Here is a 70,434-nt window from a genome sequence, read left to right as displayed (position 1 = left end):
CTTTTACTCCTTCTAAGATATCCTCTAAATGATCCATTTCTCAGAAAAAAACATCAGCAAACAAACAAACACAAAACCAGCAACGGCAGCAACAACAAAGCATGGAGTGTTTGGGAACATCAGTCTTTAGTGTAATGGGCAGAAGGCAGGATAATGCCAGCAGATGCCTGGCTTTGGGAATAGCATTGCTTCTCCTCGGTGTTGTGTCAAGAGAGGCCCTGGCCCTAGGTACCTGAGCATCACTGAGGGAATGTCATGCCACATCTGAGTAGTGCAACTTGTCACTCTCTCTTTTTCTTGAGAGCAATTAGTAGAGCGCGCCCAATTCTCCCACTTAACTGCATTTTTGCTGCAGGCAGGTGCTCAGCTCACAAGCATGGTGAGTTGCAGAACAAACTCCCCCAGCACTCCTATAAACTCACCCTGCTGTTTATTTTCAGTGTGTGGCCATAAATCCCAGGGAGTTCTGCAGAGTAAAAAGAAGTCAAGATGAAAGAATCCCCTTCAACCCAGACTCCCTGCTTTGGGATCCTCCAGCAGCTCCACATCTCTCTTGTACTGTGGAGCCCAGAACTGGACACAATACTCCAGATGTGGCCTCACCAGGGCTGAATAGAGGGGCAGGATCACCTCCCTCGACCTGCTGGAGACGCTCTTTTTAATGCACCCCAGGATCCCATTACCCTCCTTGGCCACCAGGGGACACTGCTGCCTCATGGTCAACTTGTCATCCCTCTGCGGAGCTGCTCTCCAGAAGGTCAGTCCCCAGCCTGTACTGGTGTCTGGGGTTATTCCTCTCCAGGTGCAGGACCTTGCACTTGGCCTTGTTGAATTCCATGAGGTTTTTCACCGCCCAGTTGTCCAGCCTGCCCAGGTTCCTCTGGATGGCAGCGCAGCCCTCTGGGGTATCGGATACTCCTTCTCCCAGTTTCGTATCATCAGCAAACTTGCTGAGGGAGCACTCTGTGCCTTCATCCAGGTCATTGATGAATAAATTGAACAGGACTGGACCAAGGGACCTGCAAGGCAGCCCAGGCTCGTTGGGAGGTTTTTGAGGCAGCTCCCTGCCTGCTGACAAAGGCAGCAGCCCCTTGTCCGGCTACAAAAGGAGCCTGCCGTTGAAAATCCCTCTTCTAAGTCCTCTGCCATACACATTAGTCCCTTGTTCTGGAGTGGAGAGGCTACACAGCAAAGACTTGCAAGTGCTCAAGAGCCGTGCCAAGCATTTAGTAGAGACAGGCAACCAGGAAGAGAGGGAGTGTTTTCCTTAGGAGTGGAGAATTTGGTGGGGCCACGCACTGCTGAAGGTGTTTATGTAGCCCACCACATGCAGGATTGTTGGGTTCAGTGCAAAATAGCTGCGTGGGATTTCCAGGAGCCGAGCTGGGTCACAAGACACACACTCAATATGAGTTTAGATCTTGCACCGCTTATTAGCTTTCATGTAATACATTTATATGATTCTTGTAATTAGTGATGTAACTACAAAGGCTCCTAATTGGTAGACAATTATGTAGGTAAGACCCTAACAGCGCCCCCCCCCCTTACTTGTTAGCTCAGCTTTTTAGTTCAACAGCTCTTTATTCCCTCTGACCTTGGCCTACTTGCTTATCCTCTAGTCAGCAGTCACTTTGTGCTTTCACTGAAGCTCGAAAGCCGCGAATTGAACAGGCCTGCTGGGCAGCCATGTCCACGGCTCTCTAACCATTCCTCTATAATTCCCCCTTTTTTCTTTTGCACCAGCAAGGCCTGATTGGCAATAGAAAGTAACATTCGTCTAACGCATTTGAAAGCACAGCTAAACAAGCACAAGACAAAAAGCATCACAATCAAAAGCATTAAACCTGTCTTAAGCAAACATTTCAGCCACCCACCAATACCCAACAGATCTGTTAACCCATCCAGTCCAAAGAAACCAACGTCCTTTTGTATCTTCTTGGTGTGTATCTTCTTCTTGTGTTAACCCATCCAGTCCAAAGAAACAAACGTCCTTTTGTATCTTCTTGGTGTGATCCATCAACTGCTGAATCTGCTGGTGGATTGCCTTAGAGTGGTCTTGCAGATCCATGCAGCACATTCCTTCAAAGTCTTCACATCCATGTCCGTGGGCCAGTAGCAGGAAGTCGATTGCAGCCCTATTTTGTAAGACCGCGTGTTGTACTTGTGATAAGTCCAGCGCTAGATTAGAGAGAACCTGGCTAGTGGCATTTTCCTGCTTCACTATCCAACAGGATAGGGTGTCTAAGTTTCTATGGGCCCTCGCTGCTGCCGCCCCCAGTATGAAGAGGGATGCGAAAAATATCTCCCACTTAGACCAGAGACGAACTTTGTCATTACAGTCCTCCGTCTGTGCTATGCTACACGCCACTTGCTGAGTTCTTCTTTTGACGCTGGTACTATTGGGATGAACCCAGGGCAAAGCCATGCTTACTTGGCCTATGGTGCACGGACCTCCTATAGGTTTTGATGGAATTCCGGACCAAGCCCGGTTGCCGCATATGAGAAAATATCCTGCAGGCAACATTCGAGGGGTTACAGGGCTGGTTCCCGGATGTGAGGAATTGTGGGACATCTTGCTACACCATTGATCCCAACTATTCCCGTTGCCAATTGGGTACAACCAGGTGGGCATCTGAGAGCTATTGCGACAATTGTTACTATAACCCGAAGTGCAACCCTTCTGTGATGCATTAAGATAAAGGCAAGTAGAAGCATTAAGGGAGTCTAATAACTCTATCTCCTGCGGTTCAGGCCCTACAGGCAGGTTGTGTCTCCAAAGATCGAAACGGTTGATTCCTGTTGCCAAGTTCTCGAGTGCTGTCAATCTTTTTAAAGTTTGGGGATTTCCCAACGATGGCATTGCCCTTACTGCATTCCAGAAATACTTCCACGTGGTCTTGTTTACAGGTACCCCAACTAGACACGTTACAAAGAGGGCACTAGGGGTGGCCAGACTAGCACAAAAACGCGTGGTATTTAGCTCTCGAGCTAAGGTCACCCAGATGTTCTGTCGAGGATCAAACAACCGTGGATGGTATCCTGGAGCCCCTTCCGTCCCAAAGCCCAGTACCCAGAACATCAGCAACACCGCTGCCCGCCACTGTCCTGCATGTCCCTTTTGACAGGTCGCTCCCTCGCATCCATGACTCCTTTCGCAGGGCGAGTCCATCTGCTGGGAACCCATGACAAACCTGTGGGCGTAGAAACACACATATGCCCTCGATCATTGAATATGACTTCCACTGGACCCTCCCATAACCCAGTTTGAGGGTTCCAGTAATGTACGCTCATAGGTAATTCCTGCACCTTTTTACCGCGAACCTGCTGCGCGTGCACCCACATGGGAGGTTCAGTATCATTCCCAAACACACAGAGATGATTTAATACAAACAGGGTGTGGGACAACCGCTCTTTTGGGTCCGCCACTTCCTTGAATTTCTCCAGGTAGTCTTTTAAGGTACGATTAGCCTGTTCTACCATGGCCTGGCCAGTGGGCGAATTTGGGATTCCCCTGACATGTTTAATGCCCCATTTTTCACAAAACTGACGGACACTGTCACTGGCATATGCTGGACCATTGTCCGTCTTAATCATTTCCAGAACTCCTAGCACTGCAAAGCAAGCGGTTAGATGTTTTTTCACATGGAGGGCTCTTTCCCCAGGTTGAGCGGTTGCCCAGATTACATGCGAGTAGGTATCAATAGACACATGTACATACTTAAGTCGACCAAACTCTGGAACATGCGTTACGTCCATTTGCCATATCTCCAGAGCCTTCAGGCCCCTGGGGTTCACACTAATGCCCAGACCTGGCCCATGATGACTGCATTGGGGACAGGCCTGTACGATTCCACGAGCATCAGACATACTGATATCGTACATCCAGATCAAACCCTTGGCATTGGTATGAAATTGTTCATGGGCAACACAGGCGATTTCAAAATGACTCAGTGGCCCATGCTCGCGTGCCAGGCTCACCAATCGGTCAACCCAATCATTACCCTCCCCCAAGCCTAGTGTCCATTGATGGCTCCGAACGTGGATGATGCAAAACGCTGTCGAACGCCACTTCACAGCCCTCTTGATTTGCAAGAGCAGTTGGAACAATCGCTGGTTACGAGTTTCTTTCAGGAGAGCATCCTCAATCCTCTGCACTACTCTGACGACATACAGGGAGTCTGATACAATATTTAACAGTGCGTCCTTCCAGTGCATCAATGCCCACGCGACCGTCGCCAGTTCCAAGGTCTTCAATGAGTCACCTTCTACCGCTGGTATGATATGGTCCTTCCATAGACCTTCCTCCTTCCAAGTGATTGCCGCCTTTCTGGATTTCTTCCCTACGTCCGTAAATACAGTGATTCCATCTTGCAGAGGCCTTACTGCACACTTTGGTCTTTCGACCCATGAGTAGTTGGTGAGGAAGTGACCAAGCTTTCCTGCGGGCCTTTCCGAAGTCACCTCCCCAGAGAACTCCAAAAGCGCTAATTGCAGCACAGTGGAGTGCCGCAAGGCCCATTCCAGATCCGCCGCCTGCAGGGGAAGGTGGATCATTGCTGGTTCCCCCCCTGAGATTGCCAACACCCGAGTTCTTCCTTGACGGACCATGTAGGCCACAGCTTCCAACCGAATAGTCACGCTTTTGCGTGGCTGAAATGGAGAGAAGATCCATTCTAGAACCGCAAGGTAATCTTCTCCCCCTTTTTTCTTTTCCCATTGCATGACCACCGCAGTGATGGACTTTTCCCGTGAAAGGACCAGAAGGCGCAAGGGTAACTCTGGAAGATACTGTGGGCACAAGCGTGTAGCCACCATTTCCCCTAGCCGTTCGATGCAGGCTTGCTGTACTGGCGTGAGCAAAATTGGTCCTCCAGCGTCTGTGCCTTTGAGAAGAGGACGCAGTGGCTCTAGGTCTTCATTGGAGATACCCAGTAGCAGACGCACCCATTGCAAATCTCCCATTAAGGTCTGCACATCAGTTAAAGTACGTAGATTCACATGCAGGGTAACCTTTTGCGGAGCGACCGTGGATTCTGTGATGACCCAGCCAAGATATTTCCATGGGCTAGTACGTTGCACCTTTTCCGAAGCGATGACTAAACCTGAGGCACTGAGTGTGTCGGTGATCATTTTCTCCTCCTTCGCTGTAAACTGGGCCTTATGGGCAAACAAAATGTCGTCCATATAGTGGTAGATGATTGTATCAGGCCGTCACTGGCGCAGAGGTTGCAGGGCATCAGCAACAAACATCTGACGCATCGTGGGGCTATTTCGCATGCCCTGAGGCAGGACGACCCACTGGAATCGCTGGGCTGGCTCCGCACAGTTTACCGAAGGAAGTGTGAATGCAAACCTTAAGGAATCCTCTGGGTATAAAGGAATAGTGTAAAAGCAGTCCTTTAAGTCTACAATCAATAAGTCCCATCCCTGAGGTAACATTGCGGGGGATGGAATTCCCGGCTGCAGTGCACCCATGGGCTCCATCTGTTTGTTAACCTTCCTTAGATCATGTAGTAGATGAAATTTCCTAGATTTTTTAGGGATAACAAAGATCAGGGTGTTCCAGGGACTGGTAGAGGGCTTCAAGTGTCCGGCATCTAACTGCTCCTTCACCAGCTTATGTGCGATTTGCAGCCTTTCGGTACTTAGCGACCACTGCTCGACCCAGACCAGGTCGGCTGTGTTCCAAGTGATTTTTAATGGCTGCTTGACAGCAGCCGCTGTGAGAAAACTGAATCAGTAGTGGTTAAAACTACTCCCAGCTGGGACATGCACTCTCGGCCAATTACGGCATTAACCCCTGGAGGCAGGGCAAGGATTGTCACCCGTGAATTTATTGTCTTCCCATCGATGGTTAAAGTGATGGGAACTCTACTCACAAAAGCTGTTGCCATACCACCAATGCCTCTGATGTCCCCTACTGCTGGACTTATTGGCCAGTTACTAGGCCAAAGTCTCTGGGAGATTATGGTCACGTTGTCTCCCATGTCAAACAAGGCATCAAAGGTGATTTGCTGCCCTTGGTAGGTCATGGTCACCGGCAACGTTGGCCTCCGCCGCATGTTTAAAGTCAAACAAGCCAAACCACCAGTAGAACCAAATCCATCTCCTCCTCTCTGTGGTTGATCATCGTCAGAAGGGGCACAGGCAGCCATGAGATTGTTCAAAGGCACCAACTGAGCTATCCTGCCACTTTTAGAAACAAACGCTGGGGGCGAATGGGTGTAAGCCACAACCTCGATAACTCTGGTAAAGCCCGCATCAATTACGCCAGGACAGACCATAATCCCTTGCATCCCGGTTGACGAGCGGCTGATTAGCAGGGCGCCCAGAGTTCTCTTGGAGGAGTGGAGGGGCCCACGTGTTGTGGTCGGAATACGGACTGGATTAGAGTCCACGAGAGTTACATCTACTGCGGTTGCCAAGTCGATCCCCAAGCTGCCGCGAGTGGCTGGTCACAACCTGAAATCGCCGCAGAGACTGAGGCAGGAGCTACTGTTTTCTTCGCGCGGCTCTGCAACGCGCTGTGTTTGGAGTTTCCCAAAAAGACGCATGCCTCTGCCGCGTGCCTTGGTGACCGACAATTCGGGCACCATACCCGACCCTTCCGACAATGTCGCTTCATATGCCCCCTCTGGCGACATCTAAAACGCACCTTCCTTTTTTGACCATTACATGGACCCTGTTGCTCTCTTATCAAAGGATGCAGCGCCGCCGCTAATACTTGAGTCTGTGACTGAAAAGAACGCTCCATTAACTCTGACTGAGCCTGAAGTGCTTCAGAAAGAAACGCCACTGGGCCTTTCCCTGTTTGATACTTCCTCTAGCATTATCTCAAAAGGAGCATCACGCGGCAGATTTAGGAGCATATTTCTACACTTAGAGTTTGCATTCTCAAAAACCAATGTCCGCAACAGTTGCTTGCGCAGCTCCCCCGGTAAGTCAGGTGTCTGCTCCAAAGCTTGCACCAGCCGATCCACAAAGGCTGTGAACGGCTCTGTACTCCCTTGTCTAATTATGGTAAAAGATGAGGATCTCTTTTTGGTAGGTAGCGTAAGCAAGGCTGCTAAAGCCGTCTCAGCTGCTGCGTTAAGTAAGACCATATTATAGGTGAGCTGAACCATTTGATTCAAGAAAGGGCCTTTGCCACAAATCATTTCTACGTGAAGGCCATCCATAGGGTCTCTGACCCCCCAGGGCTGATCACACACCTTCTGAGCTTGCCTCTCCCATTCTCGTTCCCAAAGAATAAATGGTGCCGGTGTAAGTAGCAACCGCGCAATCTGACCACAATCCGCAGGGAGTAAAAGCTCAGAACTAAACAAAAATTTCAACATTTGTTTAGCTGGCTTAGAATGTAGCCCGTAGTTTGTAACTGTCTGCCGTAGTTGCTGCAATATTTTCCAGTCAAAAGCCTTCCATCTAGACTCCACATTACTGTCTGCCTGCTGCTGGAGCATCACCAGGCATGCTATGGTCGAGGCAGCTTCCCATTCGCCTTCCAGAACGGCATCCCTAATCACTCCCGACCATCGAATGCCGCTCTCAGGCCACACAGTAACACCTTCAGTGGATGTAACTCGAACATCCCCCACAGCCCGTCCTCCCAGACCAAGACCTTGCAATTCCTTAATCTCCTCCTTCAGTGCTCTATCCGATGGTCTTTCTCTACCCTGCCGATCTGGCGATCTTGCTAATTCTGAACCCTCCTCATCGGGTGTATCCTCACCGCCGCTATTTGCTGACTTCCCCGAACTTTTTTCTGACCTCCGCACTGCCCCTGCCCCTTCCTCAGTCTTCGCAGTCAGCCCTGCTGTCTCCGTAGGGGCAGAAGCCTTATGATAGTGGTCAGTTCTCTCCTGAGTTGGACTGAGACTCACCTCTTCAACAATCTCTGCGGCTGTCTTTCGGGGTATGGCAATGATGCCCTTTGGAGTGGCATTGATACCATCATTAAATGGCGAAACCTCCGATTCAAAACCTAACATTTCTGAGGCCGCCATAGCCATTTTCTTTTCGGCCACCATCCGCTGGAGGTGGATCCCATTTCTTTAGCGGATTTATTTCTGCTGATCGTGGATTCCCGTAATGAATCCCCGATCTCCTGCCACTCTGTAACACTGAATATACTGGCGGGATCCGATAAGTGGCCTCGTTCTCTGGCCCATTCTAACAACTCATAGAGTTTCTTTGTATTCACAGCCGCCTCTCGCTTGGCAAGAATCTGTAACAACAGCTGTGCTGCCACCTCCCTATCCATGATTAAGGCAGCCCTCACAGAGGGGCTCTTCTACCAGCCTTTTTTCTTTTTCTCTGCCCCCGGACCCTGTGGCCAGCACACAGTCTATGCACTCACCACCGCTCCTCAGCTTCCCGCTCCTCCTTCTATCTGTGGAGATCCAGGACTTCAATCCTCCTTCTAGTCACGGAGATCCAGGACTTCAACCCTCCTTCTAGCCGTGGAGATCCAGGACTTCGACCCGTCACAGCAATTTTTCTGCCGTCGGGTTCCAGCATTCCTGCCGTCAGGTCCCTGATCCTACCGTTGGGTCCCTGTTCGGGTGCCAGATGTTGGGTTCAGTGCAGAATAGCTGCACGGGATTTTCGGGAGCCAAGCCAGGTCACAAGACACACACTCAATATGAGTTTAGATCATGCACCGTTTATTAGCTTGCATGTAATACATTTATATGATTCTGGTAATTAATGATGTAACTACAAAGGCTCCTAATTGGTAGACAATGATGTAAGTAAGACCCTAACAGCCCCCCCCTTACTTGTTAGCTCAGCTTTTTAGTTCAACAGCTCTTTATTCCCTCTGACCTTGGCCTACTTGCTTATCCTCTAGTCAGCAGTCCCTTTGTGCTTTCACTGAAGCTCAAAAGCTTCGGATTGAACAGGCCTGCTGGGCAGCCATGTCCACAGCTCTCTAACCATTCCTCTATACAGGATGGCCACGGAGGCTTCCCAAAGCAATGGAAGTAGGCCTGGGAAGCAGAGCAACTTACACTGAGAAGGGCCGCAAAGAGGCTTGCTCTTCTCTCCAGCCGTTGGATGCAGCTGGCATAAAACATCATGCAGAGCATGTCTCCTGGGCGGGGCAGCACAGCAATGTCCCGGAAGGCAAAGGCCACATTCTGCTTGTTCTCCAAGCGGAAAGAGAATAAGTGGATGGTCTCTTCCACACAAGCTTCTGCCACACACCATGGCAAGGAAGTCACTAGGGACAAGAGCTGGTAGTTCAATGGCTCGATTTGGATGTTGTCTGCAAGGAAGTCAAAAAACGCTAGTGCTGCAGCAGGTGCAATTTCCATGACTAGATGATCAAAGCATGGGAATGGCGGAGAGACAGAAGTAGGGGCAGCTCAGGGAAAGAGAGCCTGACTTCCTGGAACACTTGCAGCAGAAGACTCCAGAGAAGTTCCTACCCAAGAAAGAACTCTCTGTGTGGGGGTTGTGTGGCGGAAGCTCTATGTGATCCCCCAGCTGTGGAGGGCATTGCCTGTTGCTGGCACCCCCTGCAAAGTGCAGGGAGCACACTCCCAGCCTGTGTACAGTGGCAAGGGGAAGCGGAGGGTGGTCCCTCCTATCTCACCCGGGAGAGTCACTTCAGAGCACATGAGCCCACGCGGCCAGACCATCTGCATGCCCAATTTGAAGATGGATCTTCGAACCATGAGTACCCTTCTGCACCCAGGTGCAATGGCTCTTCAACTGCACAGAAGGTGCTAAGACCCTCCAGCAGGACACCCTGCACACAGAAAAGACAAAAAGTACAATGAGTAAGCATTGTGTTGATGGAAAAGGGGAGGACTCTGCAAGCGTGGGCAGGCTGCTCTGTGCCCTCCCTGCTGTTGCTGCTGCAGGTGTGCTACAAGTAGGGCAAGGAGGAGCATTGTGGAAAGCTTTGGAGGAGAGTTCCTTGCTGCGGATGTTATCTTCAACCTCCTCTTCACATATGGTCCTCATTGTCTACCAAGTATTTCCTACCATATCAGAGCACAGGAAGATGCCAGTGCTCTCCCAGAACACCAAGGGAGGAACCTGCCCCTGTCTGTCTGCTTGGTCTCTCTGTTCTGGCCAGAGGGAAAAGAGAACCCAAAGAGGTGCCAACTGGTTTATCACATGAGCTCTACACATGGTTCCTCCCCAGGTTAGCTAAGGAGTTGATCTGCAGCACCCTGGCCGGTTGCCCTGCACTGCCATGGCGCTGGAGGAAGGAGGGTTCCCTCACGAGAGGACCATTGTGAGGTGGACCATCTTGAGGTCATGAGCAGCCCACTGTGAGGTGGCCCATTGTGAGGCAGCTGATTGTGAGGTCATGAGAGGCCATTGTGAGGCAGCCCATTGTGAGATCACGAGAGGCCCATTCTGAGGCATCCCATTGTGAGGTCAGGAGTGGCCCATTGTGAGGTGGCCCACTGGGAAGTAACGAGAGGCGCATTGTGAGGCGGCCCATTGTGAGGGGGCCGATTGTGAAGGTCATGAGAGGCCCATTGTGAGGCTGTGAGAGTTCCATTGGGAGGCGGCCTATTGTGAGATCACGAGAAGCTCATTGTGAGTCAGCCCATTGAGAGGTCACAAGAAGCCCATTGTGAGGTCAAGAGAGGCCCATTGTGAGGTCCAGAGGCCCATTGTGAGGCAATCCATTGTGAAGCAGCCCACTGTGAGGTCACGAGAAGCCCATTGTGAGGCAGTCCATTGTGAGGCGGCCCATTGTGAGGTCACAAGAGGCCCATTGTGAGGCGGCCTATCGTGAGGTGGCCCACTGTGAGGTCACGAGAGGACCATTGTGAGGAACCCCATTGTAAAGGTCATGAGAGGCCCATTGTGAGGTCACAAGAGGCCCATCGTAAGGCAGCCCATTGTGAGATCGTGAGAGGCCCATTGTGAAGTCACGAGAGGCTCATTGTGAGGCGGTCCATTTTGAGGTCATCAGAGGCCCATTATGAGGCGGCCCAATGTGAGGTCACAAGAGGCCCATTGTGAGGCAGTCCGTTGTGAGAGGACTTATTGTGATGCGGCCCATTGTAAGGTCATGACAGGTCCAGTGTGAGGCGGCCCACTGTGAGGTGACGAGAGGCCCATTGTGAGGCGCACCATTGTGAAAAGGCCTATTCTGAGGACACGAGAGGGCAATTGTGAGGTGGCCTGTTCTAAGGCGGCCCATTGTTAGGTGATAAGAGGCCCATTGTGAGGCGGCCCATTGTGAGGTCACGAGGGCCCCATTGTAAAGTCATGAAAGGCCCATTGTGAGGTGGCCCATTTTGAGGTGACCCACTGTAAGGTCACCAGTGGCCCCATTGTGAGGCAACCCATTTTGAGGTCACAAGAGGCCCATTGTGAAGCGACCCATTGTGAAGTGGCCCATTGTGAGGCGGCCCGTTGTGAGCTCACAGGAGACTCATTGTGAGGCGCCCCACTGTGAGGTTGCGAGAGGCCCATTGTGAGGCGACCCATTACGAGGAGGCCCATTGTGAGGTCACAAGAGGCCCATTGTGAGGTGACCCATTGTGAGACGGCCCATTGTGAGGTGTCCCATTCTGAGGCATTCCATTGTGAGGTCATGAGAGATGGATTGTTAGGCTTCTCATTGTGTGTCGGCCGACTTTGATGACACGAAAGGCCCATTGTGAGACGGCCCAGTGTGAGGAGGCCCATTGTGAGGCGGCTAATTCTGAGGTCACAAGAGGTCCATTTTGAGGCTCGTCATTGGGAGGTAGCCCATTGTGAGGTCACGAGAGGCCCATTTTGAGGCAGCCCATTGTGAAGTAATGAGAGACCCATTGTGAGGCAGCCCATTGTCAGGAGGATCATTGTGAGGTCCCAAGAGGCCCATTGTGATGCGAACCATTGTGAGGCGGCCCAGTGTGAGGCGGCCCATTGTGAGGTGGCCCATTTTGACGTGGTCAATTGTGAGGTCACGAGAGGCCCATTGTGAGGCACACCGTTGGGAGGGTGAGCTCACGAGACGCCCATTCTAACACGGGCCATTGTGAGGCAGCCCATTGAGAGTTAGGACCATTCTTAGGTCAGTATAGAGCGATTGTGAGGTGGCATATTCTAGGTTGGCCCATTGTGAGATGACAAGAGGACCATTGCGTGGCGGCTCATTGTTAGGCAACCCATTGTGAGGTCACGAGAGGCACATTGTGAGGTCACGAGAGACCCATTGTGAGGGGACTCATTGTGAAATGGCCCATTGTGAGGTTACGAGAGGCCCATTGTGAGGTGGCCCATTGTGAGGTGACCCATTGTGAGGTCACGAGAGGCCCATTGTGGGGCGGCCCATTATGAGGAGGCTGGAAATTTCTGTAATTTGTAGAGTTATAAATAAGCCTTTTGTGAGACACAATGCAGACTTTGGAGGGAAAACACTGAACGCTGATAATGCTCAGCAGGGACCACTAACAAATAAGGGTTGTAATATCCGGATCGCTGAAGAAGAATGAAAAGCAACATGTTGTCTAAGCCAACAAAGTAGTAGTTAGTTCAGAAGCAGCAAGAACTGCTGTTCAGGCTGGTTTGCAGCCAGTCTGACTACAAACTGCTGTCAAAGGAAGTTTGAAGGCCAAAGTCACTGTGAGAAGGCTAAGGGAAGCGAGACCACCAAACTGAGGGATGAGACCCCCTTCTGGAATTTGCACAGGCTCAGTCCTAGAAGGATGATATAACAGAAAGGCGGAGATTTACCCACCCCTGGGTGGCCTCCTGGCACATACTGGCCCTATGTGACTGGACGCCCCAGGGGATAAAATATGAAGGGCAGATCTGGGGGATGGAGACTCCCAATATTGCCAATGTTGTCTCCCACAGGGACACCCGCTATGATTGAGAGCCTGCCAGCCCCTCCAGTCTGCTACCTTGGAGAAATGCGTGGTCTCGTAATTCTGCTGGCAAGTATTATTCAGTAAGTAACTTTTTCATAAGTAACTTTTTCATATTCACATGTACTAACCAATTCGTGTTCATTTGTACTTGTATCTATGGTGTGTTAATTAAAGGCATAATTGTTATTAAGTCTATTTTTTGTCCTTGGATTGCCGAATCCCAAGCCCATATGGCACCTAATTGGCGACGAGGATGGGATTCGGCAATTAAAGTGGTGGAGCTCACTAGTGGGGTGCATAGCTAGGTGAGGTTGTGCCACCAAAAATCATATTGTGTTGTTTGTGCTATCGAAATATTGGAGCTCAGTAGTGGGGTGCATAGCTAGGTGAGGTTGTGCCACTTGATAGAAGTCGTATTTGTGCTGTCAAAGCAGTGAAGCTCACTAGTGGAGTGCACAGCTAGGTGAGGTCGTGCCACCAAATTGAGACTGCACCTGTGTTATTAGTGTTGGTGATGTTTGTATGCCATAGGATAAGTAAAATCCAGTGTTTTGTGTTTTAGCAGTGGTTTTTGAAGGGATCTGTAGTAAGAGCATGGTAATAGGAATAACAGAAGTATGCTGCTTGTTTTTTCCTGGGGAATGCTGCAGGCAGCACACGTGAGGGAAAAGACACAGTACCCCCACGGGAACATCCTGACTGGGGACTGGAGCCTTGGAACGTGCTCTGGGATCGTTGGGAAACTTGTACCTGAGTATTCCTAGAACCGTGGGTCCAGGAGGGACCAATGACAGTATTACAATATTGGGATTGATTTGTGGAGACTGTACATACCAAAAATTCAGTTTGATTAGAACATGCGGGGCGAATGGGAGGTGCCCTGCTATATGCCTATAAGGTCTCAGCTGGGCGATTAAAGGAAGAGCAGGAGAGAAATTGCGCTTTGCAGGATCAGTTGAAGGCAGTCCAAGCTGCTCAAGTGGTAAGAGGCAGGCACTGCTAGAAGCAAATGATCAGAAGGAACTTTTGGAGGAAAAATGTGTTAAGCTTGCAACACAATATGCTGTATGAATTGTGAGAAAGGGAAAAGGGAAAAAATCAAGACAGAAAGGGAATAGGGTGCGAGCTATAATTACCGACCCTGATTGGGATCCGGAAACCTGGGATGGAGACATTTGGGACTCAGATGAGGAAGGTAGACAGGAATGGGGCAAGTCTCACTGCTGCAATAGCAGAGGGACTTTCTGATCAGTACACCAATGATGGTGATTGGCCCCCGAGTAGCTCTTCCTGGATAATGTTACGGCAGGCTTGTCAAATATTGAAGGCAGAAGCGATGAACGTTGCAGTGGAATTTAACAGTCCAGAGTTATATCTGCGGCAACCTTTGTTACCAAGAATGTGAAATAAATTGTTGGAGGGATGCCCAGGATCATGATGCCCCTATCTAATTCCAGTCCTGATGGCAGAACAAGGAAACCCTATTGAGAATGTAATTGAAAATTGCAGCAGATGGGGGACCTTCCAGGGTTGAGAGTAGAAGTGGATGGAAAGCGAGGCAGTGAGAAAAGAGAGTCGAGTAGGAACGCAGGGTCAGAATCAGGAGAGTGGGCTCGGCTTTTCTGCCTGCTTTTACAAAAGGGCGTTGATAAGCAAGAGACTGATGGTAAATCACTAGAAGTGTTACGCCAAGTAGCACGACAGCATAATGTCCGTGCGATACAAGTGACAAAATGGCAGTCAAGAGTCAGTCGAGGACATGTCACAAACTATATATCCATGGGAAGATCTGGACTGAGTAACATTGTGGTTTAGACCCGGAGAAGGACTTTGTCCAACCTTATCCCCGGGTCGGGAGCAAGGTCATTCGAAACAGGAATAGGGGGGTGGCCAAACCACAGTGTCCACAGGATTCCAATGTAACATTGCCCATAAAGATCATTGACCATATGTTACATGTACTATTTATTGGTCAGAGTGGAACAAACAGATGGTTCACGCTTTGGTGGACACGGGGGCAGATGTCGCCATAGTTCATGGGAATCCTCACAAACCCAAGGTTGAGGTGGCTCCCATTTGGGGTTTAGGGGACCAGCCAGTTCAAGGGAAGCTTGAGAAAGTGACCACGCAAATTGCTGACTGGCCTCAGAGAGCATTCCGAGTTATGATTGCTTTGACACATGAATGACACTTGGACACTTGGAATTGATGTCTTGCAAGGCCAGTCCCTAGACATAGAAGGGAGATTATGGAGTTTTGGAAGCACACGGTGGACAGTGCGAGCCTCCCAGGTGGGGCGGCTCGCTCAAGAGGTTGAGATACCAGTGGCTACTCAGACGGTAAATCTGAAGAAGTACCGAATTCCAGGAGGTGATTAGGCAATCCAGGCCACTGTAGATTATTTGCTAGCTAGTGGGGTGATTCACTATGCATATTCCCCTTTTAATTCACTCATTTGGCCAGTCAAGAAGCCTGACGGTAGTTGGTGAATGACAGTAGATTGTCGAGGGATAAGCAAAGTTACCCCTTCAATTACTGTAGCAGTCCCAGAAGTGGTGACGTTGATCCAAAAGATACGGAGGCATAGTGGTACATGGTATGCAGTTATAGACATAGCCAATGCATTCTTCACTATTCCTATACCCCAAAGGCACAAGATCAATTTGCTTTTACCTGGAATGGCAATCAATATACATTCACCCGGTTGCCACAGGGATATAGGCATAGCCCAGCCTACTGCCACCAAGTGATACATAAAACACTTGAAGCCGCAGGAGTATTACAGCCCGGGGAAGTTCAAGTAGTGCAGTATATTGATGATATCCTGATTCAAGGACCAGATCAGGAGACAGTGGATGAATAGCTAACCCGGATAATACAAGCTCTTTAAAGCTGATGGTTGGGCCATTAACCCAAAGAAAATTCAGGGGCCGGCTAACAGCATGAAGTATCTGGGTATTATGTGGAATTCAGGGAAGCAAGAAATACCTGAGCAGGTATGAAAGTCTATTCAAGATTGGCAGACCCCAGAAACAAAGCAGCAGGTACAGCAGTATTTAGGAACAGTGGGGTTTTGGCGTGCTTATTTACCGGGCTTAGCTGCTGTTTGGAAACTACTACATAAGTGTGCCAAAAGAAGCCACAATTCGAATGGGGTAAATCACAACAGGATGCCTTTGATAAATCAAAGTTACTTATTCAGGAATACATGGTCTGGTCTGGTGGTCTGGGCTGGTCTGGTGGAACGTATGAACAGGTTATTGAAACAGCAACTGCGAAGATCGGGAGGTGGAATAAGTGGGTAGATAATCTACATGAGGCAGTAAGAGCGCTCAATAACAGAGGTCTGACACGGGAATCAACACCCCTCACCTTAATGAAGGGAATACCTTGCGTAAATCGTGTTGTGGCTACTTCAGTCATAATTTATGAGTCAGGGATTATGTTCAAAATTTTCCCCACCAGGAAAGGACTGGTACTAAGCCATAAGGAGATACTCTAGTGGGATCCTGGAGGAACTTGCTGGTTACGACCAGACATCCGGATCCGTAGTGTTCCCCATGCTGAAATTCTGCGATTGGTTTATCTTGCTCCTCGGGGAGCTGCCCAACAATTGCTTTTGTTAAATCCTAGTCAGAGTGCTGAGAAAGATTTGATATTGGGCATTAAAAATTCATCTAATCAAGAAATTAAATTATTGCCTAAGCCAATAGCGACTGTCATCCACATACACCAAATTGTACCTCAGGAGAAGCCATTCCAAGGATTTCCTGGTGGTAAAGTATGGTACATTCCCCCAGATACTCATACTGCAATAGCAGCTGAAGTAATAGCTGCTGCTGATTCCCAGGCTGTGACTATTGCCATAGAAGGGAATCTCGAGTGGAAAAGAGTTCCAATGGACCATCTCAAACAATGTTAGGGATTTTTTTGGGGGGGAGTGGGGGATGTTAACAGAGTTTTGTGATTTCTCTCTTTACAGAACCACTGCATACGTGGTGTCCCAGCCAAAGGAGAATGTATGGATCGCTCTAGCCAACAAAATTGGACAGCCACATATCTGTCTCAGTGTCACTACTCCCAGTAATCCATTTTCTACTTGCCTGGCGGGAGTACCCCTAAGTAAGGAAGAGTTTGCGATTTTTGCAGAGAAATCTTTACTGGCTCCTTGTACCAAGTTGCTCAAAGGAATGAGAAGAGATGCATGACAAACTTATTCCAGAATGGCACGTGTGGATACTGAACAGGCCTCAAGGTATACCATTACAGGAGCTGGAACTGTTCAGATCGCTCCCTGCAGATAATTGTACATATTTTAACTATATTAACAGCAATCAAATAACAGGATGGTGGGGAAATGCCACCCAGAGTGTATGGGCAAATAGCTCTACTTGGTGCAATCACACTCAGAAGAAGTGGACCATGTCTGGGTACACATCAGTGAGTTTTCCCCCAGGACACTTCTTATCATGTGGGGATCGAGCATGGGCAGGTGTCCCAGCTGGCATAAAAGGTGGGCCATGCAGGGTGGGTCGGCTTACCATCTTACAACCCAATGTAACTATGATAATACACAAAATGAAGGAGCAACATCATGTTCGAAGATTCGCTAATGACTACAGAAAGGACTGTAATTCAAAGGTAGACTTCTGGACAGCAGAAAAGACTATAATAGCATCCGTCCTTGCCCCACGAGTAGCTGCTGTGCGAGTTCTAGCTACGCTACGTAAATTAGGATGCTGGTTAGCAAAATCCACTGATGCTACGTTGCTGGCTTTGTCATCACTATTAATGGATGTAGATTCAGTCTGACAGGCTACTTCGCAAAATCGTGGAGCTATAGATATGTTATTGCTTATGCACGGCCGTGGGTGTAAAGAAGTAGAGGGCATGTGTTGTATGAATCTAAGTAACCACTCCAAGTCCATATATGCCCAGATCCTAACATTGCAAGATTTAACCCATCAGTTGAAAGTTGATGGTGATTGGAACCTATTTGGGCAATGGAAATGGAGATGGCCATGGCTTCAAAAACTTTTATTGAGGTTATTGCTCTTATTCATTGTATTCCTCTGTATCATGTGTTGCATACCGTGTATAATGGCACTAGTATGCAGGATGGTAGACACAGCTATGAAGACCTTATCTGTTTGAGTTCTTCGGTATAACAGGTTGGCCTCTGCTGATCACGGGATGGCATGTATTGGAGGTGGAAACTTCTTAGATTACCACTATTGATGGCAAAAGGAACTTTACGCACAGCGGTCAGGGTCCAAGTGCGTCCTACCACAGTCAAGGGCAAGACTGGGTTGGCCTCTATGTTTGCCACCAAGAAGAATCTTAAGCTCCACTATTGGCTGCAATCCATTAGGCATTGAGCGGTGGGTGGGGACATAAGCCATACCAGACCTTAATGTGAGTGATGCCTATTTTCCTCTCTCTTTATCTAAGCCGTCTAAGAGGCAAATGTGGGCTAAGCGACCTGCTGTGGATGCTTATTTTTGATCTCTACAGATCATGGAGTGGCATGTATTGGAGACGGAAATTTCTATGATCTGTAGAGTCATAAATAAACATTGTGTAAAACAAAATCCAGACCTTGGAGGGAAAACACTGAACCTTGATAATGCTCAGCAGAAGCCACTAACAAAGGAAGGTTGTAATACCCAGATCCCTGAAGAAGAACAAAAAGCAACATGTTATCTAAACCAACAAAAAAGTAGTTCAGAAGCAGCAAGAACTGCTGTTCAGGCTGGTTTGCATCCAGTCTGACTACAAACTGCTGTCAAAGGAAGTTTGAAGGCCAAAGTCACTATGAGAACGAGAGGCATAAGGGAAGCGAGACCACCAAATTGGCTTCTTGGTGGGGATGGGCTCTTGCTTTTTCTCCTTGAGTTGGGGGTTATAAACTCCAGGTTTTCAGGGGAACAACTGGGTTGGTGCCAGAGAAGTGAGGATGTCTCTGCAGACCTGCCTATTTTAAGCATTACAGACAAATTCTAAAAAGCCAGAGGATATGTGCTTTCATTTAGCGCTCCTCCTTTTAACAAGAGCCTTTCATTTGAGCATCAAGTTCCCTGCCAATAGAGTCTCTCTGGTTGTATTCTCAGCAATGCATCCCTCTCTTTCATTAGGTGAGATAGAGAATCCTGCAGGTTCTCCTTTTCTTTTCCTGGAATGAACCCTGCCTACTCTACCAGCAGAACTCCCTCTACCATCTTGCAGTTGCTTTCTTCCTCTTCCTCTTGTTCTTCTTGCTTGAGTCTGCTGTGGGTGAAATGGAAAGTATCGGAGGATGTGCGTACTAAAAACTTGTGGTTCTTTTCATACGAACTCCTGAAGGCCCGTACCTACAGGGCAGTTAATAACATCAAGCATTTCATTAAAAAAAAAAAAAAACTATATGAAAGAAAAATAAATACTGCTAGAAGAACTGTTCATAGACTAGCTCGAATGTAAGGAATACTTCTTTCTTAACGCAGCCACTCTGTTTACAATTAGAAGTTTCACCTGAAAAAGGAAGCTTTGTGCAGTAGAATGATGATCCCTAACATAAAAAGCAGGGTTGGGTGGCCTTAGGCCTAGATTTGCTATAATGCAGAACTCTGCCCTTTCATACATGGCCAGTCCTGACCCAGGATCAGGCTAGGCAGCGGAGCCAACACTTGCTTGCACTGGTGGGTGAGTTAGCATCCCAAAAATGGAACCTGCAGAGTCCAGCTAGAGGAGAAACACGAGGGCAGAGAAAAAGCAAATGAGGAGGGAAACAAAAATGGACTTTTTCAGTGTGTACTCTCTCGGGTTTCTCAGAAGCTACTTTCAGACATCATTCCTGTAAACCAAGGTGTTGGGGCCTTAGTAAGAATATATAGGAAAGTGGAGTTTGTGGGGAACTGGACCGACGCCTAGCAACCGAACACCTGGAGGAGCACTAACCAGGTGGGAGCCTGTAGCCAATGAGTGCTGCTCCTCAGCGCATGCCCACCTGCACCGGTATAAAGCCCTGCTACAGACAACAGTAGAGGGGAGTTGACCTTACTTTGTGTGGAGGTGTTGTTTGCTCTGGCTTGTGGGGAGGGCCCTGGCACTTGGTGCAAGAGTGACCCTCGACATCTGGTGACCCCGATGTGATAGTGCGAGAACGCGAGGGATCTTGCTGGAGAAAAGCGGATTGTGACCACGACCTGGTGAGTCAGAATGGGAATTGGCGCATCTAGAGTGGAAGTTGCTGCAACAGCAATGGAACATGATACTGTTGAACGCTTCGTAAGGCTTGCTCATAAAACTAAGATTGAGGTCTCGAAAACCGAGTTAACCGATTTGTTGCTATTTTGTAAGAAGAGAAAAATTATAGAAGAAGCCTCCCAGGCATGTAAATTTGAATCATGGGAGCGAGTAGGAAGAGAACTATGGGACGGTGTACAATTAGGCTCAGAGGAAGCGTGGCGCCTCACAAAAACATATCGTCTCATATGGCCTATGTTTGAGCAGTTAGTCGCTATTGCGTTCTGGGAAGCGCTCCATGGAGAAGAAGAGGAAAACGGGTCTGAAAGTTCTGAATGTACTAACAATACTGAGCCAATTCAGTGTAAGAAAATAGATAATAAGAGAAAGGTAACCTCACCTAAACAGGCATGTCCGGTAACTTTGGCCGAACAAGAAGTATGGGGGGGAGTGGATGAGTATCTCCCCCCATGGGAGGGGGAGGAGCGACCACCTCCCACAGCGCCCGAATGGGAGGGGGAAAAGCGACCAACCCCCACAGCGCCCGAAATGGAAGTGGACCCAATTAAAGTACCGATCCCAGATGGATCGGACGATGATAATGCCGTGGTTCAAAAAATGCGACAAGAACTTTGGGGACAGGCAGAGAGAATGACAGAATTATTAGAACATATGCGGCGATTAGACTGCGGGTCCAAGGCCAGAGATGTGAAGGCAGCATATAAGGCTGCCCACAGGGCTATAGTGGAAGGGTTGGAAAATGTAGACAAACAATTGGAGCGGTGGGAGGCACGAAAAGATACTCCTAAGATTCAAAAGAAAGCAGCTGGAGGAAGTGATCCAGCTGAAGAAGGATTGTTGCCGGAGCTCCCAGCCACTGCAGGTGGAAGTAATGATGAGGGAATGCCACCTGTTGATCCAACATTTAATGCGGGAGCACGGTATAAAGGGCTCATAGAGAATGCTCAATTACAAGGAGAATTTGTATTAACACCACTAGCAGCTCCTGTAGTAACGGGAGCCCAGGGCCCCAGGTGGGAACCTCTCGACTGGAAACTGGTTCAAGGCTTACAAAAAACAGTAATGCAGTATGGGCACGACAATAAGTTGGTGAGAAATCAGGTCTCTGCTCTGTTTAAATATTCCCATATGGTGCCTGCGGATAGCAGAGCAATAATGGAGCTCCTGCTTTCCTCTACCGCTTATATGCTTTGGTTAGCAAAATGGCAGGAAAGATTAGAGGAAAAACAGTTGGAGAATCTAAATCGCAGTATGGATGATCCATTAAGGGTTGCCACCCTTGATCAACTGATGGGCAATGGGCGTTACCGGGCAACCGAGGCCCAGGCAGTGCTCTACCCCAGGATACTACAGCAATCAAAAAATGCAGCGCTAGCCACTTTTCTTGCACTACCACAAATAGGAACGCCACAGTTACCATACACAAAAATAATACAAAAGCCGAATGAGTCTTTTTTCAACTTTGTTGATTGGCTGAAGGAAGCCCTGGATATGGCACCTAATGTGCCTTCGGAAATGAAAGCAATATTGGCAAAAGATCTAGCAGTTCAAAACGCAAACCAAACTTGCAAGCAACTATTAGCTACTTTGCCACCAGGAGCTTCAATTGTCCAAATGATAGAGACCTGTGCCCGAGCGCCAATGATGGAGGAAGAACAAAAGGCAAAAATACATGGTGCAGCTTTGGCCGCAGCAATTAAAGGAGAAAGAATGTCTAGAAAGGAAGACAAGAGATTTCATGGAACATGTTTCCTATGTGGTCGATTAGGACACATGAGGAGGAAGCGTCCTAACAGATTCAGGATGGAAGGTATGGCCCCGAGAGGATTTAGTGGGACCTGTACGAGATGTCAAAGGTTCGGGCATAAGGCAGCGGAGTGCCGATCACGGTTCCGCAGGAACGGCATGCCAATACAGGGAAAACGGGAGCCGCCGCGTTGTGAGGGACACGGCAAACAAGTATCCCTGGACGATGGCTGCCTCTGTGAACTCTCTGCCGCAACCCGCGGAAGTGCAGGAGTCAACCTCTCTGTGGCAAAATCCACAGTGATTAGAGACTGATGTGCACATATTAGAATTGATGTGCACTGGTCCCCTGGGGAGGAGCTGAGAGCCAGTGACCCCCCCCCCCCCCCAACCGCCACCCTCTCTTCTCCTTCTCCCGCCCCCCAAGCTGCAGTGTTGCCGGGAGCAGGCCAGGGCGGGCGGATGAACCGGGCAGGGTAAGGAGCAGCGGACGGAAGAGCAGATTTGTGGTCCCCTCGGAGGTGGCAGTGAAGTGCAACTCTAGCACAGGAAAATGAGTGAGCTTGACCAGTTATGCCAGGAGGCCGAGCAACTGAAAAACCAAATCAGGGATGCTAGGAAAGCATGTACCAACGCCATCTTGGCTCAGATCACAGCCAACATTGACCCCGTGGGGAGAATTCAAATGCGTACTAGAAGAACACTCCGGGGACACTTGGCTAAAATTTATGCAATGCACTGGGGGACTGATTCCAGGCTTCTAGTCAGTGCCTCCCAGGATGGCAAGCTTATAATCTGGGACAGCTACATCTCCTCCTAGCTGGTTATGACGACTTCAACTGCAATGTCTGGGATACACTGAAAGCTGATAGAGCAGGTGTCCTTGCCGGTCATGATAACTGTGTCAGTTGCTTAGGTGTGACTGATGATGGAATGGCAGTGGCAACAGGATCGTGGGACAGCTTCCTCAAAATGTGGAACTGAAAAGAGCAGCGGACTCTGTGACTGGAAGAACTTTCCAGCAGTTGAAAACTAAAAATGATAGCATATCCAGTCTGACCATACTAACTTGGACCCCCATCCTCCCCAGCTCCAAAGGGCAAGATTTTTTCCTTCCCCTGTTGCTGAAATGAAGAGCACAATTACCTTTCCAAGAAGAATTTCTGTGGTTGTAAGCAAAATGAAATTGTGTATTCCCTTGGGACCATTTTTCTTTGTCTTGGGAATTTAAAAATGAAACACTAACGTAAAAGCGTGATCAGAATGATCGTACTTGTGTTTGCAACTATGTTGCTTTGTTTTTGTTTATAATATTTTGATGCATGATATTGCCAATTTTTGTTTTTTGTAAAAAGAGGGGAAAATGCTGAGGATTACAGCCATGTTAATTTGTTTTTTGTAAATGTTGTAATGTTTATTGCTAATTTTTGTTTTTTGGAAAAAAGAGGGGGAGATGTTGGGGCCTTAGTAAGAATATATAGGAAAGTGGAGTTTGTGGGGAACTGGACCGATGCCTAGCAACCGAACACCTGGAGGAGCACTAACCAGGTGGGAGCCTGTAGCCAATGAGTGCTGCTCCTCAGCGCATGCCCCACCTGCACCGGTATAAAGCCCTGCTACAGACAACAGTAGAGGGGAGTTGACCTTACTTTGTGTGGAGGTGTTGTTTGCTCTGGCTTGTGGGGAGGGCCCTGGCACTTGGTGCAAGAGTGACCCTCGACACCAAGGTCCTGTAGCCCAAGAAGGGGCTAAACTTTCTCAGGAAAAGAAAGATTTTTAATGCTGAAAGACTGAAAGGCTGAAATTATTCTACAATGAAAACAAACTCAAATGATGTTTTACTTTTTATTAATACATATTCAAACAATACAATGCAAATATATATAATATAAATTATTATATATTAATTTATATTGTATATTATATATTATATTTTATATTATTTGTTTTGTAGATGCATGTATATAAAACATATCTTAAACTATACTTATTGCATATATAAAAATATATAAAAATATAAATATAAGATCATTACATACAGATATATTTTATATACTATATATATTTAGAAGTACTCTTTACTGAACTATACACAGCTAACAAGAGAATGCAATTAAAATTTCATTTTAAATAAAGTAGGAAGGAAGGTTCTGAAGATCACATTATGCAGCACAGTAGAAGTTCCTAATGATTTTCTTCATTTCCTGATAATAAAGAAAATACAAATTATCAATAAGTACAAATAATAGTTTAAGATCCTGATAGTTTTTTTTCTTCACACAAAGTTAAAGAATCTGTAAATACATCCACCTGGTGGTGATATTTAGCAATATCATGTGCTAAAAGCATCACAATGCTTCTCTAGTCTCTGTAGCTTCAGAGAGCTTCAGCTTATGTGTGCAAAAGAGCAGAGGATACAGAGCCTGGAGCAACAGTTGTTTCAACAGTTAGGAAGAGATCCTCCCTGTGCAACCACAGCTAAAAGCTGAGAAAGTTACTTGGTGGATGCTCCATAATTAATTTACCTTTGCTACTTGCCCAGTGCACTCAGAAGAAGAGAGAACTGTACTTAGAGCTAAAGAAAAAGGGAGGAAACAAAGAAATCCAGGCACATTTAATGTGAGCATTCCAATGTTAAGTTCCAGAAGCCCACAAGTGCCGGGATAACATAAATATTTTCCCTTCTCAAGCTAGTACGTGGCATTATACCAGATGAGAAGGGAATGTTTGTCAGGCATGACCTCCCTGAATTCAAAATATCCACATTCTTGCAGTGTGAGAACAGAGTGTCTGTTCTACCTCTGAATCAGATGTGACGGAAGAGATGGAGATACCAGTGCCTAAGCAAAGAGGCTCCTTCTTTTCAAGGTAAACTGCAGAGGAACCAAGAATTTTATCTATTCTCACACACAAGCGCTTCAGGGACGAGTGGCCTCATGCCTTCTTTGGGTCTGAAGACTCCATTTCCAGCATATCTAAACCAAATCAACACTGGGATTGCCTGGCTTGGGCGGTGGATGCCTCCTGAAGACATTTGCAAATGTTTGCCTGCTTGTAGGAGGGGGAGAAAGAGGAAGTAACAGACTGAGAAGAGCACCCTCCTTTCATGGTCCCCTTATGACTAAGGGGAGAAAGACAGGGGGGGGAAAAAAAAAAAAAAAAAAAAAAAAACAAGAACAGCTATCCACAATCTCCAAGGTTAATTTCTTTGAAGGAGCTGTGTGGGTGGAACCATTGTCTTCAAGTTCAATCTCTTTTTCCTGCTGAAACTGAAAATAGTTATGCCAAATATAGCAATGGTTTTGCAATATGGGTAAATGTCTTCCAGATGGAAATGAGTAAGTCTTATGACAACTAAGCACTAAAGCAATGAATATGAAACAAGCATGATATCCAGAGGGCATGCAGACTGTGTAACCACGACAGAATACTATATATAACCATTAGAAAAGATAAATAAAATTTACCATAATGAGTTTAGTTTTGTCATAATTGTTCCAGTGCTTGTATATGCACTGGCTGAGGAGAGCGTATATTTTTTCTAGGTAAAAGATGTTGAAGGTCCTTGTTCGCTTAGTGACAGAATCCAGCAGATGCTGAAAACAAAATGGAGACAACACAAGTTGAAAATAGCACGAGATCTTCTGCAAAAGCTCTTGAAGTCTTCAGGAGCTAAACAGTCCCATCACAGCACAACTGACTGCCAACACTGTCCAGGAGCTGTGCGTGGAGTGAGGCTGTCGGAGTGGACCCACACACAGCAACCAGGCAAGTGGAAATACTGCCCACAACTGCCCATCAAGCTCCGCTTCCCTCACAGCAGTGAGGGGAGAAAGTTCCCTACCTTGTTCTAAAGAAAACTGAAAACAGACATACCACAAGCTTGCTGTAATCCACCACAACGGGGGGGATCCGGCTCCTCAGGAATTCCCACCGCACTCTCATGATGTCTGGCCAGACTCTCATGATGTGTGTAAGTTTCTGGGATGAAAACATTTTCTTAAGTCATGATTTCTCTTTCTCCGGAACATGGCTATCCATCAGCTATCCCACAAGTGGCATCCGATCTTTCTCTACGGCTCTCTGTTATTTGTTCACTGAGAAATACTTGCCTTCTACTTTCTCCTCCATAAGAAATAGGAACCAAGATCAAAAAGCAGTAGGAGTGAAAAGCCCAGGGTTGAGAGGAGAAAAAAGCAATAGTCAAACATTACCATTACAGCAGTGCCTGCTTAAGGAAGTTGAATATTAAGAAAACCCATCTCCCATGACTAGGGTGTAAGTCATCTCTGCCACATCGTGACTAAATCTACACAGGCTGAGTTACAGCTCCTTATCCCAAGCTGCTCCTTATCAGAAAGATGCACGTGCCATAAAAGAAAGCAAATGATTGTTGGTTTGCGAGGAGATAGAATTACAAAACTGATTTCAGAATCAGAAGAGCAGCAGCTTAAGAAAAATTAGTTTGGTAGCATAATCAGAGGGACAGAATCTTAATGGAAGCAACACAGTGCAGTGATTTGTAAAGAAATAATAGAACGAAATTAAAGGAGGCTAATGTAAACCCCTCAACAACAAAATGGAGCTAACTGGTCTGCTGGACCTTCACTTACCTTTTGAATCACCCTCTTGGAAACTTTCTTTATTTTGGGAATCCAAAGTCTCATTTCTCTTTCTTGGCCCTGAATAGTGGGAAAACTGGGCTCTCTTTGCAGAGCCAGATTTAGTCGCAGAGAAACATCTCTTGTTTTCAGTCTCGTGTTTATTTTCATAGACATTTGTCTGTCGTCGTGGAAGACTATTGTGGCTTTCTTCCACACAAGAACCTCGTATGGACTCACCTTCAGTCTCGTGCATGCTAGAAACACCATTTTCCAGGAACTCTTCTCCATCACTCTCTACTTCCTCTTGGTCTTCTCCACTTCTATTCACTTTACTCCACTGTAAAATCTTTCTCCTCTTTGTTTCATCACTGGAAGTGCAACTGTTCCTTTTGTGTTTTCTTTTGGACGGAACTGCAATAAGATATTAGAAAAAAACAACCCGAAATATAAGCAAAGCAGCTCCTCCTTTAAAATTTGCTCTTCTCATCTTCCTCGTAAGTCAAGTGAAACAATCAAAGAACTGAAAGTACTGTCAAATCTTGCTACACATGTAGGTCTAATGGAAGGGTTGCAAGTTAGTGGTCCATTTGCTGTTAGATTTTTAAATTTATTCAAGACTTTCAATTTTAAGCTTTTAAGCCCAGAAAATTCCTACTTTAGCCTTGCTTTGTAGTCCTATTGTCTGCCTGCTGGGTAAAGTTGCTTACTGTCTCATTACATGAACTAATACAGATGAATAGCAGAAAAGCCTTTGCAGAAAAGCTCTTCTTCAAATCTCTTATAAAACCAGTAAAGATCAAAAGCTGAGTGAATGTTGGGAAGAGTTAAAAAGAGACCATTTCAAGAAAGTAACTGAAGGATAAAGAAAATTCTCAGTAAAGTTTTATGATTCAGATAACCTGTTTAAAACACTCTTTGTCCTTATGCCTTCCACAAAGGAAAAGGAAAACAACAAAAAAAAAGGAAAGGAAACAAAAGGAAGGAAACAAAGGAAAACAAAAAAAAAAACCCACCTTTCTTTCTATTTACAGAATATTGCACAAAACATACGGGTGAAATCCTTGGCAAAGTTTCCACCGGCAGAAACCTTGTCACAAGAAGGATACCAACGGCATTAGCAATATCACCCAGAAAGCCTGTTGGTGGGGGAGAAAAAAGAAAAAAAAAATCTAAAAAGAAAAAGCAACTTGCCATTAGGCAGTGGTATAGGGCAGGCTCCAAGCATCACTGGCATCTCTATTCTTTCGTTATACTTGTTATCTTGTTTATTACATCCAGAAACAGAGGGCTGCTGTGGCATCACCTCGTAGTGAGATGGCACATCCTGTGAAGGGCTGCAGCCTTGCAATGAAGAAGAGACAGTAAAAAAGTTTGTCTCACGTTTCTAGTTACAAATACTGAGGCAAGTCTTCAAATCCCTAGGGTTGGAATACATGCCTCTTTTCTCACGAGACTAATTTCTTCACAAAGTCGTCCCAAGTCTTTATCCATTTCTTCCTTCACTATGGCATGGGCAACATCTCTCAGGGCACAAGCTTTGTGTCTAATGAGACGATCTGAAAACTGACAGTCAGAACTGAGTGTTTGCCACTAGCTAAGCGAAATCCTTGATTTGGATCATATGAACTCTATGAACTCAGATGAACTCTTTTCCCAAAGAAGTTTTGCAAGCTATTTCAGTGAACAATTTTGGCAGAAGAACATAAAAGTTAGTAATCAAGGCAGAGGCACTACATCTTCATTAGCACTGATTGCACATAATTTCATCTCTAAATAATTTAACACTACACCAATTTTTAAAGTGGCAAGAAATGCTCTCTGTGGATGTTTCAAGGGAGCTATTCCCAAGTCCATTGTAAAGAGATAGCTCTTCTCAATATATACATTTTAAAGGTTGTCTAAATGAGGGATAAAGAGCTATCCTCACCTCCAGTTTCTCTATCTATCTGGCTTGTATTCTAAGGCATTGCTACAGATTAGATCAATATCTTTCAGAAAATCTCCTGCACTTACATATTGGTGCAAGTCATTTTTAGAGAGAACTGTTGAAAGGTCCATTAGCTGTTTAATAACTGTGATATAATCAGGTACCTACAAATTAAATAGATGGGTTCAGAGGTTGTATTAGACTTACACAGTATCTACCCACATTATTTTAACAAATTCAAATAAATGACTTCTTAAAAACCCTGAATATTTGTGACATTATGAGCAGATAGTGGAATTAACCAGTTAGCTGCTTTGAAAAGGAAGGGCTCTTTCAAAGGGCTTTGAAGAGACACACTGGAAGGGAGAAGAAAAGCAGCAGGAAGCTGGGGAGTATGTGTGGGACAGCAAAGGGAACAGAGATGCAGAGCAGGATTTGCTTCCTTCAGCTTCAGAACATTGCAATAAATACATTGGATTGAGCCACCCAAGACAGGCTCTGCTCTGGGCAGCAGGAAATCCACTGCTGGAATTGCCCTTTGGAAGTAGCTGCCCTAGGCATCTCCCTTAGGAGGAGATATCTGGAGCAGAGCTAATTTGGTCTTCACTGGGAGCGTGAGAGGAGCCTCAAGGGTAGTTTAGGTGAGGACACCTCTATTTGTTTAGACTATTCACATGTCAAGAGCCTGGAAGGGAGAGTTGAGGGATGCCCAGAGGAACAGGGCCCTTGCTGATACACAGCTGTATTAAAATTGCAACTAACTCTGAAGTATATGCCCCCATCTTAACAGGCTAACTCAGTAAATTAAATGAGAAAAAGAGGGACTTGGAAGTTTTGGGGGAAAGATGAAACCACATGTCATTTATGGTTGATCCTGTACTGGGGAGCCAGAGACAAAACGGCAGGCAGAATGTTGAATTTTTTTTGTAAACATCTGCTGTTCTCCTGTTCCCAGAGGAACCACTGACAGCCAACAAACACATAGCAAGAGCTTTAGACTTTATTCAAACAGCCCCAAAGAAATCTGACTGTTTTTTTTTCAGAGTTGTAGCATACCTACATATCAAAGTCTTTCCCCAGGCAAACCCTGGTGGTAGCTGGTCTGACTTTCCCAGGGCTGGAAAACCCTGGAAAACCAGGGCTTTGAGTGACTACACAAAAAAAGGCCATTGAAGAGCCTCAGGGAGTCAGCAAAATAAAATACAAAACACTTGTTGCTCCTCCAAAAGAAATACTTTTAGTGCAGTGCTAAAGATAAGCCTTTCGCTAGAGCACACCAACACTGGGCAGTTAAAAATACACCCAGACAGTACAGTATTACAGACCCAGACCAGTTTACCTCATCGGCATCAACAGGGTTTGTGAAGGCCTTGAAACGTCTGTCAGTAGCAAGTCTGAGAGTAACATCCCTTAAGAAAATGCTAAGTGCACCAAAGGACTCCTCCTCCTGCTCCTCTGCCCCTTGCGTTTCTCCCTGTGGTGGTTCCTGAGGTTCAGGCGGTGGCGCCACCGGCAGCACTTCCAGGGCCTGCCGAGCTTAAGGGAATCAGAAAAGTTTATTCCATTGGCAGCACTCAAATAGGAGCACACACAGAGCTACTGATAGAAAACTCGTTACCAAAACAAATACTGTAAGGCTGTTAACATACAGTTAGCAAATTATTATCTATAGAATAGGCTCACTTGCTTTCTTTCTAGATGCAGGAGGTTTAGCAGCTTGATTTAAAATTAAGTCCTCAAAAAAGTTTCTTGTGTCTTCCTTAGTAGGCAATGGGATATCAAAAACTTCTCCATAATCTTCAATAAACAACTCTTGTATCTACAGCATGAGAAGGAAAGACATTTCAGGTACAAGATCACTATGCTGAAAAGAGGATTTTTTAAATTAAGCTTAATAATGTTCTGAAAAATAATAATAACAAAAAAATGTTAAGTTATCTCCCTGGTGATCAAAGGCTAGATTTCTTTAGGTTAGGATGGCAAATAAAATAACTTCATGGAGGAAAAGCTCTAGAAAGCGATGACATCCCCGACCTTTGAGGTTTCCTGCTGAAGTGGAAGCGAGTTCCTTGACTCACAAAACAACTGAGACAAACGTTCTCAGCACTACTTTGTGTCTAAGCAAAATTACATGATTCAGAAGGGTGCCCTCCTAATAAAAGGATCCATTTGTGTGAGGGAGGACAGTATTCGTATAGTTAAAGGATTCATAAAATGAAACTGAATAAAAGAATTGGGAAAATTGTTGATAGAAATACCTGATCTTGGAGATCCATGTACGACACGTTTGCTGTTGCAAGCAACAAAACCGGAGCAAATGCTGGAATGTTCTCTAATAACGGTGTAAAAGTAGTTTTCAATGCAACGCCAGCTGTTTCCTACCATATATCGATTCGTGGAATATAAATTATACTCAGTGCTGTCTTCTGAGCTTCTCAGATAAACTAGTAAAATGAAAGCTTTGGTTAGAGTACTGAACCAGGGAGCACAGGCTGCTCATAAATAACTATGCATCAAACTGGCCTAGCAAAATAGAAGTGCATTAAGGCAATGTACCAAAAAACCCCCCCAAAAAACCCAAAAACCTCACCCATGCAAAACTTATTAATAGTAGAGTAAAATTTCTATGTTGACTCAATAATTGATAGAGCTACACAGAGATCCAGATTGCTACCTGATTGCAAAACTGCTTATATGTAAGTTAACTTCTAAAGAGCTGCACGACTCAATAGAACATCTGTGCTTACACGTCCATCTCTCATAAAAGGTCCAAATGTTATAATACAGTAACGAAGTATATTAAAACAGACCACCTCCATTAACAATTTGACTTACCTCACTTGAGCAGTTTACAGACAGTCAGTGAATCTCATGAGAGTAAAGAAAGAAGAAAAAGATACCTGTGCACATATTTCCCCTGGTGATGAGGCACTAGCAAGGAGAACTGGTAGGTCCAGGGTATAAACTGGAAACTTTTCCAGAGCATGTATGACTGCGGGCACCAAGTGGGAGCTTTGCCCACGGTCTGTCTCTCCAGACAGCAAGAGCCTTGGCCTGTGACACGTTGGCTGGCGAGAAGCATTTCTAGAACAAAATCAGAAAATAGCAGGCTTAAAAACACATAGTGATGAATAAAGACATAAATGTTAGTTTGCTCTTGAGTTTCTCAAGTTTCTCTTGAGAGAAGACACAAGCAGCATAATCTGTTTTCAAAGATACAGCAAGCTGAAGATTCTGAACCTAAAAGGGTCCCCTTTAAATGCCTAAAGAGGCATTTACCTCTTCAACTCTTCAAGTCAAGGAAGTTTTTCTTCTTTCGACAAGACTTTTCAGGAAAAGACTCCTTATCTTCAAAGGCTGAAAGTGACTCCTCATCATTCCAGATGAAATCGCTTTGTAAAATAGCGTTCATATCATCTGGAAGACAATAAGGGTTTGTTAACTTGCCTGGATAGTCTGCATGTCTCTCACTCTAATACAGCTTCTAAAACAGCCCCCAAACCCACTTCTCTTCTATTTCTCCCTTGGATGGGCTCACACTAAATGCTATTTTTGAAGACTTGATCCTACCACAGATCTAAAGAGATTGCACAAGGGTCTACAAAGCTGGCCTAAGTCTTACGTTTTGCAAAAGTTATGATTCTTTATTGGAAAAAAGTCCCTTTTTTTTTGCCCCAAGAACAAGGAAACGTGATTATCAGCAACAATTCCTGTACTTGCTAGACACCCACACAACCCACAAGGCCGTGTGTGTGTCTGGAGGCTGTGTTCCACCGTAAAAGTATGGGAATTAAGTGAATGTGATGGACACCAACGGCCCTTTGTCTCAAGACTCCTAAGCCAGGGTGTGTAGATCAACCCATCTTCTGTATAAAGATCCTCCAACATCACTCAGGGAGGAGAAGGTAGAAGCGGAGAACAGAGAGGTGAAGCAATTATGGATCACCTAGCCTCTCTGCTTGCATTTGTTGTGGCTTTCTGCCTGTTCTACCAATAAAAATGAACCTCGCAAGTCTCCAGGTAGAAAAGCTAGCAGGATATTGCCAGTAAATCTGATGCATGTGACCTCACACATCGCACAGTGTGATCCACAAATACTTCAATTAATATGAGGTAAAACTATAATAGCTAAAACAACATTTGGTTTTAACCAGCTGTACATGTTATTGTCCTACCTTGCTGCTGGTCCTTCTTTAGGACAAGTTCTGCGTCGGGAAGTACTCTCTGCAGGACTTGTAAAATTCTCTGAAAAGTCTTATTAAGCAGTGGTTTAAAAATGGGTGATAATGCTTGTCCGGGCAAAGCCGCAGACCTCTGTGAAGCTGGTACAATTTTTTCCATAGCCATGAAAAAAATCTTTTGCTATTATTTTAATTGAAGAGACTAGCTGCAGTTTCTCAGGGCTTCTGTATATCTGAGGGTAGTGGCGCCGCAAAGCACAGAGGGCAGCTTCAGCACATGCGGACTTGATATCAGCACCACAGTGTCCTAATAAAACCAAACATCAAATGGAGCATTATGTCAGGCTCTGGCAACACAGAAAGGTCAAGTTGCCAAAGTGCAACATGCCAAGACTTTGCATGCAGGTTAAAAAACCAGTCTAATAGGAAATGTGAAAAGTATTGCTGCACTACAGAGGTTTTGTTAGTCGCCCTGCACGCTTACAAACCAGCCAGACTTTTCTCCTGAACCTTCTAAGCAAAACTTTTCTCCAGAGGAAGTTGCCCTCAAAAGCTACTCGCTGTTTGGAGAGACAGAAAGTAAAGCAATAAGTGGGTGGAAGTGCCTCACTCTGATGGCTTTGAGGACACGCAGCTGGCTCCCTGGCTAGTTGTGCAGCGAGGTGCAAGAGCCTGGTTACCTCCTGCCGTGCGCCATGAGCTGAAACACCTGCAGACTCAGTCACATGCAGGAACTCGCTTGATTTTTGAACTTACCAGCAGCTTTTTCAGCCAGCTCATCAAGGAACGTGTCACATGGTTTAGGGGTCCACTTTCGTGTGTGAATCTTGAAAATCTCTTTTCTAGCCTAGGAACAAAGTGCTTGCATTATAGCTTGTCTTGAGTCGAAAGGCAGAGGCAGAACCCCTCATATTAACAGATTAAGGCAAATGATTATATTAAACTTGTAGGAATTTTAAACTGTAGTGAATTCGCTCCCTTCTTTTCAAAGCTTAATTTTTCTGTTTGTTCCATTAAACTCTTTCTGCAGACCTAAGGCCAAAAGGTAGGTAAAGCTTCTATAAAAATTAAGTTTTGACAAGTAGGAGAGAAGTAGTAATTTTGGGAAAGAAACATTAGAAAACTGGAAAGAAAAGGTTTTTCCTCAAAGAAAATTATCTCAAATGTAGTAAGATATCATGATGACAGGCTCACTAGTTTGCTCTTCTGTCAGTTCATTCAAGCAAAATAGTCCTAGCACTGGTTCCAATTGCTGCAATTGCTACAAGGAGCAACAGTGATTCAAGCTAGTATCACCGATTCAGAAACTGGATGGAAACAGGAGGCAAATGCTTATGTTAAATACACTGTTTTGTTAAACACAGTGTTTGGTACATTTTTACTTGCTTCCAGTCATACTCCACTTTATCCTTTTCCCAAGAAGCGCTAATTAAAACAAACAAACAAAATAGCCTAACAATAGTCGAGATATTCTGGCTAACTAGTGATAGCCAGAACAAAAGAACAAAAATCAGCTTCATGTGGAGTTTTCCTTTTTTTAAATACTTCGGGTTGCTATATACCCATTTTTGAATTGTTTAGAAATGGCAATTTTAGTGAAAAGCTACTTTTAAACCTACTCATTTTTATTTGGGATAATGGAGTTCCCTAGGGCATGTACCTCTTCTTTCGTACTGCGTCCTCCCTCCACACCAGTACGGTCTCTCAGGATATTGCTCCTGTGTGTGAGCTGCACGGGGCTGCATTCCCGCTTACCTGCTCCACGACACCGTGTTGTGACACGGCTTTGTCAGCAAGAAAGATTTGCTGGATGAGCACCAGAATTGAATACAAGATCCTACCTCTTTATCTGGCAGTTTAAAAAGGAATTCTCGCTCAAAGCGCCCAGCTCTGCGTAGCGCAGGATCTATCCAATCCAGCCTGTTGGTGGCTCCAATGACGACAACTTCTCCTCTGCTGTCCAACCCATCCATAAGGGCCAGCAGTGTTGATGCGATTGAGCTAGCAGAAAAAAATTATATATTATTTTGTTTTCCTGGGTTAGTAAATTTTGTTCAATTATGCATTATTTTCTCTAGTGATCCCTGAGAAAAGGACAAGCTTTTGCTCATTAGGATGCTGGTGAGCAAGAGGACTCATTTGAAGGCTCTCAAAAATAGATAAGGTCACTTAAATGTTGTGCTGATATCAAGCTCAGTGAATGCTTTTAAACTGTAGCTTGAAGTGACGTGAATTTAGTATAATTGAGCTACAGGTTTGTAGCATATTATATCATATATAAACAGGTTTTGGTCTTCTTTCCTCAAAGATAAGGCACATTATATGTAGATGCAAAAAATAAATAAATAAAAAAATGTTGTACCTGTGGGTTTGGTCTTGCCTGCTTGAGCGCGTGGGAGCATCAATTTCATCAAAGAAAATGATGGAAGGACGAAGTTGATGGGCCTGGAACAAAACAGGGATACAGGAATATGACCTAAGTAAAATGGTGCTGCTCTAAGAGGAAATGCATGAAATGCACTGTGGTTGCAACATCATTGCAACTAGATATTTAGAGCAGCAGGGACCTCTAGTAACTGAGCTAATGGAGTGACATGTTCTCAGCCTGCACCTGTTTCTCTCTGAATCTGAGCCATTATCTCTTGCAACCTCTTCTGTGGTTTTGGTGGGGAAAAAAAGTCTTGGTTTGAGGATTTTTTGGAGTTCTCTTTTTGTTTTTTTTAAATCTTCCCCAGCACATCTCCAAGATTTCAACTCCCTGGTCCCAAGTACGGAGGCATTGAGAAAGAGAACACCAATGTTCCCATTTCAGTGTTAGAAATGGGCAGAATAAATAAGTCTTCCTCCAAAATGTTCATCACCAAAAATTACAGGCCCAGCTCTGTAAGAGCACACTGCAACCTTACCTGCTCAAAGAGCAAACTAAGTTGGTGGTCTGACTCCCCTACCCCCTTGCTGAGACCATCAGCTACTTTTCGCATGAAAAAGGATATTCTCCTGCCGCCTTGGCTGCACTCGTTGGCAAGGGCCTGGGCAACCAGTGTCTTTCCAGTCTCTGGGGGGCCATACAATAAGCAGCCTCTGTAATAGAGAGAGATTCACATAGGACAAAATTGTCAAAAACGCCCATTTCTACCCCCATCCCTAAGATGATCAACCCCTTCGTCCGAACCAAACCCCTTTATATCCAGAACAGCAGGAATAGCTAAACTGTGAGAAAAGCCAGAACAGGAGGAAGTTTTGTGTTTCTAAAGAATTTCACATGCCGATAAGCAAAACTAGCCAAGCAGATTAACAAACTCACATCCCCGCTCTCTTCTGGAGAGAGGGCAGTGTCCAGCAGGACATGTCCAAAACTGCTCCCAGGCACCACAGGGGACCATGGCAGAAAGGAGCCAAACAAGAGCCAACTTGTGGGGCTGCAATTCTCTACAATACTAGTTTGTTCTTCAATTAGAGATATATCATATGCTCCCTTCTTCAAGCACCATACACCAGGTCTTCCATCATGCCAAGGCCTTTGCTTACATTTTGAACCTGCATATACTATACATTTTATAAGTTTTAAATTAATTATTTTTATTACAAAAAAAAAACCACACACTCAACAATGCCCAAATGTTTGAAGCACACACACATATATATATATATATAGATATAGATGCCTCAGTGTAATATCCTCCCCCAAACAGCTGACTTAGCGTTTTGTAAAGCTGTGTTACCTTGGGGGCTGAATTTTGAATTTCTCAAATACTTCTGGATAAAGCAGTGGAAAAATCACCATCTCCTTTAACACTGCATGGCACTGCATCTATTTGCACGGCACTGGCATCAGCCAGACTTGCTCTCATGCTCATTCGATCCTCGTCAATCCCCTCCAAGTCATCTTTCCTAATGTTAATGGGAAGACACCTGCTTGGAATGAAGAAGAAAGAGAAAGGCTCCTTCTAACTGAAGGGAAAGCTGGAAGACTTTTATTTTTAAGGGTTGGAAAGCAAATGTGTGCAACAAAACACAGGCATTTCAGAAACATCTACCTGAAAACATATTTGCTAAATACTTAATACAACAAATGATATTAAAAGATATTAAGTGGCAAAACCACTTTTTCTCTATTTTAAACTTCATCCTAGAGCAGGTTCTTTTCTAAATAAGCTACTGTAAAGCAAAAGAAAGATAGAATTTTACATTAAAAAAATAGGTGAGCTCCCCCCAGTGCCATTGCTCAAAAAGAACCACTCTAGAAATACAGCTCGAGAGTGCTGAGTGACGATCACCAGTTCCTTCGCTACGATTAAATATTGCTACAATTTAGAATCTGTACAGGATTCAGAGAATAACACTTTGCGGTTAGGGAGATGCTCCTCCTCTTTAGCAGGTTCCTCCTCTCCCCATCCTCTCATTCCATTAACCTTGGATTTCCCTTGCGGGTGTGTTTCCTCCACGTCTCAAAACGCTCCCCAGATTTGCCAGAGGAGGAGGACGGGGAGGATGGGGAGGACGAGGAGGACGGGGAATCTCTGTCGTGAGAGAGAGATTGTTTCTGCCTGCAAATATTGATACAGATATGTTTTTAAAAGATAAAATTCCCAGGGTTCTTTAAAATCACTACTGACTACAAAATAGATGGTATACCAAATTAAGTATATATTTTTAACACCATGCATCATATTTAAATACTGAGATCATAGTGGATTCTTCTAGCTAAGAATGCTGGCAGCTTCTTTATATGCACTAATTACAAGCTTTTTTTTTTCTTTTTTTTTGAATTTTGCATATAAACAAGGACTTTGTTTCACCCAAATGTCAAGTGAAACAGTTTTTAATTATTTATTTTATTCATGGGACATAGGAGACTAAAAATCCACTAAAATGGCCAGGCAGACTCTGCTTTTAAGGAAGTCAGCTCTATGTTTTAAGTAAATAATTTCTACTCCTCCCAGTTAAACAGTCTGAGATTTTTGGAGGGGGGCTCTGCCTTCAAATTTCAAAAAGAATTTCAGTGGCTGAATGTCAGCCAATATCTGCATGATCATCTCGGCACTAATCCCCGACCATTGGCTCTGTAAACAACTAGTGGCCAACAGAAAGTTTTCTTAATGCCCTCAGACTATCACAGGAATAGTCATGATTATTCTCTAATTCCCACCGGTCTGAAAACTCTTTAAAGCACCCTTTAGTGAGTGACTAATCAGCAATCAAGTGAAAGAAAGATCCCAAGAGAGGTCGGAAAAGAGGCAGAATTTTTATAGGAGCGGATGGCCTTCTCTGGAAAAGTCACTCCACTTCTGGGGTGCTGACATGAAGGTTAATGTAATCACGGTTCCTTTGTAGCATTTCAGCCGCAGGTTTAGCACAGCACCGTTCACTGTATATGCTATTACACTTCCTCTTTAAAGGTATTAACTGACCAGACATAGGAAACATAGGAATATAATACCTGGTAAAGTTATATTCCATTGCAAACAAAAAGGGTGGAGGCATGTCTGAGGACGATGAAGTTTCTGAAAGGGAAGGAAGCATTTCTTCCATCGAAGATGAAGTATTTTCGTCCAGATACTGTCTTAATGAAGGTTCCTAAGAAAAGAAGGAAATACAAATATGTTTATCCGAATCATGTACAGTCAGTTAAGAAGGAAATTCTGCCTGACTGAGGCACTTTGGTTCTAAAACTCTCCTAACTGGTAGAGAAGCAACTAACAGCTGCTAAATCCGGATCCACTTCTGCACCCACAAGTAGCTTTCAGAAAAAAAACACATTAAAAAAAAAAATCTTTCAAAGCTAATGGTTCCCTCTCAGCTTTTCCTGTAGATGAATTAAGCTTAATATTTGGGAAAAAAAAAGCAGCATATACTTTTGCCTTTTTTGCCTTTAACAAAATCATTTTTAAAGTTATCTCATAAATTTAGAGTTTCTAGCATCTTCTGTTTCAAAATAACTTGTTTATCGTGACAGTTAAGCTTAGCCTAATGTATCCTGGAACTGAAATCTTAGATGGGAGGATTTCTCTGCTATCTGTGTCCTGCTTACAAGGGCACTCAGAGGACACAAAGATTTCCTTCAGAAGGAACCCATGTACGCACAGGAAACCAAAAGGAACTTAAAAAGCCAGCTGGTGGTTTGTGACTTCTTCTCATGAGACTTAAGGAAACATTGTTGAAAATCTCTTGGATCCCTTGCTATGAATAATTATTGCGAGCGCTGTGTCTGTGCAGGAGGTATATGCACATATACACACACAGATACGTTGTCTGGTTGCGTGAAAACCTGTTCGGCTTCAATACAGAGCCAGGGAAAAAACTTCAGCTCCTCCACCGGGCCACCAGGTTCAACCACTCCTGACAAACTTCCAAACAAGGAGCAACATTGAAAGGAAGGGTTTATTTATAAACACACAACCAGTCTAAGCAACTAAAACCCCTCTAGCTCTGCTGTGTGGGAACTGGGCTGCACAACAAGCAGGGCTCCCCGCAAGAGCAGAGTTTGCGTTTGTATCCATTGGGCCCTCTGTCGCCACTGCGGTGCGGAACATCCCATTGGGAAGAGCCCTGCGTAGGAGGAACCCCGGGGGCTGCCACATTTTGAAAGATGCATTAAAACCAACCAGCTTTTCCAACGGAAATTGTTCGCTTAGGAGTGGTAACGACACTGGGATGCAGACAGCACGGACACGTCACCCCCTTTAGAACCGCAAAAGCTGGGGATTTCCAAGGTTTTGCCCTTAGGTTGTTTAAAAAAAAAAAAAAAAGAAGAATTTTAACCATTTTGGGCTATGCAAATGACCAATGTAATTAAGTAAAAAGTAAACATGATTTCTAAGCGCTGCTTTGCTTTAAAAGCACCCCAAGTGGTAACTCTCCACATTTCCCTGGAGCATGTGTCACAGGTAACTTTCATTGCTCACCTGGAAAGCAGTTACAGATAAAACACCCTGTGTCAAACAATATTTTTGATGTACATATGCCATTAAAATGATAGAAACTCTCTGTATAAGTGTCATCTTGGATGTCTTAAAACAAAAAGGTTTCTAAGGTCTTTTTAGGAGGACTTTTTTTTTTTTTTTCCCCAGGAACGAAGCTAACCAAAGCAAGCTGCGATCAGGAAGCAAATTGGGCTGAATTGTGGTACTCAAACCCACTTTGGAGCGTTTCCCAGCACTGCAGGCAGCTCAGGGACCGTCTGTTAGCAGGGTTGAGTTCAGGCTGCCTGGAGCTGCCCTCCTTGCGCAGCAAAAACGCATCCATTTGGGTGATGCTGATGCCCTTTGCTCTGGGCGGATGCGGAGCAGGGGCTTTTCCGGCCGCAGCCGCTCGACCCCTGTGGAAACTTCCTTTAAAGGCTCCGTTTTCCCTCGTGGGCGGTCCTGCCCCGAGGTCCCACGGCTGGAGGGGGTGGGCGAGGGGCTGCCCTGGGGCCGCTCCCGGCCCCTCCGCCGGCTCCAGGCTGCCCTCCTGCAGCCGCCCACACCCTCCCCCTGCTCCTGCGCTCTCCGCGCCAGCTCCTCCTCCTCCGCTGCGGCCGCGTCCCCGGCGCCATCCAAGGCGGCGGCAGCGGGGGAAACTCGGCGGCGGCCTCCTCGTCAGGGTCCAAAGGCGGGGGGTCCCCGCGGGGCGCTGCGTCGCCATCCAACGCGCAGTGGGACCACAGCACCGACATGGCCCCGAACCACAAACCGTCGCAACGGCCGAAGCGACGCGCGACAACACTGCCGATTCTGGCGCCGCGTTCCACGCGCCGCTGCCGCTGCGGCCCTCCCTGCGGATCCCTCCGCCCCGTCCCGCCCGGCTCGCGGCTGCGCCGCCTCCTGCCCGCTGCTCCCTGCCACGCCGCCAGCCCGCGCGGCTCCCGCCTGCCTCCGCCAAGCGAGGCCGGCCGCCTCCCCTCGCGGACTCTTTTCTCTGCGGCCACTAGTCCCGGCCCGCGGGCGGAGAGACAGCGCAATGCCACACTCACAGCTTTGCACGCCTCTAAGTTGGAGCCGCCTGTTTTGCCGGTGTCTGATTGGCTGAGGTGGCGCGCTGGCCCCGGCCCTCACCCTTTTTTGGTGGAAGGCGGGGCTCTCCCAGCACCGCCCCTTAAAGGCTACTATTCAACACCAAAACAGGTATTACGCTACAGTCAGGGCCGGAGGCTCCTGCCCGGGTCACCGAGGCTGGGTCCTGTCAGCTTTGACCCTGCTTGAGCAGTGGGGTTGGACTAGACGATCCCTAGGGGACCCTTCCAACCTCAGCAATCTTACATATCCAGGGACTGAGACCCCAGCACAGTCTTTCCTGGCAACATGCGCCAATGTTCAAGCAGCCTCCCAGCAAATAATTTCTTCTATTCATTTACCATATGATGCACGCATATATTTTCTATCTAAATAAGTGGGTCCCAAGATGACAACAGACAAAACAGATACTAAAACATGCTTAGCTAGCGTTTTCTTCTAAGAATAAAAGATTTTCACATGAAGACAACTTCAGGAGCATTGTATTTGGAAAGAGAAATGCTAGTTAAATGATAAAAAAATAAGCCTTCAAGCTTTCGCACACCTGCCCCAGAGACAGCAGCAGCATCTGCAGCCGCTGCAAGGACCACAACACTGGGCTTATCTGCACACAAGTGTTTAGCAAGTGGAGAGCCAGAGCTGATGCCCTGCAGCTCACGGAGAGCGGAAAGCAGCGCGTTTTTGGTCCATGACTAGGCACAAGATACTGTAGCGGCTGGAGGTGCCCAGGGCAGGGCCAGAAAGCAGACATTCAATTATTTATAAATTTATTATCATGATCATTAACAATAACGTTACTGTTTTACTGCCCTGGGGGCGAGGACAGCGCGTTTGTGAGGCGCAGAGTGACGAGGGCACTCGGCACAGAACAGACAGGCAGACACTCCAACCACACTTTGTGGTTGGAGTGAGAAACAGGTTCCTTGGTGTTTTCTGCGAAACGCTTTAGCAGCCTGTTGGTGCTAGTATGGAGTCAGGGGATGGATGAAGCGGAGAGCCCCGTTTGGAGTGAGGCTGCAAAGGGCATGCCAAAGGAAGTGTTCTGCTGTGCCAAGACTCGTGCTGCGCACGCTTTGCGGTTGGAGTGAGAAACAGGTTCCTTGGTGTTTTCTGCGAAACGCTTTAGCAGCCCGTTGGTGCTAGTATGGAGTCAGGGGATGGATGAAGCGGAGAGCCCCGTTTGGAGTGAGGCTGCAAAGGGCATGCCAAAGGAAGTGTTCTGCTGTGCCAAGACTCGTGCTGCGCACGCTTTGTGGTTGGAGTGAGAAACAGGTTCCTTGGTGTTTTCTGCGAAACGCTTTAGCAGCCCGTTGGTGCTAGTATGGAGTCAGGGGATGGATGAAGCGGAGAGCCCCGTTTGGAGTGAGGCTGCAAAGGGCATGCCAAAGGAAGTGTTCTGCTGTGCCAAGACTCGTGCTGCGCACGCTTTGCGGTTGGAGTGAGAAACAGGTTCCTTGGTGTTTTCTGCGAAACGCTTTAGCAGCCCGTTGGTGCTAGTATGGAGTCAGGGGATGGATGAAGCGGAGAGCCCCGTTTGGAGTGAGGCTGCAAAGGGCATGCCAAAGGAAGTGTTCTGCTGTGCCAAGACGCGTGCTGCGCACGCTTTGCGGTTGGAGTGAGAAACAGGTTCCTTGGTGTTTTCTGCGAAACGCTTTAGCAGCCCGTTGGTGCTAGTATGGAGTCAGGGGATGGATGAAGCGGAGAGCCCCGTTTGGAGTGAGGCTGCAAAGGGCATGCCAAAGGAAGTGTTCTGCTGTGCCAAGACTCGTGCTGCGCACGCTTTGCGGTTGGAGTGAGAAACAGGTTCCTTGGTGTTTTCTGCGAAACGCTTTAGCAGCCCGTTGGTGCTAGTATGGATTCAGGGGATGGATGAAGCGGAGACCCCCGTTTGGAGTGAGGCTGCAAAGGGCATGCCAAAGGAAGTGTTCTGTTGTGCCAAGACTCGTGCTGCGCACGCTTTGCGGTTGGAGTGAGAAACAGGTTCCTTGGTGTTTTCTGCGAAACGCTTTAGCAGCCCGTTGGTGCTAGTATGGAGTCAGGGGATGGATGAAGCGGAGAGCCCCGTTTGGAGTGAGGCTGCAAAGGGCATGCCAAAGGAAGTGTTCTGCTGTGCCAAGACTTGTGCTGCGCACGCTTTGCGGTTGGAGTGAGAAACAGGTTCCTTGGTGTTTTCTGCGAAACGCTTTAGCAGCCCGTTGGTGCTAGTATGGAGTCAGGGGATGGATGAAGCGGAGAGCCCCGTTTGGAGTGAGGCTGCAAAGGGCATGCCAAAGGAAGTGTTCTGCTGTGCCAAGACTCGTGCTGCGCACGCTTTGCGGTTGGAGTGAGAAACCGGTTCCTTGGTGTTTTCTGCGAAACGCTTTAGCAGCCCGTTGGTGCTAGTATGGAGTCAGGGGATGGATGAAGCGGAGAGCCCCGTTTGGAGTGAGGCTGCAAAGGGCATGCCAAAGGAAGTGTTTTGCTGTGCCAAGACTCGTGCTGCGCACGCTTTGTGGTTGGAGTGAGAAACAGGTTCCTTGGTGTTTTCTGCGAAACGCTTTAGCAGCCCGTTGGTGGTAGTATGGAGTCAGGGGATGGATGAAGCGGAGAGCCCCGTTTGGAGTGAGGCTGCAAAGGGCATGCCAAAGGAAGTGTTCTGCTGTGCCAAGATGCGTGCTGCGCACGCTTTGCGGTTGGAGTGAGAAACAGGTTCCTTGGTGTTTTCTGCGAAACGCTTTAGCAGCCCGTTGGTGCTAGTATGGATTCAGGGGATGGATGAAGCGGAGAGCCCCGTTTGGAGTGAGGCTGCAAAGGGCATGCCAAAGGAAGTGTTCTGTTGTGCCAAGACTCGTGCTGCGCACGCTTTGCGGTTGGAGTGAGAAACAGGTTCCTTGGTGTTTTCTGCGAAACGCTTTAGCAGCCCGTTGGTGCTAGTATGGAGTCAGGGGATGGATGAAGCGGAGAACCCCGTTTGGAGTGAGGCTGCAAAGGGCATACCAAGGGAAGTGTTCTGCTGTGCCAAGACGCGTGCTGCGCACGCTTTGTGGTTGGAGTGAGAAACAGGTTCCTTGGTGTTTTCTGCGAAACGCTTTAGCAGCCCGTTGGTGCTAGTATGGAGTCAGGGGATGGATGAAGCGGAGAGCCCCGTTTGGAGTGAGGCTGCAAAGGGCATGCCAAAGGAAGTGTTCTGCTGTGCCAAGATGCGTGCTGCACACGCTTTGCGGTTGGAGTGAGAAACAGGTTCCTTGGTGTTTTCTGCGAAACGCTTTAGCAGCCCGTTGGTGCTAGTATGGAGTCAGGGGATGGATGAAGCGGAGAGCCCCGTTTGGAGTGAGGCTGCAAAGGGCATGCCAAAGGAAGTGTTCTGCTGTGCCAAGACTCGTGCTGCGCACGCTTTGTGGTTGGAGTGAGAAACAGGTTCCTTGGTGTTTTCTGCGAAACGCTTTAGCAGCCCGTTGGTGGTAGTATGGAGTCAGGGGATGGATGAAGCGGAGAGCCCCGTTTGGAGTGAGGCTGCACAGGGCATGCCAAAGGAAGTGTTCTGCTGTGCCAAGACTCGTGCTGTGCACGCTTTGCGGTTGGAGTGAGAAACAGGTTCCTTGGTGTTTTCTGCGAAACGCTTTAGCAGCCCGTTGGTGCTAGTATGGAGTCAGGGGATGGATGAAGCGGAGAGCCCCGTTTGGAGTGAGGCTGCAAAGGGCATGCCAAAGGAAGTGTTCTGCTGTGCCAAGACTCGTGCTGCGCACGCTTTGCGGTTGGAGTGAGAAACAGGTTCCTTGGTGTTTTCTGCGAAACGCTTTAGCAGCCCGTTGGTGCTAGTATGGAGTCAGGGGATGGAAGAAGCGGAGAGCCCCGTTTGGAGTGAGGCTGCAAAGGGCATGCCAAAGGAAGTGTTCTGCTGTGCCAAGACTCGTGCTGCGCACGCTTTGCGGTTGGAGTGAGAAACAGGTTCCTTGGTGTTTTCTGCGAAACGCTTTAGCAGCCCGTTGGTGCTAGTATGGAGTCAGGGGATGGATGAAGCGCAGAGCCCCGTTTGGAGTGAGGCTGCAAAGGGCATGCCAAAGGAAGTGTTCTGCTGTGCCAAGACGCGTGCTGCGCACGCTTTGCGGTTGGAGTGAGAAACAGGTTCCTTGGTGTTTTCTGCGAAACGCTTTAGCAGCCCGTTGGTGCTAGTATGGAGTCAGGGGATGGATGAAGCGGAGAGCCCCGTTTGGAGTGAGGCTGCAAAGGGCATGCCAAAGGAAGTGTTCTGCTGTACCAAGACTCGTGCTGCGCACTCTTTGCGGTTGGAGTGAGAAACAGGTTCCTTGGTGTTTTCTGTGAAACGCTTTAGCAGCCCGTTGGTGCTAGTATGGAGTCAGGGGATGGATGAAGCGGAGAGCCCCGTTTGGAGTGAGGCTGCAAAGGGCATGCCAAAGGAAGTGTTCTGCTGTGCCAAGACTCGTGCTGCGCACGCTTTGTGGTTGGAGTGAGAAACAGGTTCCTTGGTGTTTTCTGCGAAACGCTTTAGCAGCCCGTTGGTGCTAGTATGGAGTCAGGGGATGGATGAAGCGGAGAGCCCCGTTTGGAGTGAGGCTGCAAAGGGCATGCCAAAGGAAGTGTTCTGCTGTGCCAAGATGCGTGCTGCACACGCTTTGTGGTTGGAGTGAGAAACAGTTTCCTTGGTGTTTTCTGCGAAACGCTTTAGCAGCCCGTTGGTGCTAGTATGGAGTCAGGGGATGGATGAAGCGGAGAGCCCCGTTTGGAGTGAGGCTGCAAAGGGCATGCCAAAGGAAGTGTTCTGCTGTGCCAAGACTCGTGCTGCGCACGCTTTGCGGTTGGAGTGAGAAACAGGTTCCTTGGTGTTTTCTGCGAAACGCTTTAGCAGCCCGTTGGTGCTAGTATGGAGTCAGGGGATGGATGAAGCGGAGAGCCCCGTTTGGAGTGAGGCTGCAAAGGGCATGCCAAAGGAAGTGTTCTGCTGTGCCAAGATGCGTGCTGCACACGCTTTGTGCTTGGAGTGAGAAACAGTTTCCTTGGTGTTTTCTGCGAAAAGCTTTAGCAGCCCGTTGGTGCTAGTATGGAGTCAGGGGATGGATGAAGCGGAGAGCCCCGTTTGGAGTGAGGCTGCAAAGGGCATGCCAAAGGAAGTGTTCTGCTGTGCCAAGACTCGTGCTGCGCACGCTTTGCGGTTGGAGTGAGAAACAGGTTCCTTGGTGTTTTCTGCGAAACGCTTTAGCAGCCCGTTGGTGCTAGTATGGAGTCAGGGGATGGATGAAGCGGAGAGCCCCGTTTGGAGTGAGGCTGCAAAGGGCATGCCAAAGGAAGTGTTCTGTTGTGCCAAGACTCGTGCTGCGCACGCTTTGCGGTTGGAGTGAGAAACAGGTTCCTTGGTGTTTTCTGCGAAACGCTTTAGCAGCCCGTTGGTGCTAGTATGGATTCAGGGGATGGATGAAGCGGAGAGCCCCGTTTGGAGTGAGGCTGCAAAGGGCATGCCAAAGGAAGTGTTCTGTTGTGCCAAGACTCGTGCTGCGCACGCTTTGCGGTTGGAGTGAGAAACAGGTTCCTTGGTGTTTTCTGCGAAACGCTTTAGCAGCCCGTTGGTGCTAGTATGGAGTCAGGGGATGGAAGAAGCGGAGAGCCCCGTTTGGAGTGAGGCTGCAAAGGGCATGCCAAAGGAAGTGTTCTGCTGTGCCAAGACTCGTGCTGCGCACGCTTTGCGGTTGGAGTGAGAAACAGGTTCCTTGGTGTTTTCTGCGAAACGCTTTAGCAGCCCGTTGGTGCTAGTATGGAGTCAGGGGATGGATGAAGCGCAGAGCCCCGTTTGGAGTGAGGCTGCAAAGGGCATGCCAAAGGAAGTGTTCTGCTGTGCCAAGACGCGTGCTGCGCACGCTTTGCGGTTGGAGTGAGAAACAGGTTCCTTGGTGTTTTCTGCGAAACGCTTTAGCAGCCCGTTGGTGCTAGTATGGAGTCAGGGGATGGATGAAGCGGAGAGCCCCGTTTGGAGTGAGGCTGCAAAGGGCATGCCAAAGGAAGTGTTCTGCTGTGCCAAGACTCGTGCTGCGCACTCTTTGCGGTTGGAGTGAGAAACAGGTTCCTTGGTGTTTTCTGTGAAACGCTTTAGCAGCCCGTTGGTGCTAGTATGGAGTCAGGGGATGGATGAAGCGGAGAGCCCCGTTTGGAGTGAGGCTGCAAAGGGCATGCCAAAGGAAGTGTTCTGCTGTGCCAAGACTCGTGCTGCGCACGCTTTGTGGTTGGAGTGAGAAACAGGTTCCTTGGTGTTTTCTGCGAAACGCTTTAGCAGCCCGTTGGTGCTAGTATGGAGTCAGGGGATGGATGAAGCGGAGAGCCCCGTTTGGAGTGAGGCTGCAAAGGGCATGCCAAAGGAAGTGTTCTGCTGTGCCAAGATGCGTGCTGCACACGCTTTGTGGTTGGAGTGAGAAACAGTTTCCTTGGTGTTTTCTGCGAAAAGCTTTAGCAGCCCGTTGGTGCTAGTATGGAGTCAGGGGATGGATGAAGCGGAGAGCCCCGTTTGGAGTGAGGCTGCAAAGGGCATGCCAAAGGAAGTGTTCTGCTGTGCCAAGATGCGTGCTGCACACGCTTTGTGGTTGGAGTGAGAAACAGTTTCCTTGGTGTTTTCTGCGAAACGCTTTAGCAGCCCGTTGGTGCTAGTATGGAGTCAGGGGATGGATGAAGCGGAGAGCCCCGTTTGGAGTGAGGCTGCAAAGGGCATGCCAAAGGAAGTGTTCTGCTGTGCCAAGACTCGTGCTGCGCACGCTTTGCGGTTGGAGTGAGAAACAGGTTCCTTGGTGTTTTCTGCGAAACGCTTTAGCAGCCCGTTGGTGCTAGTATGGAGTCAGGGGATGGATGAAGCGGAGAGCCCCGTTTGGAGTGAGGCTGCAAAGGGCATGCCAAAGGAAGTGTTCTGCTGTGCCAAGACTCGTGCTGCGCACGCTTTGCGGTTGGAGTGAGAAACAGGTTCCTTGGTGTTTTCTGCGAAACGCTTTAGCAGCCCGTTGGTGCTAGTATGGATTCAGGGGATGGATGAAGCGGAGACCCCCGTTTGGAGTGAGGCTGCAAAGGGCATGCCAAAGGAAGTGTTCTGTTGTGCCAAGACTCGTGCTGCGCACGCTTTGCGGTTGGAGTGAGAAACAGGTTCCTTGGTGTTTTCTGCGAAACGCTTTAGCAGCCCGTTGGTGCTAGTATGGAGTCAGGGGATGGATGAAGCGGAGAACCCCGTTTGGAGTGAGGCTGCAAAGGGCATACCAAGGGAAGTGTTTTGCTGTGCCAAGACTCGTGCTGCGCACGCTTTGTGGTTGGAGTGAGAAACAGGTTCCTTGGTGTTTTCTGCGAAACGCTTTAGCAGCCCGTTGGTGCTAGTATGGAGTCAGGGGATGGATGAAGCGGAGAGCCCCGTTTGGAGTGAGGCTGCAAAGGGCATGCCAAAGGAAGTGTTCTGCTGTGCCAAGATGCGTGCTGCACACGCTTTGCGGTTGGAGTGAGAAACAGGTTCCTTGGTGTTTTCTGCGAAACGCTTTAGCAGCCCGTTGGTGCTAGTATGGAGTCAGGGGATGGATGAAGCGGAGAGCCCCGTTTGGAGTGAGGCTGCAAAGGGCATGCCAAAGGAAGTGTTCTGCTGTGCCAAGACTCGTGCTGCGCACGCTTTGTGGTTGGAGTGAGAAACAGGTTCCTTGGTGTTTTTTGCGAAACGCTTTAGCAGCCCGTTGGTGGTAGTATGGAGTCAGGGGATGGATGAAGCGGAGAGCCCCGTTTGGAGTGAGGCTGCACAGGGCATGCCAAAGGAAGTGTTCTGCTGTGCCAAGACTCGTGCTGTGCACGCTTTGCGGTTGGAGTGAGAAACAGGTTCCTTGGTGTTTTCTGCGAAACGCTTTAGCAGCCCGTTGGTGCTAGTATGGAGTCAGGGGATGGATGAAGCGGAGAGCCCCATTTGGAGTGAGGCTGCAAAGGGCATGCCAAAGGAAGTGTTCTGCTGTGCCAAGACTCGTGCTGCGCACGCTTTGCGGTTGGAGTGAGAAACAGGTTCCTTGGTGTTTTCTGCGAAACGCTTTAGCAGCCCGTTGGTGCTAGTATGGAGTCAGGGGATGGAAGAAGCGGAGAGCCCCGTTTGGAGTGAGGCTGCAAAGGGCATGCCAAAGGAAGTGTTCTGTTGTGCCAAGACTCGTGCTGCGCACGCTTTGTGGTTGGAGTGAGAAACAGGTTCCTTGGTGTTTTCTGCGAAACGCTTTAGCAGCCCGTTGGTGCTAGTATGGAGTCAGGGGATGGATGAAGCGGAGAGCCCCGTTTGGAGTGAGGCTGCAAAGGGCATGCCAAAGGAAGTGTTCTGCTGTGCCAAGATGCGTGCTGCACACGCTTTGTGGTTGGAGTGAGAAACAGTTTCCTTGGTGTTTTCTGCGAAAAGCTTTAGCAGCCCGTTGGTGCTAGTATGGAGTCAGGGGATGGATGAAGCGGAGAGCCCCGTTTGGAGTGAGGCTGCAAAGGGCATGCCAAAGGAAGTGTTCTGCTGTGCCAAGACTCGTGCTGCGCACGCTTTGCGGTTGGAGTGAGAAACAGGTTCCTTGGTGTTTTCTGCGAAACGCTTTAGCAGCCCGTTGGTGCTAGTATGGAGTCAGGGGATGGATGAAGCGGAGAGCCCCGTTTGGAGTGAGGCTGCAAAGGGCATGCCAAAGGAAGTGTTCTGTTGTGCCAAGACTCGTGCTGCGCACGCTTTGCGGTTGGAGTGAGAAACAGGTTCCTTGGTGTTTTCTGCGAAACGCTTTAGCAGCCCGTTGGTGCTAGTATGGATTCAGGGGATGGATGAAGCGGAGAGCCCCGTTTGGAGTGAGGCTGCAAAGGGCATGCCAAAGGAAGTGTTCTGTTGTGCCAAGACTCGTGCTGCGCACGCTTTGCGGTTGGAGTGAGAAACAGGTTCCTTGGTGTTTTCTGCGAAACGCTTTAGCAGCCCGTTGGTGCTAGTATGGAGTCAGGGGATGGATGAAGCGGAGAGCCCCGTTTGGAGTGAGGCTGCAAAGGGCATACCAAGGGAAGTGTTCTGCTGTGCCAAGACTCGTGCTGCGCACGCTTTGTGGTTGGAGTGAGAAACAGGTTCCTTGGTGTTTTCTGCGAAACGCTTTAGCAGCCCGTTGGTGCTAGTATGGAGTCAGGGGATGGATGAAGCGGAGAGCCCCGTTTGGAGTGAGGCTGCAAAGGGCATGCCAAAGGAAGTGTTCTGCTGTGCCAAGACTCGTGCTGCGCACGCTTTGCGGTTGGAGTGAGAAACAGGTTCCTTGGTGTTTTCTGCGAAGCGCTTTAGCAGCCCGTTGGTGCTAGTATGGAGTCAGGGGATGGATGAAGCGGAGAGCCCCGTTTGGAGTGAGGCTGCAAAGGGCATGCCAAAGGAAGTGTTCTGCTGTGCCAAGACGCGTGCTGCGCACGCTTTGCGGTTGGAGTGAGAAACAGGTTCCTTGGTGTTTTCTGCGAAACGCTTTAGCAGCCCGTTGGTGCTAGTATGGAGTCAGGGGATGGATGAAGCGGAGAGCCCCGTTTGGAGTGAGGTTGCAAAGGGCATACCAAGGGAAGTGTTCTGCTGTGCCAAGACTCGTTCTGCGCACGCTTTGCGGTTGGAGTGAGAAACAGGTTCCTTGGTGTTTTCTGCGAAACGCTTTAGCAGCCCGTTGGTGCTAGTATGGAGTCAGGGGATGGATGAAGCGGAGAACCCCGTTTGGAGTGAGGCTGCAAAGGGCATACCAAGGGAAGTGTTCTGCTGTGCCAAGACGCGTGCTGCGCACGCTTTGCGGTTGGAGTGAGAAACAGGTTCCTTGGTGTTTTCTGCGAAACGCTTTAGCAGCCCGTTGGTGCTAGTATGGAGTCAGGGGATGGATGAAGCGGAGAGCCCCGTTTGGAGTGAGGCTGCAAAGGGCATGCCAAAGGAAGTGTTCTGTTGTGCCAAGACTCGTGCTGCGCACGCTTTGCGGTTGGAGTGAGAAACAGGTTCCTTGGTGTTTTCTGCGAAGCGCTTTAGCAGCCCGTTGGTGCTAGTATGGAGTCAGGGGATGGATGAAGCGGAGAGCCCCGTTTGGAGTGAGGCTGCAAAGGGCATGCCAAAGGAAGTGTTCTGCTGTGCCAAGACGCGTGCTGCGCACGCTTTGCGGTTGGAGTGAGAAACAGGTTCCTTGGTGTTTTCTGCGAAACGCTTTAGCAGCCCGTTGGTGCTAGTATGGAGTCAGGGGATGGATGAAGCGGAGAGCCCCGTTTGGAGTGAGGTTGCAAAGGGCATACCAAGGGAAGTGTTCTGCTGTGCCAAGACTCGTTCTGCGCACGCTTTGCGGTTGGAGTGAGAAACAGGTTCCTTGGTGTTTTCTGCGAAACGCTTTAGCAGCCCGTTGGTGCTAGTATGGAGTCAGGGGATGGATGAAGCGGAGAACCCCGTTTGGAGTGAGGCTGCAAAGGGCATACCAAGGGAAGTGTTCTGCTGTGCCAAGACGCGTGCTGCGCACGCTTTGCGGTTGGAGTGAGAAACAGGTTCCTTGGTGTTTTCTGCGAAACGCTTTAGCAGCCCGTTGGTGCTAGTATGGAGTCAGGGGATGGATGAAGCGGAGAGCCCCGTTTGGAGTGAGGCTGCAAAGGGCATGCCAAAGGAAGTGTTCTGCTGTGCCAAGATGCGTGCTGCACACGCTTTGCGGTTGGAGTGAGAAACAGGTTCCTTGGTGTTTTCTGTGAAACGCTTTAGCAGCCCGTTGGTGCTAGTATGGAGTCAGGGGATGGATGAAGCGGAGAGCCCCGTTTGGAGTGAGGCTGCAAAGGGCATGCCAAAGGAAGTGTTCTGCTGTGCCAAGACTCGTGCTGCGCACGCTTTGTGGTTGGAGTGAGAAACAGGTTCCTTGGTGTTTTCTGCGAAACGCTTTAGCAGCCCGTTGGTGGTAGTATGGAGTCAGGGGATGGATGAAGCGGAGAGCCCCGTTTGGAGTGAGGCTGCACAGGGCATGCCAAAGGAAGTGTTCTGCTGTGCCAAGACTCGTGCTGTGCACGCTTTGCGGTTGGAGTGAGAAACAGGTTCCTTGGTGTTTTCTGCGAAACGCTTTAGCAGCCCGTTGGTGCTAGTATGGAGTCAGGGGATGGATGAAGCGGAGAGCCCCGTTTGGAGTGAGGCTGCAAAGGGCATGCCAAAGGAAGTGTTCTGCTGTGCCAAGACTCGTGCTGCGCACGCTTTGCGGTTGGAGTGAGAAACAGGTTCCTTGGTGTTTTCTGCGAAACGCTTTAGCAGCCCGTTGGTGCTAGTATGGAGTCAGGGGATGGAAGAAGCGGAGAGCCCCGTTTGGAGTGAGGCTGCAAAGGGCATGCCAAAGGAAGTGTTCTGCTGTGCCAAGACTCGTGCTGCGCACTCTTTGCGGTTGGAGTGAGAAACAGGTTCCTTGGTGTTTTCTGTGAAACGCTTTAGCAGCCCGTTGGTGCTAGTATGGAGTCAGGGGATGGATGAAGCGGAGAGCCCCGTTTGGAGTGAGGCTGCAAAGGGCATGCCAAAGGAAGTGTTCTGCTGTGCCAAGACTCGTGCTGCGCACGCTTTGTGGTTGGAGTGAGAAACAGGTTCCTTGGTGTTTTCTGCGAAACGCTTTAGCAGCCCGTTGGTGCTAGTATGGAGTCAGGGGATGGATGAAGCGGAGAGCCCCGTTTGGAGTGAGGCTGCAAAGGGCATGCCAAAGGAAGTGTTCTGCTGTGCCAAGATGCGTGCTGCACACGCTTTGTGGTTGGAGTGAGAAACAGTTTCCTTGGTGTTTTCTGCGAAAAGCTTTAGCAGCCCGTTGGTGGTAGTATGGAGTCAGGGGATGGATGAAGCGGAGAGCCCCGTTTGGAGTGAGGCTGCAAAGGGCATGCCAAAGGAAGTGTTCTGCTGTGCCAAGACTCGTGCTGCGCACGCTTTGCGGTTGGAGTGAGAAACAGGTTCCTTGGTGTTTTCTGCGAAACGCTTTAGCAGCCCGTTGGTGCTAGTATGGATTCAGGGGATGGATGAAGCGGAGACCCCCGTTTGGAGTGAGGCTGCAAAGGGCATGCCAAAGGAAGTGTTCTGTTGTGCCAAGACTCGTGCTGCGCACGCTTTGCGGTTGGAGTGAGAAACAGGTTCCTTGGTGTTTTCTGCGAAACGCTTTAGCAGCCCGTTGGTGCTAGTATGGAGTCAGGGGATGGATGAAGCGGAGAGCCCCGTTTGGAGTGAGGCTGCAAAGGGCATACCAAGGGAAGTGTTCTGCTGTGCCAAGACTCGTGCTGCGCACGCTTTGCGGTTGGAGTGAGAAACAGGTTCCTTGGTGTTTTCTGCGAAACGCTTTAGCAGCCCGTTGGTGCTAGTATGGAGTCAGGGGATGGATGATGCGGAGAGCCCCGTTTGGAGTGAGGCTGCAAAGGGCATGCCAAAGGAAGTGTTCTGCTGTGCCAAGACTCGTGCTGCGCACGCTTTGCGGTTGGAGTGAGAAACAGGTTCCTTGGTGTTTTCTGCGAAGCGCTTTAGCAGCCCGTTGGTGCTAGTATGGAGTCAGGGGATGGATGAAGCGGAGAGCCCCGTTTGGAGTGAGGCTGCAAAGGGCATGCCAAAGGAAGTGTTCTGCTGTGCCAAGACGCGTGCTGCGCACGCTTTGCGGTTGGAGTGAGAAACAGGTTCCTTGGTGTTTTCTGCGAAACGCTTTAGCAGCCCGTTGGTGCTAGTATGGAGTCAGGGGATGGATGAAGCGGAGAGCCCCGTTTGGAGTGAGGTTGCAAAGGGCATACCAAGGGAAGTGTTCTGCTGTGCCAAGACTCGTTCTGCGCACGCTTTGCGGTTGGAGTGAGAAACAGGTTCCTTGGTGTTTTCTGCGAAACGCTTTAGCAGCCCGTTGGTGCTAGTATGGAGTCAGGGGATGGAAGAAGCGGAGAGCCCCGTTTGGAGTGAGGCTGCAAAGGGCATGCCAAAGGAAGTGTTCTGCTGTGCCAAGACTCGTGCTGCGCACGCTTTGCGGTTGGAGTGAGAAACAGGTTCCTTGGTGTTTTCTGCGAAACGCTTTAGCAGCCCGTTGGTGCTAGTATGGAGTCAGGGGATGGATGAAGCGCAGAGCCCCGTTTGGAGTGAGGCTGCAAAGGGCATGCCAAAGGAAGTGTTCTGCTGTGCCAAGACGCGTGCTGCGCACGCTTTGCGGTTGGAGTGAGAAACAGGTTCCTTGGTGTTTTCTGCGAAACGCTTTAGCAGCCCGTTGGTGCTAGTATGGAGTCAGGGGATGGATGAAGCGGAGAGCCCCGTTTGGAGTGAGGCTGCAAAGGGCATGCCAAAGGAAGTGTTCTGCTGTGCCAAGACTCGTGCTGCGCACTCTTTGCGGTTGGAGTGAGAAACAGGTTCCTTGGTGTTTTCTGCGAAACGCTTTAGCAGCCCGTTGGTGCTAGTATGGAGTCAGGGGATGGATGAAGCGGAGAGCCCCGTTTGGAGTGAGGCTGCAAAGGGCATGCCAAAGGAAGTGTTCTGCTGTGCCAAGACTCGTGCTGCGCACGCTTTGTGGTTGGAGTGAGAAACAGGTTCCTTGGTGTTTTCTGCGAAACGCTTTAGCAGCCCGTTGGTGCTAGTATGGAGTCAGGGGATGGATGAAGCGGAGAGCCCCGTTTGGAGTGAGGCTGCAAAGGGCATGCCAAAGGAAGTGTTCTGCTGTGCCAAGACTCGTGCTGCGCACGCTTTGCGGTTGGAGTGAGAAACAGGTTCCTTGGTGTTTTCTGCGAAACGCTTTAGCAGCCCGTTGGTGCTAGTATGGAGTCAGGGGATGGATGAAGCGGAGAGCCCCGTTTGGAGTGAGGCTGCAAAGGGCATGCCAAAGGAAGTGTTCTGCTGTGCCAAGACTCGTGCTGCGCACGCTTTGCGGTTGGAGTGAGAAACAGGTTCCTTGGTGTTTTCTGCGAAACGCTTTAGCAGCCCGTTGGTGCTAGTATGGATTCAGGGGATGGATGAAGCGGAGACCCCCGTTTGGAGTGAGGCTGCAAAGGGCATGCCAAAGGAAGTGTTCTGTTGTGCCAAGACTCGTGCTGCGCACGCTTTGCGGTTGGAGTGAGAAACAGGTTCCTTGGTGTTTTCTGCGAAGCGCTTTAGCAGCCCGTTGGTGCTAGTATGGATTCAGGGGATGGATGAAGCGGAGAGCCCCGTTTGGAGTGAGGCTGCAAAGGGCATACCAAGGGAAGTGTTCTGCTGTGCCAAGACTCGTGCTGCGCACGCTTTGTGGTTGGAGTGAGAAACAGGTTCCTTGGTGTTTTCTGCGAAACGCTTTAGCAGCCCGTTGGTGCTAGTATGGAGTCAGGGGATGGATGAAGCGGAGAGCCCCGTTTGGAGTGAGGCTGCAAAGGGCATGCCAAAGGAAGTGTTCTGCTGTGCCAAGACTCGTGCTGCGCACGCTTTGCGGTTGGAGTGAGAAACAGGTTCCTTGGTGTTTTCTGCGAAGCGCTTTAGCAGCCCGTTGGTGCTAGTATGGAGTCAGGGGATGGATGAAGCGGAGAGCCCCGTTTGGAGTGAGGCTGCAAAGGGCATGCCAAAGGAAGTGTTCTGCTGTGCCAAGACGCGTGCTGCGCACGCTTTGCGGTTGGAGTGAGAAACAGGTTCCTTGGTGTTTTCTGCGAAACGCTTTAGCAGCCCGTTGGTGCTAGTATGGAGTCAGGGGATGGATGAAGCGGAGAGCCCCGTTTGGAGTGAGGTTGCAAAGGGCATACCAAGGGAAGTGTTCTGCTGTGCCAAGACTCGTGCTGCGCACGCTTTGCGGTTGGAGTGAGAAACAGGTTCCTTGGTGTTTTCTGCGAAACGCTTTAGCAGCCCGTTGGTGCAAGTATGGAGTCAGGGGATGGATGAAGCGCAGAGCCCCGTTTGGAGTGAGGCTGCAAAGGGCATGCCAAAGGAAGTGTTCTGCTGTGCCAAGACGCGTGCTGCGCACGCTTTGCGGTTGGAGTGAGAAACAGGTTCCTTGGTGTTTTCTGCGAAACGCTTTAGCAGCCTGTTGGTGCTAGTATGGAGTCAGGGGATGGATGAAGCGGAGAGCCCCGTTTGGAGTGAGGCTGCAAAGGGCATGCCAAAGGAAGTGTTCTGCTGTGCCAAGACTCGTGCTGCGCACTCTTTGCGGTTGGAGTGAGAAACAGGTTCCTTGGTGTTTTCTGCGAAACGCTTTAGCAGCCCGTTGGTGCTAGTATGGAGTCAGGGGATGGATGAAGCGGAGAGCCCCGTTTGGAGTGAGGCTGCAAAGGGCATGCCAAAGGAAGTGTTCTGCTGTGCCAAGACTCGTGCTGCGCACGCTTTGTGGTTGGAGTGAGAAACAGGTTCCTTGGTGTTTTCTGCGAAACGCTTTAGCAGCCCGTTGGTGCTAGTATGGAGTCAGGGGATGGATGAAGCGGAGAGCCCCGTTTGGAGTGAGGCTGCAAAGGGCATGCCAAAGGAAGTGTTCTGCTGTGCCAAGACTCGTGCTGCGCACGCTTTGCGGTTGGAGTGAGAAACAGGTTCCTTGGTGTTTTCTGCGAAACGCTTTAGCAGCCCGTTGGTGCTAGTATGGAGTCAGGGGATGGATGAAGCGGAGAGCCCCGTTTGGAGTGAGGCTGCAAAGGGCATGCCAAAGGAAGTGTTCTGCTGTGCCAAGACTCGTGCTGCGCACGCTTTGCGGTTGGAGTGAGAAACAGGTTCCTTGGTGTTTTCTGCGAAACGCTTTAGCAGCCCGTTGGTGCTAGTATGGATTCAGGGGATGGATGAAGCGGAGACCCCCGTTTGGAGTGAGGCTGCAAAGGGCATGCCAAAGGAAGTGTTCTGTTGTGCCAAGACTCGTGCTGCGCACGCTTTGCGGTTGGAGTGAGAAACAGGTTCCTTGGTGTTTTCTGCGAAACGCTTTAGCAGCCCGTTGGTGCTAGTATGGAGTCAGGGGATGGATGAAGCGGAGAGCCCCGTTTGGAGTGAGGCTGCAAAGGGCATACCAAGGGAAGTGTTCTGCTGTGCCAAGACTCGTGCTGCGCACGCTTTGTGGTTGGAGTGAGAAACAGGTTCCTTGGTGTTTTCTGCGAAACGCTTTAGCAGCCCGTTGGTGCTAGTATGGAGTCAGGGGATGGATGAAGCGGAGAGCCCCGTTTGGAGTGAGGCTGCAAAGGGCATGCCAAAGGAAGTGTTCTGCTGTGCCAAGACTCGTGCTGCGCACGCTTTGCGGTTGGAGTGAGAAACAGGTTCCTTGGTGTTTTCTGCGAAGCGCTTTAGCAGCCCGTTGGTGCTAGTATGGAGTCAGGGGATGGATGAAGCGGAGAGCCCCGTTTGGAGTGAGGCTGCAAAGGGCATGCCAAAGGAAGTGTTTTGCTGTGCCAAGACGCGTGCTGCGCACGCTTTGCGGTTGGAGTGAGAAACAGGTTCCTTGGTGTTTTCTGCGAAACGCTTTAGCAGCCCGTTGGTGCTAGTATGGAGTCAGGGGATGGATGAAGCGGAGAGCCCCGTTTGGAGTGAGGTTGCAAAGGGCATACCAAGGTAAGTGTTCTGCTGTGCCAAGACTCGTGCTGCGCACGCTTTGCGGTTGGAGTGAGAAACAGGTTCCTTGGTGTTTTCTGCGAAACGCTTTAGCAGCCCGTTGGTGCTAGTATGGAGTCAGGGGATGGATGAAGCGGAGAGCCCCGTTTGGAGTGAGGCTGCAAAGGGCATGCCAAAGGAAGTGTTCTGCTGTGCCAAGATGCGTGCTGCACACGCTTTGTGGTTGGAGTGAGAAACAGGTTCCTTGGTGTTTTCTGCGAAACGCTTTAGCAGCCCGTTGGTGGTAGTATGGAGTCAGGGGATGGATGAAGCGGAGAGCCCCGTTTGGAGTGAGGCTGCACAGGGCATGCCAAAGGAAGTGTTCTGCTGTGCCAAGACTCGTGCTGTGCACGCTTTGCGGTTGGAGTGAGAAACAGGTTCCTTGGTGTTTTCTGCGAAACGCTTTAGCAGCCCGTTGGTGCTAGTATGGAGTCAGGGGATGGAAGAAGCGGAGAGCCCCGTTTGGAGTGAGGCTGCAAAGGGCATGCCAAAGGAAGTGTTTTGCTGTGCCAAGACTCGTGCTGCGCACGCTTTGTGCTAGGAGTGAGAAACAGGTTCCTTGGTGTTTTCTGCGAAACGCTTTAGCAGCCCGTTGGTGCTAGTATGGAGTCAGGGGATGGATGAAGCGGAGAGCCCCGTTTGGAGTGAGGCTGCAAAGGGCATGCCAAAGGAAGTGTTCTGCTGTGCCAAGACTCGTGCTGCGCACGCTTTGCGGTTGGAGTGAGAAACAGGTTCCTTGGTGTTTTCTGCGAAACGCTTTAGCAGCCCGTTGGTGCTAGTATGGAGTCAGGGGATGGATGAAGCGCAGAGCCCCGTTTGGAGTGAGGCTGCAAAGGGCATGCCAAAGGAAGTGTTCTGCTGTGCCAAGACGCGTGCTGCGCACGCTTTGCGGTTGGAGTGAGAAACAGGTTCCTTGGTGTTTTCTGCGAAACGCTTTAGCAGCCCGTTGGTGGTAGTATGGAGTCAGGGGATGGATGAAGCGGAGAGCCCCGTTTGGAGTGAGGCTGCAAAGGGCATGCCAAAGGAAGTGTTCTGCTGTGCCAAGACTCGTGCTGCGCACTCTTTGCGGTTGGAGTGAGAAACAGGTTCCTTGGTGTTTTCTGTGAAACGCTTTAGCAGGCCGTTGGTGCTAGTATGGAGTCAGGGGATGGATGAAGCGGAGAGCCCCGTTTGGAGTGAGGCTGCAAAGGGCATGCCAAAGGAAGTGTTCTGCTGTGCCAAGACTCGTGCTGCGCACGCTTTGCGGTTGGAGTGAGAAACAGGTTCCTTGGTGTTTTCTGCGAAACGCTTTAGCAGCCCGTTGGTGCTAGTATGGAGTCAGGGGATGGATGAAGCGGAGAGCCCCGTTTGGAGTGAGGCTGCAAAGGGCATGCCAAAGGAAGTGTTCTGCTGTGCCAAGACTCGTGCTGCGCACTCTTTGCGGTTGGAGTGAGAAACAGGTTCCTTGGTGTTTTCTGCGAAACGCTTTAGCAGCCCGTTGGTGCTAGTATGGAGTCAGGGGATGGAAGAAGCGGAGAGCCCCGTTTGGAGTGAGGCTGCAAAGGGCATGCCAAAGGAAGTGTTCTGCTGTGCCAAGACTCGTGCTGCGCACGCTTTGCGGTTGGAGTGAGAAACAGGTTCCTTGGTGTTTTCTGCGAAACGCTTTAGCAGCCCGTTGGTGCTAGTATGGAGTCAGGGGATGGATGAAGCGCAGAGCCCCGTTTGGAGTGAGGCTGCAAAGGGCATGCCAAAGGAAGTGTTCTGCTGTGCCAAGACGCGTGCTGCGCACGCTTTGCGGTTGGAGTGAGAAACAGGTTCCTTGGTGTTTTCTGCGAAACGCTTTAGCAGCCCGTTGGTGGTAGTATGGAGTCAGGGGATGGATGAAGCGGAGAGCCCCGTTTGGAGTGAGGCTGCAAAGGGCATGCCAAAGGAAGTGTTCTGCTGTGCCAAGACTCGTGCTGCGCACTCTTTGCGGTTGGAGTGAGAAACAGGTTCCTTGGTGTTTTCTGTGAAACGCTTTAGCAGGCCGTTGGTGCTAGTATGGAGTCAGGGGATGGATGAAGCGGAGAGCCCCGTTTGGAGTGAGGCTGCAAAGGGCATGCCAAAGGAAGTGTTCTGCTGTGCCAAGACTCGTGCTGCGCACGCTTTGCGGTTGGAGTGAGAAACAGGTTCCTTGGTGTTTTCTGCGAAACGCTTTAGCAGCCCGTTGGTGCTAGTATGGAGTCAGGGGATGGATGAAGCGGAGAGCCCCGTTTGGAGTGAGGCTGCAAAGGGCATGCCAAAGGAAGTGTTCTGCTGTGCCAAGACTCGTGCTGCGCACTCTTTGCGGTTGGAGTGAGAAACAGGTTCCTTGGTGTTTTCTGCGAAACGCTTTAGCAGCCCGTTGGTGCTAGTATGGAGTCAGGGGATGGATGAAGCGGAGAGCCCCGTTTGGAGTGAGGCTGCAAAGGGCATGCCAAAGGAAGTGTTCTGCTGTGCCAAGACTCGTGCTGCGCACGCTTTGTGGTTGGAGTGAGAAACAGGTTCCTTGGTGTTTTCTGCGAAACGCTTTAGCAGGCCGTTGGTGCTAGTATGGAGTCAGGGGATGGATGAAGCGGAGAGCCCCGTTTGGAGTGAGGCTGCAAAGGGCATGCCAAAGGAAGTGTTCTGCTGTGCCAAGATGCGTGCTGCACACGCTTTGTGGTTGGAGTGAGAAACAGTTTCCTTGGTGTTTTCTGCGAAAAGCTTTAGCAGCCCGTTGGTGCTAGTATGGAGTCAGGGGATGGATGAAGCGGAGAGCCCCGTTTGGAGTGAGGCTGCAAAGGGCATGCCAAAGGAAGTGTTCTGCTGTGCCAAGATGCGTGCTGCACACGCTTTGTGGTTGGAGTGAGAAACAGTTTCCTTGGTGTTTTCTGCGAAACGCTTTAGCAGCCCGTTGGTGCTAGTATGGAGTCAGGGGATGGATGAAGCGGAGAGCCCCGTTTGGAGTGAGGCTGCAAAGGGCATGCCAAAGGAAGTGTTCTGCTGTGCCAAGACTCGTGCTGCGCACGCTTTGCGGTTGGAGTGAGAAACAGGTTCCTTGGTGTTTTCTGCGAAACGCTTTAGCAGCCCGTTGGTGCTAGTATGGAGTCAGGGGATGGATGAAGCGGAGAGCCCCGTTTGGAGTGAGGCTGCAAAGGGCATGCCAAAGGAAGTGTTCTGCTGTGCCAAGACTCGTGCTGCGCACGCTTTGCGGTTGGAGTGAGAAACAGGTTCCTTGGTGTTTTCTGCGAAACGCTTTAGCAGCCCGTTGGTGCTAGTATGGAGTCAGGGAATGGATGAAGCGGAGAGCCCCGTTTGGAGTGAGGCTGCAAAGGGCATGCCAAAGGAAGTGTTCTGCTGTGCCAAGACTCGTGCTGCGCACGCTTTGCGGTTGGAGTGAGAAACAGGTTCCTTGGTGTTTTCTGCGAAACGCTTTAGCAGCCCGTTGGTGCTAGTATGGATTCAGGGGATGGATGAAGCGGAGACCCCCGTTTGGAGTGAGGCTGCAAAGGGCATGCCAAAGGAAGTGTTCTGTTGTGCCAAGACTCGTGCTGCGCACGCTTTGCGGTTGGAGTGAGAAACAGGTTCCTTGGTGTTTTCTGCGAAACGCTTTAGCAGCCCGTTGGTGCTAGTATGGAGTCAGGGGATGGATGAAGCGGAGAACCCCGTTTGGAGTGAGGCTGCAAAGGGCATACCAAGGGAAGTGTTTTGCTGTGCCAAGACTCGTGCTGCGCACGCTTTGTGGTTGGAGTGAGAAACAGGTTCCTTGGTGTTTTCTGCGAAACGCTTTAGCAGCCCGTTGGTGCTAGTATGGAGTCAGGGGATGGATGAAGCGGAGAGCCCCGTTTGGAGTGAGGCTGCAAAGGGCATGCCAAAGGAAGTGTTCTGCTGTGCCAAGATGCGTGCTGCACACGCTTTGCGGTTGGAGTGAGAAACAGGTTCCTTGGTGTTTTCTGCGAAACGCTTTAGCAGCCCGTTGGTGCTAGTATGGAGTCAGGGGATGGATGAAGCGGAGAGCCCCGTTTGGAGTGAGGCTGCAAAGGGCATGCCAAAGGAAGTGTTCTGCTGTGCCAAGACTCGTGCTGCGCACGCTTTGTGGTTGGAGTGAGAAACAGGTTCCTTGGTGTTTTCTGCGAAACGCTTTAGCAGCCCGTTGGTGGTAGTATGGAGTCAGGGGATGGATGAAGCGGAGAGCCCCGTTTGGAGTGAGGCTGCACAGGGCATGCCAAAGGAAGTGTTCTGCTGTGCCAAGACTCGTGCTGTGCACGCTTTGCGGTTGGAGTGAGAAACAGGTTCCTTGGTGTTTTCTGCGAAACGCTTTAGCAGCCCGTTGGTGCTAGTATGGAGTCAGGGGATGGATGAAGCGGAGAGCCCCATTTGGAGTGAGGCTGCAAAGGGCATGCCAAAGGAAGTGTTCTGCTGTGCCAAGACTCGTGCTGCGCACGCTTTGCGGTTGGAGTGAGAAACAGGTTCCTTGGTGTTTTCTGCGAAACGCTTTAGCAGCCCGTTGGTGCTAGTATGGAGTCAGGGGATGGAAGAAGCGGAGAGCCCCGTTTGGAGTGAGGCTGCAAAGGGCATGCCAAAGGAAGTGTTCTGTTGTGCCAAGACTCGTGCTGCGCACGCTTTGTGGTTGGAGTGAGAAACAGGTTCCTTGGTGTTTTCTGCGAAACGCTTTAGCAGCCCGTTGGTGCTAGTATGGAGTCAGGGGATGGATGAAGCGGAGAGCCCCGTTTGGAGTGAGGCTGCAAAGGGCATGCCAAAGGAAGTGTTCTGCTGTGCCAAGATGCGTGCTGCACACGCTTTGTGGTTGGAGTGAGAAACAGTTTCCTTGGTGTTTTCTGCGAAAAGCTTTAGCAGCCCGTTGGTGCTAGTATGGAGTCAGGGGATGGATGAAGCGGAGAGCCCCGTTTGGAGTGAGGCTGCAAAGGGCATGCCAAAGGAAGTGTTCTGCTGTGCCAAGACTCGTGCTGCGCACGCTTTGCGGTTGGAGTGAGAAACAGGTTCCTTGGTGTTTTCTGCGAAACGCTTTAGCAGCCCGTTGGTGCTAGTATGGAGTCAGGGGATGGATGAAGCGGAGAGCCCCGTTTGGAGTGAGGCTGCAAAGGGCATGCCAAAGGAAGTGTTCTGTTGTGCCAAGACTCGTGCTGCGCACGCTTTGCGGTTGGAGTGAGAAACAGGTTCCTTGGTGTTTTCTGCGAAACGCTTTAGCAGCCCGTTGGTGCTAGTATGGATTCAGGGGATGGATGAAGCGGAGAGCCCCGTTTGGAGTGAGGCTGCAAAGGGCATGCCAAAGGAAGTGTTCTGTTGTGCCAAGACTCGTGCTGCGCACGCTTTGCGGTTGGAGTGAGAAACAGGTTCCTTGGTGTTTTCTGCGAAACGCTTTAGCAGCCCGTTGGTGCTAGTATGGAGTCAGGGGATGGATGAAGCGGAGAGCCCCGTTTGGAGTGAGGCTGCAAAGGGCATACCAAGGGAAGTGTTCTGCTGTGCCAAGACTCGTGCTGCGCACGCTTTGTGGTTGGAGTGAGAAACAGGTTCCTTGGTGTTTTCTGCGAAACGCTTTAGCAGCCCGTTGGTGCTAGTATGGAGTCAGGGGATGGATGAAGCGGAGAGCCCCGTTTGGAGTGAGGCTGCAAAGGGCATGCCAAAGGAAGTGTTCTGCTGTGCCAAGACTCGTGCTGCGCACGCTTTGCGGTTGGAGTGAGAAACAGGTTCCTTGGTGTTTTCTGCGAAGCGCTTTAGCAGCCCGTTGGTGCTAGTATGGAGTCAGGGGATGGATGAAGCGGAGAGCCCCGTTTGGAGTGAGGCTGCAAAGGGCATGCCAAAGGAAGTGTTCTGCTGTGCCAAGACGCGTGCTGCGCACGCTTTGCGGTTGGAGTGAGAAACAGGTTCCTTGGTGTTTTCTGCGAAACGCTTTAGCAGCCCGTTGGTGCTAGTATGGAGTCAGGGGATGGATGAAGCGGAGAGCCCCGTTTGGAGTGAGGTTGCAAAGGGCATACCAAGGGAAGTGTTCTGCTGTGCCAAGACTCGTTCTGCGCACGCTTTGCGGTTGGAGTGAGAAACAGGTTCCTTGGTGTTTTCTGCGAAACGCTTTAGCAGCCCGTTGGTGCTAGTATGGAGTCAGGGGATGGATGAAGCGGAGAACCCCGTTTGGAGTGAGGCTGCAAAGGGCATACCAAGGGAAGTGTTCTGCTGTGCCAAGACTCGTGCTGCGCACGCTTTGCGGTTGGAGTGAGAAACAGGTTCCTTGGTGTTTTCTGCGAAACGCTTTAGCAGCCCGTTGGTGCTAGTATGGAGTCAGGGGATGGATGAAGCGGAGAGCCCCGTTTGGAGTGAGGCTGCAAAGGGCATGCCAAAGGAAGTGTTCTGCTGTGCCAAGATGCGTGCTGCACACGCTTTGCGGTTGGAGTGAGAAACAGGTTCCTTGGTGTTTTCTGTGAAACGCTTTAGCAGCCCGTTGGTGCTAGTATGGAGTCAGGGGATGGATGAAGCGGAGAGCCCCGTTTGGAGTGAGGCTGCAAAGGGCATGCCAAAGGAAGTGTTCTGCTGTGCCAAGACTCGTGCTGCGCACGCTTTGTGGTTGGAGTGAGAAACAGGTTCCTTGGTGTTTTCTGCGAAACGCTTTAGCAGCCCGTTGGTGGTAGTATGGAGTCAGGGGATGGATGAAGCGGAGAGCCCCGTTTGGAGTGAGGCTGCACAGGGCATGCCAAAGGAAGTGTTCTGCTGTGCCAAGACTCGTGCTGTGCACGCTTTGCGGTTGGAGTGAGAAACAGGTTCCTTGGTGTTTTCTGCGAAACGCTTTAGCAGCCCGTTGGTGCTAGTATGGAGTCAGGGGATGGATGAAGCGGAGAGCCCCGTTTGGAGTGAGGCTGCAAAGGGCATGCCAAAGGAAGTGTTCTGCTGTGCCAAGACTCGTGCTGCGCACGCTTTGCGGTTGGAGTGAGAAACAGGTTCCTTGGTGTTTTCTGCGAAACGCTTTAGCAGCCCGTTGGTGCTAGTATGGAGTCAGGGGATGGAAGAAGCGGAGAGCCCCGTTTGGAGTGAGGCTGCAAAGGGCATGCCAAAGGAAGTGTTCTGCTGTGCCAAGACTCGTGCTGCGCACTCTTTGCGGTTGGAGTGAGAAACAGGTTCCTTGGTGTTTTCTGTGAAACGCTTTAGCAGCCCGTTGGTGCTAGTATGGAGTCAGGGGATGGATGAAGCGGAGAGCCCCGTTTGGAGTGAGGCTGCAAAGGGCATGCCAAAGGAAGTGTTCTGCTGTGCCAAGACTCGTGCTGCGCACGCTTTGTGGTTGGAGTGAGAAACAGGTTCCTTGGTGTTTTCTGCGAAACGCTTTAGCAGCCCGTTGGTGCTAGTATGGAGTCAGGGGATGGATGAAGCGGAGAGCCCCGTTTGGAGTGAGGCTGCAAAGGGCATGCCAAAGGAAGTGTTCTGCTGTGCCAAGATGCGTGCTGCACACGCTTTGTGGTTGGAGTGAGAAACAGTTTCCTTGGTGTTTTCTGCGAAAAGCTTTAGCAGCCCGTTGGTGCTAGTATGGAGTCAGGGGATGGATGAAGCGGAGAGCCCCGTTTGGAGTGAGGCTGCAAAGGGCATGCCAAAGGAAGTGTTCTGCTGTGCCAAGACTCGTGCTGCGCACGCTTTGTGGTTGGAGTGAGAAACAGGTTCCTTGGTGTTTTCTGCGAAACGCTTTAGCAGCCCGTTGGTGCTAGTATGGAGTCAGGGGATGGATGAAGCGGAGAGCCCCGTTTGGAGTGAGGCTGCAAAGGGCATGCCAAAGGAAGTGTTCTGCTGTGCCAAGACTCGTGCTGCGCACGCTTTGCGGTTGGAGTGAGAAACAGGTTCCTTGGTGTTTTCTGCGAAACGCTTTAGCAGCCCGTTGGTGCTAGTATGGATTCAGGGGATGGATGAAGCGGAGACCCCCGTTTGGAGTGAGGCTGCAAAGGGCATGCCAAAGGAAGTGTTCTGTTGTGCCAAGACTCGTGCTGCGCACGCTTTGCGGTTGGAGTGAGAAACAGGTTCCTTGGTGTTTTCTGCGAAACGCTTTAGCAGCCCGTTGGTGCTAGTATGGAGTCAGGGGATGGATGAAGCGGAGAGCCCCGTTTGGAGTGAGGCTGCAAAGGGCATACCAAGGGAAGTGTTCTGCTGTGCCAAGACTCGTGCTGCGCACGCTTTGTAGTTGGAGTGAGAAACAGGTTCCTTGGTGTTTTCTGCGAAACGCTTTAGCAGCCCGTTGGTGCTAGTATGGAGTCAGGGGATGGATGATGCGGAGAGCCCCGTTTGGAGTGAGGCTGCAAAGGGCATGCCAAAGGAAGTGTTCTGCTGTGCCAAGACTCGTGCTGCGCACGCTTTGCGGTTGGAGTGAGAAACAGGTTCCTTGGTGTTTTCTGCGAAGCGCTTTAGCAGCCCGTTGGTGCTAGTATGGAGTCAGGGGATGGATGAAGCGGAGAGCCCCGTTTGGAGTGAGGCTGCAAAGGGCATGCCAAAGGAAGTGTTCTGCTGTGCCAAGACGCGTGCTGCGCACGCTTTGCGGTTGGAGTGAGAAACAGGTTCCTTGGTGTTTTCTGCGAAACGCTTTAGCAGCCCGTTGGTGCTAGTATGGAGTCAGGGGATGGATGAAGCGGAGAGCCCCGTTTGGAGTGAGGTTGCAAAGGGCATACCAAGGGAAGTGTTCTGCTGTGCCAAGACTCGTTCTGCGCACGCTTTGCGGTTGGAGTGAGAAACAGGTTCCTTGGTGTTTTCTGCGAAACGCTTTAGCAGCCCGTTGGTGCTAGTATGGAGTCAGGGGATGGAAGAAGCGGAGAGCCCCGTTTGGAGTGAGGCTGCAAAGGGCATGCCAAAGGAAGTGTTCTGCTGTGCCAAGACTCGTGCTGCGCACGCTTTGCGGTTGGAGTGAGAAACAGGTTCCTTGGTGTTTTCTGCGAAACGCTTTAGCAGCCCGTTGGTGCTAGTATGGAGTCAGGGGATGGATGAAGCGCAGAGCCCCGTTTGGAGTGAGGCTGCAAAGGGCATGCCAAAGGAAGTGTTCTGCTGTGCCAAGACGCGTGCTGCGCACGCTTTGCGGTTGGAGTGAGAAACAGGTTCCTTGGTGTTTTCTGCGAAACGCTTTAGCAGCCCGTTGGTGCTAGTATGGAGTCAGGGGATGGATGAAGCGGAGAGCCCCGTTTGGAGTGAGGCTGCAAAGGGCATGCCAAAGGAAGTGTTCTGCTGTGCCAAGACTCGTGCTGCGCACTCTTTGCGGTTGGAGTGAGAAACAGGTTCCTTGGTGTTTTCTGCGAAACGCTTTAGCAGCCCGTTGGTGCTAGTATGGAGTCAGGGGATGGATGAAGCGGAGAGCCCCGTTTGGAGTGAGGCTGCAAAGGGCATGCCAAAGGAAGTGTTCTGCTGTGCCAAGACTCGTGCTGCGCACGCTTTGCGGTTGGAGTGAGAAACAGGTTCCTTGGTGTTTTCTGCGAAACGCTTTAGCAGCCCGTTGGTGCTAGTATGGAGTCAGGGGATGGATGAAGCGGAGAGCCCCGTTTGGAGTGAGGCTGCAAAGGGCATGCCAAAGGAAGTGTTCTGCTGTGCCAAGACTCGTGCTGCGCACGCTTTGCGGTTGGAGTGAGAAACAGGTTCCTTGGTGTTTTCTGCGAAACGCTTTAGCAGCCCGTTGGTGCTAGTATGGAGTCAGGGGATGGATGAAGCGGAGAGCCCCGTTTGGAGTGAGGCTGCAAAGGGCATGCCAAAGGAAGTGTTCTGCTGTGCCAAGACTCGTGCTGCGCACGCTTTGCGGTTGGAGTGAGAAACAGGTTCCTTGGTGTTTTCTGCGAAACGCTTTAGCAGCCCGTTGGTGCTAGTATGGATTCAGGGGATGGATGAAGCGGAGACCCCCGTTTGGAGTGAGGCTGCAAAGGGCATGCCAAAGGAAGTGTTCTGTTGTGCCAAGACTCGTGCTGCGCACGCTTTGCGGTTGGAGTGAGAAACAGGTTCCTTGGTGTTTTCTGCGAAACGCTTTAGCAGCCCGTTGGTGCTAGTATGGAGTCAGGGGATGGATGAAGCGGAGAGCCCCGTTTGGAGTGAGGCTGCAAAGGGCATACCAAGGGAAGTGTTCTGCTGTGCCAAGACTCGTGCTGCGCACGCTTTGTGGTTGGAGTGAGAAACAGGTTCCTTGGTGTTTTCTGCGAAACGCTTTAGCAGCCCGTTGGTGCTAGTATGGAGTCAGGGGATGGATGAAGCGGAGAGCCCCGTTTGGAGTGAGGCTGCAAAGGGCATGCCAAAGGAAGTGTTCTGCTGTGCCAAGACTCGTGCTGCGCACGCTTTGCGGTTGGAGTGAGAAACAGGTTCCTTGGTGTTTTCTGCGAAGCGCTTTAGCAGCCCGTTGGTGCTAGTATGGAGTCAGGGGATGGATGAAGCGGAGAGCCCCGTTTGGAGTGAGGCTGCAAAGGGCATGCCAAAGGAAGTGTTCTGCTGTGCCAAGACGCGTGCTGCGCACGCTTTGCGGTTGGAGTGAGAAACAGGTTCCTTGGTGTTTTCTGCGAAACGCTTTAGCAGCCCGTTGGTGCTAGTATGGAGTCAGGGGATGGATGAAGCGGAGAGCCCCGTTTGGAGTGAGGTTGCAAAGGGCATACCAAGGGAAGTGTTCTGCTGTGCCAAGACTCGTGCTGCGCACGCTTTGCGGTTGGAGTGAGAAACAGGTTCCTTGGTGTTTTCTGCGAAACGCTTTAGCAGCCCGTTGGTGCAAGTATGGAGTCAGGGGATGGATGAAGCGCAGAGCCCCGTTTGGAGTGAGGCTGCAAAGGGCATGCCAAAGGAAGTGTTCTGCTGTGCCAAGACGCGTGCTGCGCACGCTTTGCGGTTGGAGTGAGAAACAGGTTCCTTGGTGTTTTCTGCGAAACGCTTTAGCAGCCCGTTGGTGCTAGTATGGAGTCAGGGGATGGATGAAGCGGAGAGCCCCGTTTGGAGTGAGGCTGCAAAGGGCATGCCAAAGGAAGTGTTCTGCTGTGCCAAGACTCGTGCTGCGCACGCTTTGTGCTTGGAGTGAGAAACAGGTTCCTTGGTGTTTTCTGCGAAACGCTTTAGCAGCCCGTTGGTGCTAGTATGGAGTCAGGGGATGGATGAAGCGGAGAGCCCCGTTTGGAGTGAGGCTGCAAAGGGCATGCCAAAGGAAGTGTTCTGCTGTGCCAAGACTCGTGCTGCGCACGCTTTGTGGTTGGAGTGAGAAACAGGTTCCTTGGTGTTTTCTGCGAAACGCTTTAGCAGCCCGTTGGTGCTAGTATGGAGTCAGGGGATGGATGAAGCGGAGAGCCCCGTTTGGAGTGAGGCTGCAAAGGGCATGCCAAAGGAAGTGTTCTGCTGTGCCAAGACTCGTGCTGCGCACGCTTTGCGGTTGGAGTGAGAAACAGGTTCCTTGGTGTTTTCTGCGAAACGCTTTAGCAGCCCGTTGGTGCTAGTATGGAGTCAGGGGATGGATGAAGCGGAGAGCCCCGTTTGGAGTGAGGCTGCAAAGGGCATGCCAAAGGAAGTGTTCTGCTGTGCCAAGACTCGTGCTGCGCACGCTTTGCGGTTGGAGTGAGAAACAGGTTCCTTGGTGTTTTCTGCGAAACGCTTTAGCAGCCCGTTGGTGCTAGTATGGATTCAGGGGATGGATGAAGCGGAGAGCCCCGTTTGGAGTGAGGCTGCAAAGGGCATGCCAAAGGAAGTGTTCTGTTGTGCCAAGACTCGTGCTGCGCACGCTTTGCGGTTGGAGTGAGAAACAGGTTCCTTGGTGTTTTCTGCGAAACGCTTTAGCAGCCCGTTGGTGCTAGTATGGAGTCAGGGGATGGATGAAGCGGAGAGCCCCGTTTGGAGTGAGGCTGCAAAGGGCATACCAAGGGAAGTGTTCTGCTGTGCCAAGACTCGTGCTGCGCACGCTTTGTGGTTGGAGTGAGAAACAGGTTCCTTGGTGTTTTCTGCGAAACGCTTTAGCAGCCCGTTGGTGCTAGTATGGAGTCAGGGGATGGATGAAGCGGAGAGCCCCGTTTGGAGTGAGGCTGCAAAGGGCATGCCAAAGGAAGTGTTCTGCTGTGCCAAGACTCGTGCTGCGCACGCTTTGCGGTTGGAGTGAGAAACAGGTTCCTTGGTGTTTTCTGCGAAACGCTTTAGCAGCCCGTTGGTGCTAGTATGGAGTCAGGGGATGGATGAAGCGGAGAGCCCCGTTTGGAGTGAGGCTGCAAAGGGCATGCCAAAGGAAGTGTTTTGCTGTGCCAAGACGCGTGCTGCGCACGCTTTGCGGTTGGAGTGAGAAACAGGTTCCTTGGTGTTTTCTGCGAAACGCTTTAGCAGCCCGTTGGTGCTAGTATGGAGTCAGGGGATGGATGAAGCGGAGAGCCCCGTTTGGAGTGAGGTTGCAAAGGGCATACCAAGGGAAGTGTTCTGCTGTGCCAAGACTCGTGCTGCGCACGCTTTGCGGTTGGAGTGAGAAACAGGTTCCTTGGTGTTTTCTGCGAAACGCTTTAGCAGCCCGTTGGTGCTAGTATGGAGTCAGGGGATGGATGAAGCGGAGAGCCCCGTTTGGAGTGAGGCTGCACAGGGCATGCCAAAGGAAGTGTTCTGCTGTGCCAAGATGCGTGCTGCACACGCTTTGTGGTTGGAGTGAGAAACAGGTTCCTTGGTGTTTTCTGCGAAACGCTTTAGCAGCCCGTTGGTGGTAGTATGGAGTCAGGGGATGGATGAAGCGGAGAGCCCCGTTTGGAGTGAGGCTGCACAGGGCATGCCAAAGGAAGTGTTCTGCTGTGCCAAGACTCGTGCTGTGCACGCTTTGCGGTTGGAGTGAGAAACAGGTTCCTTGGTGTTTTCTGCGAAACGCTTTAGCAGCCCGTTGGTGCTAGTATGGAGTCAGGGGATGGAAGAAGCGGAGAGCCCCGTTTGGAGTGAGGCTGCAAAGGGCATGCCAAAGGAAGTGTTTTGCTGTGCCAAGACTCGTGCTGCGCACGCTTTGTGCTTGGAGTGAGAAACAGGTTCCTTGGTGTTTTCTGCGAAACGCTTTAGCAGCCCGTTGGTGCTAGTATGGAGTCAGGGGATGGAAGAAGCGGAGAGCCCCGTTTGGAGTGAGGCTGCAAAGGGCATGCCAAAGGAAGTGTTCTGCTGTGCCAAGACTCGTGCTGCGCACGCTTTGCGGTTGGAGTGAGAAACAGGTTCCTTGGTGTTTTCTGCGAAACGCTTTAGCAGCCCGTTGGTGCTAGTATGGAGTCAGGGGATGGATGAAGCGCAGAGCCCCGTTTGGAGTGAGGCTGCAAAGGGCATGCCAAAGGAAGTGTTCTGCTGTGCCAAGACGCGTGCTGCGCACGCTTTGCGGTTGGAGTGAGAAACAGGTTCCTTGGTGTTTTCTGCGAAACGCTTTAGCAGCCCGTTGGTGGTAGTATGGAGTCAGGGGATGGATGAAGCGGAGAGCCCCGTTTGGAGTGAGGCTGCAAAGGGCATGCCAAAGGAAGTGTTCTGCTGTGCCAAGA

The 70,434-nt window shown here is 49.6% G+C and overlaps 1 pseudogene; it reads right to left on the bottom strand.

Moving 5' to 3' along the window:
- Positions 1 to 12,651: 12,651 nt before the first annotated feature.
- LOC148594072 (ATPase family AAA domain-containing protein 2-like) lies at positions 12,652 to 40,190 on the bottom strand (annotated as a pseudogene).
- Positions 40,191 to 70,434: the final 30,244 nt, after the last annotated feature.

The sequence above is a fragment of the Tinamus guttatus genome, unplaced genomic scaffold (assembly GCF_059628265.1).
Source record: "Tinamus guttatus ecotype Peru unplaced genomic scaffold, ASM5962826v1 Tinamus_guttatus_pri_ptg000300l, whole genome shotgun sequence".
Classification (NCBI taxonomy): Eukaryota; Metazoa; Chordata; class Aves; order Tinamiformes; family Tinamidae; genus Tinamus; species Tinamus guttatus.
Note: the sequence above shows the minus strand (reverse complement) of the source record. Positions and strands in the feature narration are given on the sequence as shown.